This window comes from Cyprinus carpio, chromosome B6, assembly GCF_018340385.1.
Source record: "Cyprinus carpio isolate SPL01 chromosome B6, ASM1834038v1, whole genome shotgun sequence".
Lineage (NCBI taxonomy): Eukaryota > Metazoa > Chordata > Actinopteri > Cypriniformes > Cyprinidae > Cyprinus > Cyprinus carpio.
Window position 1 is genome coordinate 19,495,444 of NC_056602.1, and position 72,089 is coordinate 19,567,532.

Here is a 72,089-nt window from a genome sequence, read left to right on the forward strand (position 1 = left end):
TGCAGAGATTACAACTGATTACAACAAAATTCATAATGTGAATCTTTGATTACTTGTTTTCATGTGAAAAACTAACATAAACATAACAGTTCATTTTGAGTCGAAAATGAAAATAACTGTAACAAATAAAGTGAGTCAGATTCATTGGTGTTTCTTAATCAAAGATCTGGCTCATAAGTGTTGTTAGTTGTTTAATCAGACTGTAGTAATACAGGAAACACTGTGCTAGTAGAAAGTGTTGTATACATGATGCACATTTGTGTGTTCTTGAAAGCCATTCTTCTACTTTTCCTTGATAGTGAACCATTTCTCCTAATTGTAATACAATTCACACAACAGCAGCGAATGGTAATTTGTACATTGCATTCATAACTAGATGATTTTATAGATGAGGTCTGTTACATTTACGTCATTCTGATACATTTCAGACTTCAGAGTGGTGATATGTGGAGTCAGGGGGAATTGGAGAAGTCAGAGGTTGGACACTTTTGGAACAGTCCCTCGAAAACTTAGGTCAGCAGGGATTAATTAGCTTTCTGAGACCCACACAGCAGATGTCAAGGTAATCTTGGGTTGCAGACTGCAGAGGTCAATGCAATATCTCAACTCTGGAGATGAAAAGTGATCTCCCAGAATCCACTGGGTGGACGTATGGGGCTTCATCAGTCACAAACACGTCTACATCACTCAATGCAAATGCAGAGACACACCACTCGGCAATGGCCTCATTACTCAGTTCAGGATACATATTGAGGTCACTCACTGTGGATGGTAGAATTCTAAAACGTCTAAAAATGCCAAAAGACAAATGTCTTGCTAATATACTACAGCATAAGGAAATTCAAACATCCTAAATCAATTTCCATGTCATCTTTCCCAGTTAACAAAAAATGTTCTAAGGTTTTTCTAACGTTCCTGTTAATTTATAAAAATGTTATTTCTGAATGTTGAGATAATATGCAGTTTAAAACATAAATAAATAAATAAATAAACTTTTTTCTTGGTTATGTGAACATTTAGAACATTAAGGGAAACATTACATTTTTATATTTTTGAAGAATTATGGGAGTTTATTTTTGAATGTTCTCTAAACCATCTTAGATGAACATCCAACTAAAATGTTTCAGAAAAAAAAATAGCTTTGAATGAACATTCTATTAGTGTTAGTGGAAGAAAGTTTGTTCATAACTTTAGCCCAAAAAGTACTGAGAATGTTCTCTGTTAGCTGGGTTAGAGCAGGTCTTTTATTCATCAGCTAATATAAAAGAAAGAAATGCCATATCTTACTAGCTCTACAACACAGAATTCAATACATGTGTCACACAGAACCACAATCTCTATTCTTTTTCCCTTTGCAGGAAAATCCATTGTACCCTTTTCTCATCTTGACCCTCTTGAGTGAGAGTTCACGGCTCTGCAGTGGTGTGCAACTAATGAGTCCAAAAATGTAGCCAGACACTCTCCTACCTCAGGAGGCCTGGAACAACCACTCTCAGCATTCACTCCATTACAGGTTATGAGCAGCATTGCCACTTCAAATGCAGCTGTGAAATCTGCCAATTAATATGTTTAGTACAACCTTGATGGGACACATTTATTTTAATAAATATCCGTGGTTGAAAGGAAAGAAAGGATAGGCTCCTTTCTGCGGCTGGAATTGTAGTACTCGCAATTTAGATAAAAATGTTCAAATTCTTGAACTCTACCTTGCATGTACTTGATAAAACGGCAGAAAATGAAAGGTTTTCAACAGCAGCATGCTGCTGTGTGCTTAAAGGTAGTACTTTTTTTTTTTTTTTGGTTTTTAATGGGATGTCGTTTTTAGCTCACCTCAGAAATGTCATATCCATCTTCCTCCTGTCTAAGAGTTTCTAACACCCCAACACTTCCTCTGCAAGTTGGCCTGTCAGCCTAAAAGCTTCCTCCCTCATTGTGATAACACAATCGATAAAATGGAAGCAACAATTCCTCCTATTCTTCTTTTTAGCCATATTGAACTGCTTTATATAAGATACACTTGAGTAGATATATAGATTGCAGGGTGCAGCTATTAACATTTGAAAAGAGGGATGGGGGAGGGTGGTTTATTCTGAAATGAGTCAGAAAGGTCTGGGGGAAAAAAAAAAACAGCTCCACAAACTTGTTATACAAGAGTTTTACCACAGAGAGGTGCTGTAATGATAAACCCTGCTGGATTCTATGCATTGTTTGAAAATCACCTGCTGTTCGTTTTATTAAGCAAAAGTAAGACTCCATGTGTCTTTTTCCTTTTTATTTTGTGTCAGATTTCTGTCAAAGAACATCATGAAGTGACTCACTAGACTTGCAACATTAACTCAGATGTTTCATTACACACACAATCACAGTATCAAAAGCTGAAGATAAATGAGGTATAACATAAAAGAAAACATCAGGGCTTCTGCCCTTCGGGTGATTCTTTATTCAAATGCCATATATGATGTGATATGTCACATAAATGCAAGGATTTAAGAAAAAAATGCACATTATTTTTTAAACATGAAAATCCTTACTTTAATAAAACACTGATATCATGTAATCCATTTAAGACCTTTAAAGAAAAAACAAAAACAGAGACCAAGCCGTTGGCAGTGATAAATGCCTGATAGCATCAGGGTCTTTATACCTTTAATCCCTTTGGTCTCTTGTACCAAAAAGTATCAGTGCATGAAGAAGAATACATTTTAAGTCCAGAGATTATCCATTTAAAAGCAATGTTAACAGTCTTAAAGGTCAAGTGGCTTACAAAAACTTTCATCAAAGGTGATATGTTAATAGCAACTAAAACAGACTTGTCAGTGTGAAGTGTCAACCATTCTGCATTAAGCTTAACTTAAAAAAAAAAAAAAAAAAAAAAAAAAAAAAAAACTGTTTAACAATGTAAAATGTGTTTTGTGAAAACTGCTTTGCCACACGAATCAAACGAAGCCTGGAAAAGCAAGCCTGTTTAAATTTCACATTCAAAACAACCTTGTTCATGCTTAGGGCTGAGTTAATTATGGACAAAGTAATGCTTGGGCCTAAGCCAAAAGTTTGCCCTACTGAAATCAAAAATTAATTGGCTGTCTAAAAAGGCATTTGTGCACTTTTCGAATGTGTCACACACAATCCCACTGCTAAATTGCATCAGGGACAAAGACACAAAATTAAAATAAATCTTGTTGCATCATTCATATTTAGTTTTTAAATCGACTCTAGCAATAAATCTATTTAAGCAAAAGCAGATGAAAGTGAAGAGATACATATGCATACAGTACCTGCCATGAAAAAGATTTCACTCCTTCAGGTGATCTTCATTCAAAGAAAGTGTATACGGCATGCTGATTATCCTATCCTGCATTTCAGATGCAAACTGCTTTGGCACATGAAAATACTGCAGGTATCTAAAATTCCTATTAACAGATGGCATTTGTGTTCTTCGAACATAAAAACAGGAGGGTTGTTACACCCCTCACATGCTAAATATGAGAGGAGAAGGATAATGACTACATTTCTGATTATTTTTTTCCTTTAATGGACCTATAATTAATGCTTGCAGGTTACTGATGGGTCTGAGCATGCACAAAGGACAGCCGCCAAATAATTCTGGATCATTTTAAATTAGAGTAGAGGTTAAAGTAATGATGATTAGGGATCTTTTTGAGTCACAGGCCGCTGGCTGCTATACTTGTAGTGGAAACCTCATATTCTTCAGCTCAGCTGAGAGCATCATTTGTCTTGAGTGTCACAAGCACTAGACATTAAAAACAATTGTGTATGCATCACTATGTTTGGAGCCAACGGAAATCAGCCAACCCTCTCGCACTGAATAACCCCTTTCAGTCCTTTGGAGTCAGTATATATTTAAAGTCCCTTTAGATGACTTTGTGAAACCTGACTCTGGACCCAGATCATGCACACAGGAAGTATCTATCCTCCAGTGATGAAAGTCAAGCAGTTTCTTATAGCACACAGACGTTGATCACCCAGGTAAGCACTTCAAAGACATTTTTTTTGTGGGGGGGTGGCACTAAGTCTGAAGTATTCCACTTGCCAATCAATCATCATACTGGATGATTTAGCTGGGCATTGCTTTGGTGCTGTATGCCTGCAGCTTCACTGTTTTGTTAAGATGCATTTATTTTCATTCAGATTAAATTTGATGTCTGTAATTTTGCAAATGGTAAAGTATTTTCTTCAGGTTTAGCTTAATTTGCAGAGACAACTAAAGCATTTGAAGGCTGAATTAACCACTGAAGATATTTTTTTTTTCTGCCGTGTGACTGAATCAGCACAGAAAAGACAAAAATGCTAAAATACACAGATACAATGTTTCTATATAAAATCTAACCGCCACAATGATTATGATAATATTATTAAAAAGCCTATTTGAATGATGGAGCTGTTGAAAAATGTTGTCCTTGTCTTAGTTAAAGTCACATTGTTTCTTTCACTTTTGGTTAATGGGAGCTTGTGAAGTGGATGATCTGTCTGGAACATGTTGTTATCGACATCACAATGGTTTGCTCTCTCTGAGCCTGCAAATCAGGGAGCTGTACTGAGTTCCTCTTGATTATTTTCAAGGCTCTCTTTTGTACCCTCTTAAAAGCATCTCCATGTTTTTTGTGAAACCCAAAAACAGCACATTTCAAGACATGGTCTTGTCAGAGAGAACTGGTGAGGTTGTCCATGTAGGCTCCATTTTTTATTATTTTATTTTATAATTTGAATATATGAAAATGTGATGAATTCTCATTATTTTTGTCTTTAAATTTTATTTTATTTTTTGACACAGCCTCACGCTCCCTGCATTGCTTGTTTGTTTGAGTCTCAAATGGCATCTCTTCCTACAACCAATAGCATAAATTTAGGGATGGGAGTATTTGTTTGGCCTAAAGGAAGAATAATGGAAGCTAAAGTGGTAAACAGTGCACTCTCAGGAATAAAAAAAAAGTACAAAACTGTCACTGGGGCAAAAATTCAAAATGTACTATTATACTCAAAATACTAATATGTACTAGTCTTTTAAAGCACTAATTTGTTTAATGTATTTTTAAGTGCTAATATGATACTCATATGTACATTTTTCCCCCCTGAGTGTGTATAAATAAATGCTCATCTACAAGTTTATACATCTAACCGTACACTCTTAGTGTAGAAAATGGCTTTATTGCAATGACTATATAAAATTCAAATAGGAAATTGAAAATTAATGTAACAACTTCAATACTGAAAATTTGTAATTTCACACTTTATCACAGTATTTTTCTGACACACTTTAAATGTCTCTTTATACATGAACATATATAGCTGCCTTTATATTTTATATTTGGAGTTCATTGTTTATCATTATCATATTTTTGGATCCATTGCATCAGAGAAAAAAAAAAGAAAAAAAAAAAATAATTCTATCAAAATACTCTGCAAATTTTGAATGTACATCAAAAGAGAAAGATGCAGTTCTTAACACTACATAGTGCAGTTACCAGCAGAACTAAAAGGGCTGTGCTTTTAGTCAATATAGCAGAGAGTCTAGCAAAGATTCTATTTGGTTTTCACAAGCTTTAAATCCCTGTCATTATGGTTATATATTTGGCGCTTGCTGTAATGAATGCTTGTCTTGTGCCTTTTAGCAGATTATACCAGCCCATTTTCCCATTGAAATGAGATTTGTCTGACTATGTCACTTCTACAAACATAACATAACACATTTCAACACTTTTGACAGGCTCTTTTAATAATTTGTTCTTGCTGACTATTAAAGAGAGAAAAATATGGGCTACACCTATAATAAGTATTCTCGCTGGCATAATTTAGTGCCAGACTCTGCATATATTATTGAGTTTCACTGCTTTAATTTATTATGTAAATCCTTAGTATATTCTCCTACATATTGAGATGTCATATTGCTGAACCCACCAGGGTCTATCATGCCATCTCTTCCATTTGGACACAACATAGCAGTTATTGCAGTGCTCTCTAGAGAGACTAAATATGTCACACTCATAGAGACATACAAAGAGAATGTTAAATCAGAACCCGGATGATGAATGTTTGCGCATTGCATTCAAGGAAAAACGGAATCATAGTCTGTCTCTCCCAAAAAAAAAAAAAAAAAAAAAAAAAGGCTCCATTTCCATATTCAACACAGGCTGTAGAACATCAACAGAAAATGTGGGCTGTGATAGCATGCAAGAACAAAAAACAAAGGCATTAAAATTTGACAATTTATGAAACAGTCTCAAGTTATAATTGTGAACGTATACATGAAGACATACTAATTGTCACACTTCCATTCACAAAACGAAGGTATATTTTGAACAATCTAAAAAGCCTGTAAAGCCTTTTTGTTCTCTACACGAAATAGAACACTTTCCTCGTGTAATCAATGTCACGCAGAGATAATCGTGTTGTTTAATTAATCAAAGTGAGCCAACTGCTAACACCAAACCTCAAAAAGCGATGTTGATGCTCAAATAATAATAGAAAACAAACAAATTAAATGCTTCCACTGAAGCTCAAGATACTCTGCAGATACTCAAATCATAATGGATAAAATTATCATTGTTTTACTTAAAAATAAAAAATTCAATAATCTTAACATAATATGTAATCAAAAAAAATGAAAGGCTCATGCTCATGTTTTACTTCAACTTATCACTCAATTGTTTTATGCTGTTAGCATAATTTGCAATGGAGAAAAATGCATCAAATTAGAAAAAGAACATTTTCTCTAATGGTTTAAGACTTTTTGGTTAGGTAGGAAGGATAATGAGAAACATCAACGTCAGAAGAATGTCAGGAGAATGAACTCTCTCTTGCCACCCGGCAAGCCTGTAGATTTAATGTTGACATTCCCTAAATATACACGTACATACAGGTCGAGAGTGAGAGTGGCTGATGACTCACCACATGGGAACATTTTAACACCATTCAGCAGACCGCTGGCACCACTTTACAGCATGACTTTTACATTTAAATGAGAGCTTTACAATGCAACACAAACAGTATTCTTAGTAGAGCTGTCAAATGATTTAATATTGATCCATCTCATTATTTATTTTTTTAATTTTTTTTTTGTTAAAAACTATTAAGAATAAGGTTTACTTTTAGAACATGTTAAATTAAAACCTTTTAAAATACTTGAGATGCAAAAAACTAAGTCCAGCTGACATTTTTTTTCTTCTCTCTCTCTTTTAAATTGACTGTAAATGTAAATGTTTAGGACTTTTATTTTATGTAATGTAATGTAATGTATACTGGGCAAGGACCAGTTTTTGGGGTAACACATTACAAGTAACGCAAGTTATGTAATCCAATTATTATTATTATTATTATTATTATTATTTTTAAGTAACTAGTAGAGTAACGTGTTATTTTTTAATTTAGAAGGAAATATCTGAGTTACTTTTTCAAAGTACTTTTTCATTCTGAGTAAAGACTGAAAACCAGACATTGCAAAACACTGCAAAAGTCCCCATTAAAAAAATAAAAAAAATCAACAAAAGCAACAGTGTGAATAACACTTTAAAAATGCAACCTCATTTATCATTCATGCGCTGTTGTGTGCTAGGAACACCTGCATTTTACTGTTGAAAAATTACTCAAATTTGTGGATAAATTGTAGCATTTTCTACCTTGGGATCAAACTCTTGGCAACCCTTCAGGCAACTAATTGAATGCAACAATGCAGCAAAGTTCTTAAACGTGTTGTGTGCAATTCAGTTACATTTGTTAAACAGAAGTTGTGACTGGACTATTTTAGTTGCTATTAACTGAACCTGAGCAGGAGATTTATAGTTCCCAGCATGCTTTGCACAGAACTGGATGTGTTAAAATTGTTCAAATTAGGTGTTCTTTGTGCTTTGAGCAAGATGAAAAGGCAGGAAACCTGGTAGTGTTCTATTATTTTTGGAATTTGGGAGGTTACCATCATTCTAAACATTGCCAATTGTTCCTTGGTTGAATTATTTTACCAATGAGATCATAGTTTGTCAACATATGCAGTAAGATAGTCTTTTCTTTTGCTTTCTGTCAATGGCATGCATTATTTATTATTTTATGTGTGTGCCACTTATAACTAATAGTGAACTGGTTAAGAAATGTTATAGCGATTGGAGGAACAGATCTTTTGGAATCCTTTAATTTGCAACACTTGCTTCACAAAATGTGATGGAAACATCACATGCTGCTGACATCTGCTTGTCAAAACAGTATGAAGCAACAAAATCTCTGACAAAATATACAAACTTTTACAAACCAATGTATAAACGTATTCCAGAATGTCTTTTCAGCAATCAGGAAATCATCAAATACCATTAAATATTAAGTGTCTGTATGTCATGTAATAAATTGTAATGTCTGTTTTTGAACATTTAAAACCATATTGGCTCAACAGATCAATGTCCTTTAGTGGAGAGTAATCTGAATTTCAAAACCAAGGTTTGAAACAGTGTTTGCTGAAATCACGTGACATGGCTATTTCAATTCATGCTTTGAAACAGTAATTCAAAAGAGTCATGCAGCAGTCATGCCCAACATAAAATTTTTTAAAAAAAATCACCGTCCACAATTCAAAAGTTTGAAAATTGTCCAGAAATAATATATTTCTCCCTTTACTTATACATGTATTCTCCTCTAGGGAATTTTGTGTGTGTTTGTGAAAATGGAGCATGGATCAGTCACACAGAAAAGAATAAAACATTGATAATGTTAAATTAAACAAATTCATTGATGGTGTTTACAAAAATAAATAAATAAAAGTATAAACATTTAATTGCATTTAGCACATTACCTGTGACAGTCATAATGCTAATATTAGACTTCAAAAAACTTAGATTTATATCTCTGTTAAGCATGCTCTGTTAATTGTCTGTTTAGTTTGCATGTCAAAATAATTTATAGCCATCACGGCTAAGTCAGGGTGGATGATCTGTCAGCAATAGATGTTTGTGATTGGTGCCATCTTTGAAACAACATCAGTAATTTGAACAGTCTTTCAAAGGCCTTTTGGTTCATAATTTTCTTTTAGAATTTATTCTGTTTATACCGCATTAAATCTAGGGTTATCTTTTCACGAAACATTATCCTTTACTTGATTTTAAGTGCTGTCCATGAAAGCAGTCCATGAAAAGCTGAATGTAAGACAATGTGCTTCTTGTATCCTGTTGAGTGTAACAACAAATGAACAAATGTCTTTTTGAAATGCCATTCAGCCTGTAGCCTGAATATCAGTGAAATAAACAATAATGTGCTTTTTGTGCCTAAGTGCCTGTGGTGTCATCATGAAATGATGTTACATTTGGGAACACAATCAGTTATCAATTTAGACCTTTTGTATTTCTTTCTGTGGTGAGTGTAAGTCACAGAAATTCAAGAAGAACGTTTTGTTCTGTATTAGTATTTAGTTGTCTATTCATTTGTAGTATTCTCATGGACTCTGCAGATATTCTACTGAATTTATAAAGCCATCGACATATTGTGTTTATGCATTTCTAGTTCCAAACTACCATTAAAATATGCACAAATATAGTACGCTCAGTGAGGCTAATAAGTTTTGCTTGTTTAAAGTCGATTTACTTTCAAGGCTCAACCAAAGTTCTTCATTGAATCACATTTTCATAAACTAATGCACATGCACAACACAGAAGTCTCAAACTGGCACCCTGATAAAACAACTTTTATACAATGTGCCTTTAGTCTTGTTAGGTCATAAATGTCTCCCTCTCTAACCACTAAAAATCCCGGATGAGTATTTGCTGTGCAAGGGGATTATCTAATAAGAGATGCATTTAGAACCAAGCTAAGGGATCCCCAAAAGCAATTCGTTGGCAATTTAAAATGGGTTCTTGTGAGCTGGGACTGATTGGGTCCTATTTATTTCTGTCAGGTTGAACTTGTCTTATAATTATCTCCTCAGATACCAGAACCAGGAGATCAAAACTCACTTAGATCAACACAATGGATCAGACATCAATCTCCTGTGCTTTTGCACTTTCAAATTTTTCTGTTGAGAAGGTGAGATCTCATTACCATAGTGCCAGAACTCAAATAAATCAAATTGCAAATAAATTGGCATTTTTCTATAAACAATTCAATGAACAATTGAAGTTTAAATGTAAATTGATTTAAATCATGTTGGATAAATCTATATATAAAGAAACTTGTTGTTGAGTGCATTAATATACGTTAAGTATAAGTAGTCTGCATGGCTCTGTAGGTCACGCTTAATTCATTTGTGAAGTAGTTGCATTCTGGGAACTAGATGCAAATTTTCGAATTCCTCCGACTCTTCATTACAGCAAAGCTCATCAAACAGTTCAGTTTGAAGCAGGTGTAGGCCCTCCCCTAAGGGAATGCTTCCACTTGTTGTGATCAAGAAGGATAATGTAGGACTACATAATCCTTCAGGAGTGGAACATTTTAACTTTCTGTAGAGAAACTAGTGAGGATGTAGTTTAAAGAGAAAACTGTGCAAGTTGGGAATAGTTATATTTCTATTTGGACCTGAAGGGGTGCAGCGTATGTAGCAGGATTTTAATGTTGAAAGTGGGAAGGTTGTCAAAGTCACTTATTTTCTCAAGTCCAACAGACCACATGCAGCTTTTAGCACAGCAATGTCCTCTTCTATTTTTTTGATCTTGTTTATGTTAGCCAGCAGAGTGCCCTGGATTCCCAAATGGGCTGTTTTTGGAGGCTATACATTTCTGCAGTGTATCTAAGATCAGTGACTTTTATAGTGTATTTCTCTAACCTTATGTGCTTATCAGCTTATACTTACTGTCCTTGGACTCTTGAGGATGTCTTATTCACTGTTAGGTATTTTGCATTTGATATTTGAATTAGTCACGTTTACCTGTTTAAATCTTTGGTGTGTGAAAATGTAAATATTGCTATGGTAACATGCTTCAGAGATGTAACTAGACAATATCAGATACTAATATTTTAGGAGTTTGTTGCTGCTCATAGGAGTTGACTAAAGCTAACATATACATTTAAAAATCTAAAATATAAACGTCTTAACCATTTCATTCACAAATGCTAATTCATTCAGAACTGAAACAACACTAGTTTTGCTCAGAAAGAATAGTTTACCCTAAAATGAAAATTTGCTAGAAATCTACTCACCCTCAGGCCATCCAAGATGTAGATAAGTTTGTTTGTTCATCATAACAGATATGGAGAAATTTAGCATTACATCACTTTCTCACCAGTGGATCCTCTGCAGTGAATGGGTGCCGTCAGAAAATCCAAACACCTGATAAAAACACCACAATATGACTCCAGTCCATCAATTAATGTTCTCTAAAGTGAAAAGCTGTGTTCATAGGAAGCAAATCAATCATTAAGGTGTTTTAACTTTAAACAATCAATTTCATCTATTTTGAATGGACTTTTTAAAGTTAAAAATTCTTCATGGGTTAGTTGATTACAAACATGTTGCTTTTCACTTCACAATGCTTTAATTGAAGGAGTCGTGTTGATGTTTAGCTAATTTTCATTTTTGGGAGAACTATTCCATTAATTCACACAGGGGTGAAACAGCACTAGTGTTGCTCTGAGACAGTTCGAACCAATTTCATTGGGGGAGATAAAAATGTAAAAAGTATCTGGTATTGTGTTTCTAAAATGCAAGTTACTTGATATTTACTGTTGTGGTATTGCTTAATTATTATACTATTTCTAATTAAACATCATGTTTAGCGTGTACATATAAAGTTGTGCAACATCGACAGCAAGGGGAGTACAATGGTGCGATTAAACGGTAAATTCTAATTGGATGTAAAATCATGATTGATTTGTGCTCATACAAACCACATCAAGTGGAAAGGACAGTGTGAGTAATAAATTGATGTTGATACGGTCCTGGCCCTGGACAAAAACAAAATGCCACTGGTTTGTGAGTCAGTGGTTCTTGATGGCATTGATCTCTCTCCGTATCCTTTTGTTCTCTCAGGTAATAAAGCTGCACATTGATTTATTGGCAGCACACAGCTACCTTTTGCCTGCCTCCTGTTCACTGCAGTATCTGGCCCTCCAGAAACCTACAGTGAAGCCCAAGATAAAGTTAGTGTCAAGTTAGCAATGCATCTTCATCGTGAATCACAAGAACATTACAATGTTTACATTGAGGAGATCAAAGAGGCAACACGGCCACTATTGATCAAGCGTTGGCGCACTGCCTCAGAGTGCTTAGTGAATAAAGGGCTAACCTACTAAGTTGATGTATGCTCTTTCTTTAATCTCTGTCTGTGCTGGTGAGTTTTCCATCTTCATCCAAGGAGCTGCACAGTAAATATAATGTAATGCTAAGTTTTTTTTCTTTTCCACCGGTCTTTCTGTACAATTGCAGCAGAATGATAAATTGTTTGTCAGGCTGCGAGAAAGACAGATTGCCTATGTAATGTTTTGCCATTTCTTATTGTCATATTTGTCATTACAACAACGTGTCAACTCATTTCAGCACAACTGACAAGCTCTCATTTTACAGGCTCTCCGTGCAGCACGCAGGTGATTTGTGTATGCATTCTGGCAGTAACTGCTCCCTTGGTCATTTGTGTTCGCAGAGTAATTGCTACAGCGTGGGGTGTTTCACATGTGAAAATGTTGCAGTAGCTGCAATGCGGGTAGATACTCCAAGAAGACATAAAAGTAGTGATCTTTCCTCTAAGAAGCTTCTTTTGAAGCACAAATGGAGAGATTTTTTGGATTTGAAAGGTGTCTCTAATATCTTATTATGTGCAACTTTTCTTCAAACGTGTACAATTTCCTTTAGCGTACAATTCTTTGACCTTTACATTATGCAATTTGTGTAAATCGCAGGTAGATTTTCTCCAGATGTAAAACAGCCTTGTTGAAAATATGCCTTGAATGAGAAAACCAGCCTTGAAAAGCATTGTCCTTCAACTTGCAATTCGCCGTTGCAATGTTAAAATCTCTCTTATGAAAACATAGTCACACTTTATTTTAAGGTCCAATTCTCGCCAAACCCAAACCATTTACTATAACTTTTGCCTCAATAAACTCCTAATTTTCTGCATATTAATAGTTAGTAAGGTAATTGTTAAGTTCAGGTATAGGGTAGGATTAGGGATGTAGAATATGGTCATGCAGAATATGTGCTTTATATGTAGTCATGAACAGCCAATATGTTAATAATATGCATGCTAATAAACAACTAGATAATAGTGAAAATTGTTCCCTATACTAAAGTGTTACTGAAAAAGCTGGCACAAATCTTTCCTTTTTCTTAGAAAGTTGTAAACATATTGTTTGCAGTTTATATTCTGTGGGATTTTGGCAGCATAAAATGCTTATTATACCGCAAAGAAAATATGCAAGCTTTGAAAGAGAATGTAGGTAAGTGAGTTAGGTAAGGCTCATTTTATTTATTGTGCTAGTTCTACGTAAAAGGTGCAAACACATTATGAAGAGGCGATTGACACTTTTTTTTAGTTGGCATTAACGTAATCTGTCATCATGTGTTGATTATTAATAATTAGCATTCACACTGTCTAAATTAATGTACTGTAATGCAAGAAAAAAAGTGAAATAACTGAACTAGGAAAAAAAAAATCTGACAAGCATGAACAGCAGAAAAAAAAAATCATTATATACTGAGGTGGACAAAATAAGTAAAGCAAAACTGTATACTGTGTATTTACAAAGGCACACTGGATTCCACAATCTTTGTCCCATTTTGGCATCACTGTTACATTCCAGTATAAGGCTCATTTGTAATCATATATATTTTATGGTTCGGAGAAACTGCTTTGTTCTGATGTAAACAGAAAATAAACCAATGTTCAAAAGAAAGATATGAAAAATAATAATGAAAACATGATGAGACAAATACAAACCCTAAATTCCAAATACTGAAAATAAACAATGTTTAGATCAATCCAGAATATCAATAGTAAACATTAATCTCAAAACATTGCATATATGTGGCTCCATTCAAAATTTTTCAATATTATATTCACAGACGCCTTTACATTGCTAAATCAACCCCCATGCCTTCAATTATGACTAACTGGAGAGAGAGAGAGAAAAAAGGGTCCCACTTTATATTAAGTGTCCCTAATACCTGTGTACTCACATAGTAACTAGATGTCTACGTAGAATGTAACCGCAGTGTAAGTACACATTGGTACATACTATCTACAGCTCTAATGTTTGTGTAAAAAAAAAAAAAAAAAAAAAGTGTGAAAGTGAAGTGACATACAGCCAAGTATGGTGTGAACACACACCGTGAACACACACCCGGAGCAGTGGGCAGCCATTTATGCTGCGGCGCCCGGGGAGCAGTTGGGGGTTCAGTGCCTTGCTCAAGGGCACCTCAGTCGTGGTATTGAGGGTGGAGAGAGTGCTGTACATTCACTCCCCCCACCTACAATTCCTGCCGCCCCGAGACTCGAACTCACAACCCTTGGATTGCAACTCCGACTCTCTAACCATTAGGCCATGACTTAGGCCACCCCTAAACCTACCCATCTCCACCCCCTGGATCAAATGGTTCGAATTGCTCTTATACATATTGTTGTTACAAAATGTAGTTATATATGTCCTGTTACACATTTTGTACTTACACAAACATTTCGGAGGGTTGTTACATGTGTGTAGTTACAGAAGTATTACAGCTGTAGATACTATGTACCAATGTGTACTTACACTGTGGTTATATGCACATGTAGTTACTTTGTAAGTATACAGGTTTTAGGGACACAATATAAAGTGAGACCAAAAAAAGTTATTGATAATAATGGCTTATTAGCCCAGAATAACTGTGTCAATGTGGTTCAGAATGAACATTTAATACAGGAGACACATGTAATATCAGCATAGAAATATGAGAAAATCATAATACTCCAATGTACTGATAATGTATAGGACTTTGTAATGCTTTTAGTAATGAAAAAAAAAAAAACTCTCTCTCCAATGAGATGTGAATAAAAAGAAATTAGCATGAACCTAACAAGCATATTTATGCCAATAAATCTGTTTCATTATTATTTTATCAAAGTCGTATATCATGTTCAATGTATTTAATTCTTCATTAAGTGCACTCAATTGCAAATATAAAATGTGTTTAATTTTCCAATAAACTAAACTGTCACATAGCAATAAAAATATGCTGATAAATAATGCAACCGTTACTCCATTACAACCATGATGTTTTAATAACAATTTATCTACAAAATTGACTGACATCACTGTATTCTTTCCAAGGAAAGTGCACTGTCACTGAAGCGAAAGAAAGAAAAAAAAACATAAAAATTACAAACAAACACTTCAGCGTACTATACAATAAAAATGAGTCTGCTTTTGAGCAAGATGATCTACTAGTGAAAGTAAAGTCACAAAAAAACCGTCAGTGTCCAAAAGTGTCTTTATCACGGAAAGTCATTGCAGCTTTGACTTTAACAGTCTACTCTGCATTTTTACAGTTGCTCTATTGCTGTCTGCTGTGATGCTTTAGCCGTTAGCTACAGAGTTTAGTGGTCTCATAATCCAGAGAATTGGGGAGACGGGCATTGAAGGACTGGAGCGAGGCATGAATGCGCACCACCTCATTAGCCGTCAGTTTGAGACGGTGCCGTAATAAGCAGGCGAACAGATCCAGAGGTTGCTGGCCCGGTGGAGAGAGTCGGTTGACCCGGTCCCGGATCTCCAGCAGCTGGAGCAAGGCCGAGTCCTGTGAGCCCTGCGTGTATGGGTAGTCCAGCTGCAGGATCAAGTCCCTGATTGCTTCCGGGTCGAAATGCATACTGTAACCGAACACTTGAATGCTGTTGATCTTCATATACCCCAGATTTCTAGTAGGGTCGGCCATTTCCAAAGGCTCCAGGTAAACGCTGTCATTAGCCCCAGTGCCTGGGGTTTTGATGCGGCTCCTCAGGTAAATGTGGATGGTCTCAAAGAAGGTCTTCCACTTGTTGCCCAAAGTCAAGGTCCAGTTAAAGCATTCTAGTGGAAGGTCCAGCTTAGCAGATTTCCAGTCTGGAAAATTGTTCTCGTTCACAGGAATTAACCAGCTTTCTGAGTGGCTCCCCCCGAAGGGATTGATGAAGAGTGTGAGCGCAGGTTCCAGAGTGCTGTTTTTCGTAAGGCAAATTTGAAGGGAGATGCCTAAGAGCATATGGACCAGATTGGATTTGTATTTGTTACTCTTTAACGTAAGCAGCATCCTCTTCCTCCATGAAGGATCGAACCAGCTATTCAGCCGCATGTCGTTGCTGATGAAGATAGCGTGGACCTCCAAACGTCGATCAGCTCTCTGTAGGAGGTAGCGTAGCTCCAGATCTTGAAGATCAGTCTCAAAGCCCAGGTAGTTCTCGGTGGAATCTGCCACCATCTGTCGACAGGTCCCTTGACTTAACATGTAGCCGACGTTGCAGCTCCCGCAGCGGGTATGGTTGTCGCTAGCACAAGCGGCGCAGGCAGCACCTTCACCCACAGAGCATGGTGTAGGTACCTGGCAGGAACTGTGGTCATATGCACAAATGCAAATGTGAAGTTCTTCTGAGAAGGATCCTAGCTGGTTGTTCTCTGAGCAGTATAATAAAGACTGGAAGTAGTTCAGCCAATACGACTGTGGCCTAAGATAAGATAAACATCAATATCAGTTAGCCTGCCTAAACAACGATTGTTGAGATTAAATTGTCATGTATCCAAAGCCGGTACAGCGGCAGATGGCAAGATTAAAACTCGCACAAACATAATTCTGTTCCACAAAAAGTCATCTAAAAAGTACAGGCATATATTGTTCCCTTCTTCTGTTTAAAATATGGCAAAACTGTCACTTAGCATCTCTCTCTAACAGCAATTGCTTCATGATTTATTTTCGCAAACCTATAAATGTTCTGATATTGAAGGAGATTTGAAAGTCTAAACTTAAAAGTGTCACTGCTCTAAACTGCTGGTTCTCAACTGGTGGGTTGTGGCACTAAAATGGGTAGCAGGTCTGTTTTGACAAATCATTAAATAAGGGCTGTGAAAATAATATGCTAATTTCTCTGATTAATATGGACTATGTAAAATGTTAACTTCCAAGCATAATGTGCTCACATTTACAAATGTATGTTTCATTCATTTACTTATTTATTTATTTATTTATATTTCCTTTATGTTTCTTTTACATTAATTGGGTATTCAATGTGTGAATCACACATTTATGATTTATTAATTTTAATGTTAGGTGTGCTCTGTAATTTTTATTGAATGAATAAAGTTATTTATTTTTTTTTTTTCATTTAATTAACCATAAAATTGTCTATGGTTTGGATAACACAGTAATTAGCGTAAATACAAAGAATGCCGACATAGACATGCAGCTCTCAAACTTCCATACCATGAAGAAAACTATGCACTGTAGAAGAAAATATGATCCAGATAAAACTTCACTTATACATTGTTCGAAAATGTTTCATTTTAAGGGCATTTTTATTTACTTTTGTACAATAAATTGTAGGGATGTAAAGATATTATCAATATTGCGATATCACAACAGCAAAACTGTCCCGTTATTATCATGGTCATGTGATGATATGAAACAATAAAAGTGTAGTCTGGGGAGTGGCGTTTTCCTGCTAAATAAAAGCTCTACTGCCATATCCGTCAAAATAAAAGCTTAAAAGTGCAGTATGAATTGGTGACAGCTAGCGGTTTAAATGGGTAACGTTACAGCAGTCCAAATTCAAAATATCTCTTTCATGTGTATACATTTACAACAGAAGTATTGTAATTTCTCTACTGTAGTGTAAAAAAAAAAAATAATAATAATAATAATTATTTGAAATATTAATTTTCATTTATTTTACAGTGCAGTTGTTTTACAATATATGCCTACTGCTGTCATTGTTGTTATTATTATTATTCTATTCTAATTTGTTTGGCTTCCTAAAACACCAATGTGAATGTAGTTTAGACTGAGAAAACAAGGTTGAGTCCCCTTTAAAGCTCAGGTACAAGTCAATTCACAGACTTATTTTTGACTTGAGATTTCTCTTAATTTTGAACTCTCAAAGTGCATTATATAGAATAATTTAACTTTAAAACTTCTTAATTTGTCTTTTTTGTTTAAATGTCGCTATAAATATCTTATCGTGGATACCGCAATAATTTTGTATCGTGACATTTTGATATCGTTACATCCCTAATAAACTGTGTTGTTAGCCAATGTAAAATCTAGGGCCTGAAGCAAAACCAGTTGAGAAGCACTATACCGACTTTAGTCTTATTGATTGTGGGTAAACACAAAGTTGTCTCCCCAGGGACAAGAGCACTAGTGCTCCCTTTCACTCTGAAGCACGCTGACAAACATTCCTCTCAGCAGCCCGTGGAGTCTGAAATGCAGGCCACTTATGAACACAAGTAATAATGATGATAAACACTATGTGAAGAGTTTCCTCTCTGGATACAGTAATTGGGGGCATTATTCCATTTCGGAATTAAGTATCAGTGTATTTATCACCACAACAATGAGGAGATAATGAGTCTGTTGTGCTCACCTTTCACGCGGTAAGTTGATGTGGGGCTGCTTTTGGCACCTCTTGCTGAGGCTGAAGAGCTTGTAAACCACTCGCTGGGCTCGCTTGAAGAGACTTTTCATGCTGCTTTCCAGCTGCTCATAGCGGCGCTGAAATACACCATCCAGCGACCACAAATGTTGGATCATCGAGGAGTTGAGGAAGAAATTCTGCGGCAGCCTCATCAGAAATGTTTTGAACTCATCTGTTGAAGAAAGAGTATGTTCTTTCAGATATAGGAGTGTTGTCATGTAAACTTGATTGAACGCATTGCCTTTATACTTCACTCTCCTTGACAATAAGAAGGAATCATTTCAGTGAAGAGACATTTTTTTCTAAGCGGTTCCTACAGAGCATTTCATTTTAGCTTATGGGGCAGAACACTGAATGCCTTTGATGCTCATATCAGAAGGACACATTTACGATACCTGAGAAAGTATGTACATCTGGCACTTCCTGATAGCTCTAATAACATAAACTTTGAAAGTAATTGAACTCGGGGATATTTTGGGAAGAAGGGAAAAGGATGACAGTGTGGAAGAAAAAAAATCCATGCGTTTTAATTTTGCTCAAGCATTAATGGTCACTGTGGGGTGACCTCGACAGGCAGTAATACAGTACCTAAACATTATGCTAAGTGCTCTCATTCATATGCTTGATGAAAGATGCTGGATGGGCAATAAAGCATTTTATGGGTGATTAATTCTGCTCAACATACTGTAAGGCAATATGTTGAGCAGGATCTTTTTTCTAATCCCACTGTCTCTGAAGGACATTGTATGGGGTATGTCAGGATTCACTGAAAGTTCATATTTATTCAGACCTGTGACCAGTGTGAAAAAGTAGAGAAATTATGCTTGATAAGACACCACAGGTCAACAGGTTAAAAAGTTTAACTAATAGTTATTCCCCAGTTGATTATTCACAGAACATTAATATATATGTTTGTGTATTACAAGTTTTTAGAAATGTTACATGAAAATATGCAAATGATGCATTATCTAATCAAATATGGACTAATTTGCATCAGTTTCCAGAACACAAATCTGGAAAAATCTGATAAAGCCAGGTTCAAAATGAATTTTTGTTGACATATTAAAGTGAAAGGTTCTTAACACAGGGGATTTTGGATATCCTTTTGTATTACTACATAAATCAGAACATTCTATCAACAGACAGAATTTTCACCGTGTTTATAGGAATAAAATGGTATATAAATAACGTGAATGATATCTGAATAATCCTTCTGTAAAAACGCTCAAAATATAGATAGGAATGTATCTGTAAAGTTTGTTGAGTGTGTGTAAGTGCTGAAGTGGAGGTTTCTGGCTCAGTACAGATGAAAAAAATAAAAACTAATTTAGAGGAAATGGCCTTTAAAGAAATGTACTGTAATTGAAATCTGCAGTCGCAAATAGATAAGGTTTAATAAAATAAATGCTTGAATGTGTATTTTGGATGTTTTTTTTGCAAAAAAAATTAAAAATTGTTATAAAAGCAAAATAGCCTTAAATCTAAATACATTTCCAAAATAGGCTTTGAATTCATTGTTGTGGGGATTAAGATGTTTCTTCAGAAGGACAAATGAATAACAACTATTATTCAGTTGAAACATGCTTGAATTAAGTCTCCTACCTGAATCTTCAAACTCCTTGTAGGTTAGAGCCCATGATTCAGAGATTCGCAAAAGGCTTTCCTCCATGGCCTGAATATCCATGTAAGGGCAGTTGCACTCTGGGAACTTGGGGTCACATTTGCACCAGCAGTCATTGTCTCGACAGACAAAAGTTCCCTCTCCATTGCAGGCAATGTAACTAAGAGCTGCTTGGACGAAAGTGTCTCTGAGATAATCTGGCAAAATGACCTGCAAGCCTCAGTTACAGAGAAAAGATAGATTGTTATAAGAATACTGGGTCCTTGATACAAGTGGTGTGATAAAGATAGTCATGTGGTCACAAAGCACGCACATACTGGGTAGACATGCGATGCCTGCAGTTATCATATTTTCTGTTCAGTAATTGAAAATGTAGCGCGTGCTTAAACTTCTTAAGTGCTTTTGCTGTTACGATGATTTTGACTCTTTTCCAAAACCTAGTGAGTATGCATACTGTGCACAATAATCAAAACAAATTATGATCAAACTCAATTCTTTTATTATTTTTCCTGTGACAGATAGGTTTGACTCAACTATCCTTATAAATGTGAAGACAAAAAAAAAATGCAAATAAGACTATATTTACTATATGTCTTTTAACAATCAAGTGGTTTCCACAAAAAAAAAAAAAAAAAAAAAAAAAAATCAATAATAAAAATAAAAAACAAATAAGCATATTAGAATGATTCCTGAAGCATCATGTGACACTTAAGACAAGAGTAATGGCTGCTGAAAATTCAGCTTTGCCATCAAAGGAATACATTATATATTAAAATATTTTAAATTAGAAAACAGTTATTTAATCATTTCACAATAATACTGTTTTATTTATTTATTTTAATCAAATAAATACATACAAATGATTTAACATACATTTTTTTTTTCTCAAGCAAAACTTGCATTTCAGTATTGGATAGATAATTTTATAATCTGCATTTCACTTAAATCATCTGCCATCTTAGATTTGAAGTTATCACTTCTCCACAAGTCATCTTGGGAAGCCACATAATTAAGCTGCCAATCTTTCGGAACAACCTTCATGTCAAGAACGTGACTATGATGTCCTAAAATGCTCATTCGAGCAGAGCTCTCTAGCTTTTGGAAAAGAGCCTTTTGTGAAAAAAAAAAAAATGTCCATCACAGTATCAAAACTTGACATATTAGATTTGAACAACATTTTATACCTTGCAAATAGACTTTGTTCTCGGGACTCTGAACCAGCACAGAACTGACAGAATCAAGGTTGTCATAGTTACTGCAGCCGAGAGGGCCAGTCCTTGTTTCAGTTACCTGGGAAACAAAATTCAGACCACAAAATTATCAGTTTCACCATACGGTTACTGTACCATAGTATTTTACATGAAAAACATGTGTATTGAACTCCTTTACCATGTTTGCTTGTTAAAAGTGATAATAAGCAGCCTGGCTGTGAACAGATGCATTATAAGAACTTCCTGTGCTTGGTGAGTCACTTGTCCCAGACATGGTGCTAATGCGCATGCAGTGGTGGTCCTCTCACTGATAATCACTTACTGTTCTTCTCATCTTATTGAGAGAGCTGAGCAGGCTGTTGCACAATGTTTTATTCCCCCGCTACGTTATGAAATGTATTTAATTGGTTAGCTTCCTTATTCAGAGATTCTTTCACACCCACAAGGAAAACATAACTTCATTTCTCTCTACAATGCAGAATGTTATTTAACCTTAACGGAGGGTACTTAATGATGGTCAGACTCTGTAGCCGTATTGATTTAGGCATCTCAATTGACCTTTACTGCAAGCTAGCCCCACTATCCACATTTGCAATAAGAGATCGCACTCAATTTTTTCCTTCTCTTTTCTAGTCATCCTTCTCTCCTCATGACATGGAGAAGCACACATAATTGATTCACACTTTTCACTCTTATGGTGCCAGTGAACCTTCATCAATTCAGTGATCTCTTTCGATTCGGCCTGTCAGACAATATCTTTTCTAGGCTGACAGTTAGATAAGGTAAGACAAGGTTGTCTTCTGCCACTCCATCACAAACCCATTGAAGAGTCCAGTGTTGGTAACAGGGAACTCTGCAGCATGCAGGTTTGCACTATATGGGTGCTTTATATATATATATATATATATATATAGATATATATATATATATATATATATATATATATATATATATATATATATATTATATATATATATACAGTCTTGACCTTTAATGTTGCATTTTTACATATTTCTGCAAATATACACTACAGGTTTTTTATTTGGATAAAATAATTGTATTCAGCAGGGACACATTAAATTGGTCAATTTTATTTGAAATAAATGCTGTTGAGCTTTCTATTCATTAAAGAATCCTGAAAAGAGAAGGCATCATGGTTTCCACAAAATTATTAAATAGCACAGCTGTTTTCTTGAGCACCATATCTGCATATTAGAATGATTTCTGAAGGATCAGGTGACACTAAAGACTGGACTATTGGCTGTCATATTAACAGCAATAAATAACATTTCAAAACATAGTAAAGCGTTATTTTAAATTGAATTAATATTTCATTGTATTACTGTTTTTAATTGCATTTTTTGGATCAAATAAATGAAACCTTGGTGAGCATCATAATTTTACCAACCCACAACTTTTGAACAGTATTTTTGTTTTATTTTTTCCATAAGATGCAGTGATAAGCAAAACAATAAATAAATAAGCAAGCAAGCAAGTGTGAGGAAAGAAATATATAGATAACTAGTCTTCCATCCTGACCCATTCCTACTTACTACAGAACATATGGCCTGAATCCCTGGCTTGAGCAAAAGCTTTAACTGCAATAAAACACAAAGCTTAGCTCAGCAGCAATTGATTTTTTTTTTTTTATAAAGACCATACCTGATGCAATCAGATGATACATATATGCTTTATTATTTAATGCACCATATGATGTGCCATATGGTAAAGGGCTACTGATTGATGAACAAGTGGAGCATGATATTAGATTTCCTTTACAGATAACAGCTGTTATTCAAAGAAAATACTTTGCATGTCACAAAATACCTTGTAATGGCAAATTATAGGCCACCTGGACTTGCGTGATCCTCTGCTGTTCAGGCTTAATGTGAACCATCAACAGTCTGCTGTTGATTCCCACTCTGCATAGTGAGCAGCTATTATGGATCAGTCAAATATCTCAATTATAGCCAGAAAACAATACTCTGTGTGGAGATATTAACCACCAAGTTTGGCTGATAGAAAGCTTTTCTCCAATTTCACAGCTGGACAAATACCACAGCTTCAGCATTTCTTTTTGAAAGCACCACTAGACAAAAGCAAATATCCAGATTTTCCATGGATGGTCTCGCACAGCCAGAGTTTTGTCCTGCAGCACAATTTTGGTACACAGTGCAGTTTATTTTGGTTATGAACAGCTCACTAAGTCAGGAAGAGACCACCTAACTGAATGACCAATATGCTGTTCAAATAAACAGAAACAGACCAGAAATATGAATCAAAATAGTGGTGTGAGAGTCTCAATGAACTGGACAGAATAGGGCATGTCATCTGAGACCAGCATTGTGAGTTTTGCTTGAAAAATGCTACCTATAACAGAACACAACAGTTAATTCTCTGCAAAAGAGTTGGTGTTGTCTGCCTGCGGTTACAATTCTGACATGGTGTGTGTTTCCGAAAGTATCATGGCTGTAAATTAAATTCTGACTTGGCTTAGAGCTGATCTGGTATGAAGAAATTGTCAAATCATGAGCAAAATGATCCCCACCGATTGCAGAATGGCTCGGGTTTTCACGCATTAGACAAACAACCTGAGCAGAACCACAAAGGTGGGATAAAGCCTGACTTTGTAAAGAGCTTCGCTCCAGTGTTTTCCTCTCACAGTCCCAGCACACCGCCACACTAATAGGCTTTTCCTATGAAAGGAAATAGCTAAATTTCCCCTCCACGGTGCCCAGTGGGGGGAGCTAGAAACCTCATTCTGTACTCCAGCTCTGTTTAATCTGGAATTCATATGGAGGAACGTTTGCCTCAGTCTGTCCCGTGAAATGTAGACATGGGTCAACGCCCTGTGGAAATGATGCGTGTGTCAGAGGCCCCTGCTGCTTCTGCGATTCATTCTCTTGCGCTGCTGGAGCTGCACCGTCCTGCCTGGCAGGCTTGTTCTGTCACTCACAGGCTCTTTTGCTTTTCTCACCAGCAACAGACAAACACAGCCTTGACACCTGAGATCTGCCCTCCCAACTGTAATGAAGCGGTCTAAGCACTGCAGCAGTTGTGTGCCGAGGGAAAGCGCTGTTGTATATAATGGGATGGGGAGGGATCATCAAAGTGTGGACTGGAATATATGTGTCAAACTGTGCCTTGCAGTGACAGAGTAAATGTCTGTTTGGGGGATTTGGGCTTTGTGTGACCAATTTTAATGGCTGTCAGCATAAGTGTAACAGCTACTTCAAATAGCGCATTGACTGAATCCCTAATTGTGACAAATATGAAGCACAAAGCTTTCTTTGGCTATTCAAATTAGTTTGTGTTGATCTGTGAGGATTAAAGAGAAATTTAAGAAAGTAAGACATGGCATATGGCAAACATGTTTTTAATACATTATAAAAAATATATATATATTTTAAAAATGGGCTAATTATTAAAGTTATTTTGTTCTGTGTTTACTTTTTGATGAGTCCTTTCCTGGAACAGGAGACATTTTTTTTTTCTTAATTTTTTTCTGTAGAAGTTCCCAAATAGTGTTTTCTGTATTTTTCTTCCACCTAGAGTTGGTTATTGCAGATACAGAATTCCATCAGTTTCTGTATCATAATACAGGAAAAGTAGGCAAAAATAGAGCTATGCATATTTTGTTAAAACAGAATGACTGAAATCAAACAGTTTGCCAAGTAAGACATGTTCCTGGATCTACATTATTTTTCAAAAATATAGACCTAACCCTATCCCTACCCCTACATGGATGTTGATCCAGGAACATGTTGAACTTGGTGAAATCACGTATATATATATATATGGAGTTGAAAACAACCCTATATTTTAATTACTCATAGGCCATTCATAAATCTCATTCTTGAACAACATGTACCAGAGCTACTTTTCTTTTCTCACAATACAGAACTTGTCATATTCAGCAGTGAATGGATATCTTTAGATTCCCACTCATAGCATATGACACTTTTCATAGCAGGATCATGGCAACAGGGATAGTGAAAAAAAATGCACTTTGTTATACTGAAAATGATTATTCTTGAGGAGTTGAAAGAAGAAAGCTGTGGGCTCTGACTTGACTAATGACATACCTTGATGGCAGTGGAAGCAATCTGGATGTGATGCAGTTTTCGCAGAGTACTCTCCCTGTCTATGAAATAGGAGGCAGCCAGCTGGTGCAGGGCCTCCAGAGTCACAGCCGTGCTGTTACTGGTGTAGTCGCTCGCCTCTGCCTTCTTACTCAACTTCCTCTTGTCCACAAATATAGTCAGAGCCTCCTCTCCTAGCAGAAACAGAACAGACCAAGCTTATTGATATAGAAATGTTTTACAGTAAGAATTCATCTATTCTTTGCTCTTGTAGAATGTATTAAGGATTATGACGCATGCTGTAGTTTTATATAAGCTGATCGATAACTACTACAGGGCCAAGTAAAAATACTGGGCAACATTTTAGTATAGGGACCAATTCTCACTATTAACTATTTGCTTATTTGTCTATTATTAACACATTGGCTGTTTATTAGTACATATAAAGCACATATTCTGCATGACCATATTCTACATCCATAGTCCTACCCAATACCTAAACTTAACAACTACCTTAAAATAACTAACTTAATAAGCAGCCAATTAGGTTTAGTTTCTCGAGGAAAAAGTCACAGTTAATGTTTATAAATGTGAGTTCACAGTCTGTACTGAATGTAATGAAAAGTTTGAACGAATAAATGACTCTTAGTGAATCAAAAACATACAGTTTGTCTAGTGTAGCTTGATTGTCAAAACAAATTACTTTAATCAGCTGGTATTTTTAATGAATAGTTAAAAAAGACAAGTTACCAGTTTAGCATAAAACACTGACCATCATAATTTACAGAACTGGCAGGTAATGTTAGCAGAATCAAAATTATAACTATAATTTAAAAAAATGGAATCGAATAGATTGAAATTGAACCAAGAGATTCAATTGTCAAACAGAATTTAATCAGGAAATCTGTATCCAGCCCTATAAGATAAAGCAGATCAGTGTGACTTTACAGTTAATGTTATACTGTATATGCTCTATAACTCTCTCTGGCAGTTTGTATTCCAAGTAGATCTGCTGCAAAGCCAAGACTTGCATCTCCATTTTCATGCTCTAACCTTACACAATATTGCTTGTTTTCCAGAGCAGTGAAGGCCACAGCCAATACTTTTGCATTACGTGAAGTAACTTGTAAGCACAGACTGCTCCGAGTTTGAGAACGGAGAGCAATAATCTGTGCGGATTTCTGAAAGGTAACCCATTCTGGACATGATGCCATCTGTTTACACCTGCTCCCCCTTCCAACCACACAGTGGAAGAAGTAATACATTATGCGGCAAAGCATGTCACAAGTGATTTTGCTTGGCTTGATAGAGTGGAAATTAAGATGTAAATATGCATGAGATCTATCTGTGTTTCTTCTGCATGAAAAACAGTAGTTGGTTTTCAAGTTCGCTCACAGTAGGAATTATGACCTTTGTGCAAAACTACCATGAGGATGTTTCACAGATTTTTTTTTTTTTTTTTACCTCCTAGTGTAGCTGAGAGTAGAAAATGGGTCCCATATTTCTTGATCAGGTTGTCAGTAATTAGCTGGGCAGTGGGTCTGCGTCCCAGGAGTCGAATGTTTCTTATAAACTCCGAGGTGAGAGGCAAAGGGGAGTTCAGGAAATCCCGTCGCTCTACAGCCAAGTTATTCACTTTCCACCGGCCAAATTCCCTGCATGAGAAAAACAGAGACAGTAAACAGGCCTGTCCCTAATGATCTGTTTTCATTAACATTTCTTGACTGTTTTGGACATGATAGAAGAAGGCCTGCAGGGCAACCAGCGCTCTTGCCAAGCTGCATCTCTAGCCTCAGGTTCTCAGAGCATGTTTCATTTGGGGGATGAATACCATGCGTAGGGCGCCGCCTCCGAATGTGCAGCTGACAGGTGCTATGCTCAATAAACACTTCGAGACAGAAATCTGCCCCGACAGAAAGACTCATAGAAGTCTGCCCTGTGGTGACAACCAATACCTTTTATAAAAGTAGAGAGGAGAAAGAAAAGCTAAACGAAAAAAAAAAATACCATCACAAAGCTCTGAAATCCTTCTAGGCAAAAAAAACAAAGAAACAATGCTAGAGGCTTTGGTGACTCATGCATTTTTGCAATTTTTTTTACTCTCCTAGGCTTCCTCCATAGCACCACATGACACATAGTTGACATATATCACACATATGAACAAAAACTAAATGTTTCATGTGTAAGAATGATATTGAGTCAATGCGAAACAAATGCTGACATAGTGTATGAAAGTCTAAATGCACTTTCAGAAAAAGAAAAAAAAAATCACAAAACTCACAGGGCCGGTTCCCTAATAATATGTACACTTTAGGTACTAATATGTATTTTTAGGGTGTGTTTACACTTCTAGTTCAGTTTTCTTGGTTATTCTGGTCTGAACCAAAAAAGAAAGAAAGAAAGAAAGAAAGAAAGAAAGAAAGAAAGAAAGAAAGAAAGAAAGAAAGAAAGAAAGAAAGAAAGAAAGAAAGAAAGAAAGAAAATTATACATTTAGTCCTGGTTCGCTTTTTAACCCTGAACCTAACAATACAAAACAAAAGACATAAGAATACGCTCAAATCCTGATTGGATAGCCGAACATCTGAAACTGATACTTAAATGTGCTCGTTATATGTATATGCATAAGGTGGTATTTTTACCAGCTGATAACTCACAAAGAGCTTATAAATTGTGTAAGGGAGTCAAAACAGTTTTAGAAATCCTATCTGCTATGATGAAACAGCAGTGTCTACCCAATTGTTTGTTCTGCACCAAAGTCTGGATGGCAGTGTTCAAATGAACTGCACTTACAAAGCAATTGCAAAACAGTTTGGTTTTTTTGGTTTTGTTACACTTACCATAGTTTGACCATGGTATTTGTAGTACTAAAAACAATTTTAGTGGTCAATTTTAGTGGTCATACAAATGGTAATCAATAAGCCTAAAATAAGCCTACTACACTTTTACTATAGTAAACCATGGTTAATTTATGTAAGGGAGGTACTAATATATACCATTTAGGGGTAAGTAAGGTTGCACTCTGTTGTACCTCTGTACCAGTGACAGCTTTGTACCTTTGTTTTGAGTCATATTTGTTCAAAGTCTATAAAACTGTTTATATGATTGAAAGGTCTTTTAATGGAAAGTATGAAAAAAATACAGCAAGCTTGGCTTGTTTTTATAACATTTGAGCTTGTTCTTTGCACCAACAACACCATTTCAGATGCTAAATTGGTTCTTAACACAGTTTTATTTAAGCTGATTGATGCAATTCAAACTGCTAACAATGAAAAGAAACATGCCTTTTGCTGGGTATCTTAAAAGCAAAAACATGCATTAGAGCACCGAGTCACTTTTTAAAGTTGACATGAAAAATAGCATGTGAGCTAATAAACTGGGTGGATGACATAAACACAGCCTAGTAGACAAATGGATCTTCCTTAGAGCAAAATACTTAAAGCATTTGTGCCAACTTATTGCAGGATGAGTACTTGATAAAGTAATTAAAAAAACTTTTTTTTAATTAGCCCTGACAGAAACTATTTTGTTTCTTAAGTGAAGGTCAAGACTAATGCTCCTCTTTGTCTCACCAGCAGCGACTCACAATGCATACAAAAATAACAAATTTAATTCATGCAGTTACAGGCAATTAAGTATTCAAGCCTTTTCTCTCTATAATTCTTTCAACCCCCGGTTCTTATTTTAAGCTCTGCATTATGCAATTATGCATACACTAAAATAGGCACATGCCTCTACAAAAGGCATTGGCACAATCTCAAACTCAATACATCTCAAAACACGCTCCAATCGCGGCGCGCCTCTCTTCTATAAGAGCCTGTCCTCTCAGTTAGCCGAGAAATAGTGAGTAACCTCATGCACAGGTGATGGATGGAGCTGGGGTGGCCTTCTGAAAGGGGATCTATCACATTAAATCAGGAGTAATGACAGAGGCCTCCCGACCCAGATGTTTGATTGATTCATTCCAGCAAACACCCTTAATTCCATCTGCCGTTTTGCAATTCATAAGGGGCAAAAGTGATAGAATTATGTCGAAATTATGTCACAAAAACACACATTATTAATGTATGGTCGAAGCTGTTGTTGGATTTATGTCAGAATATAATTTTGGGTAATTTCATAAGCTACGCCCTCAGCTGCTGTAAATAACGGTAATATTGCATTTGGCATGTGCTACACCAACAATTGGGATGATGACTGCTTGCTTAAATTTGGATGATCTATCTCAAATTCACATGGCACCATAAAAAGCCACTTTTTAGACTGGACAGTTCTTTGGGAGCTGTGATGAGCTAGCCTTCAGGAGTTCAAAGGTTCCCCACAAAGAGGAAAGTAAAGACGGAAAATCCTCCCTGTCATTCTCTTTCCCGTCACAGCTAAGCACGATAAGCTTGGATTGTCTTATCAGGTGAAGCTTTGTGTGAGAGCAGTTTAAAGGCTTCTCTAGGAAGCACTCTATGGGACTTCTGCTGTGCTATATGAAATGCTCATTACGACCGTAGTCATCATCAGTCTTCACAACAGCACTGAAACCGATTCTGCTTTCTGTGCTTTGTTTCTCAGCTTTTTGTTGCAGAACAAAAGGTCCTCGAGGCTTATGTCACAAGCTTTTATCTCTGCCTTTAAGATACGTATTAAAAAGATGATTTGAATATTATACAGAAGGAAGCAGTCCTAAAAAGAGAAAACTTTAAATAAGGGCAGCTGTCATCATGAAAGGAAATAGCATTTTATGAAATGACCTTTTACAAGCAATTTCAAACTGATTTTCCCACTTACATTATTAAGATTGTGTGTGAGAAAATTGCCTTAGTCTGAGCGCACATCAGCCTCTCTGGAAACTATCCCGTGGCAGTGGTTCAGTAAAGCAGGTGGTATATTTGGACCCCGTCTTTGAATGTTATGACATGGCATTTTCCCAATATTCTACAAAGTGAAATCTCCCAAATAAAAAAGAACTATTTCCAACAAAGAGCTCATTAAAATTCTTTCAAATTCAATCAAGAAGAACGGGGAAAATTGAAGGAGGGATGAGACGGTGCACTTTCATTACCCGGACGACCGTGTTACACACCACTGTATGTAGGAGAACCACTTCTTGTAATTCATCTTCTACCTGTCATTGCGGATTATTTGAATTGAGCAATGTAACAAAGCTGTGCTTGAAGGAGAAAAAGCTATCCCCAATATAATATTGCCACTTTTAATCTCTCTAGGTCTGCTACATGCATGCATTGTTATCGGCAAGGAAATACACTGAAAAAGAGATTGCTCAAGTAAAAGGCTCCAGGCTGTGCAACATATTACAAAGAATCTGCATTAGCATTAAAAGATGCGATCCGATCTAAGAATGTCACAAACACAATATGAGACTCCAAGATGAATTTATCATCCTTTCCATGTATTATCAGTACACATATATAGCACTCAAAAGAACAATCAATTGATATCCAAAACAAGATACTTTCTTTAAAAATGTATAAAATATCTGTTTGTATTGTGTTTGTTTACTTTTAAGTATATTTGATTATATACATATATAAGTATATCAGGCTTTTATCGCTCATATACAATAGTATAATAATGGAACTCATACCCAAGTAGGAAAAACTCGATTTTATTAAGAAGCCACAACCGAGAGAGAGCGAGAGAGAGAGAGAGAGAGAAATGCAATTTGGTGCAATAATCTGGGACAGTTCATATAAAATCCATAAATATATCAGTTATCACTATATTTCTCCCAAAAATGTCTTAGTATGTTCACATTAATTTAGACGATTTTATCCAAATCAACTTACAATTGAGAAATACAACAAGGAATTTATGAGGCAACAACACGAGCCTGATGTATCATATATGATACTCACATTTCAACTTAATTGTTATAAAAATGATGAATGTATAATCAAGTAAACAGAAGTTGCTTAGTCCAGTTAATGTTAAATTATTACTAAAAATATTACATTTTTTGTAAATATATTGTTGAACTGAAAATGATGTTATTTGCCTTTTTTATATAAATCATATTGAGATTAAGCATTATAATGATTTTGAAGGTTCAATGCACACTTTTCCTTTTCTTTACAGTGTTTTAAATCATTAATGTTAATCTAATATATTCTGTAAGAAATATAGAGCAAAATGCTTTTTCTTCTAAATCACACGACAAGATTAAATGAACATTGAAGCCTTCATAAAACTCTTGGTACATAAAACATGACTAGAGTAATTATCAACATAGCAATCTTTTTTTAGCAAATGAACAAACTAATCTCGACATCACAAGACAACAAATAACTAAACGTGACAGCTGACAACACTATCAACAACAACTATGTAAATAAAAGTGGCAAACTGTCAAACAATGCAACTGTTCAATTATTCAAGGCCCAGTGCATACTGAGATAGAGGTGAATGGGACTGAACCAGAAAATAATTTTTAGACTAGGCCTAAGTATAGTACTAAGTATATCATAACAGAAAATCTACATTTAAATGCATTACATATGGCCCCATGTAAGTTGTTACAATAATATAATATAATATAATATAATATAATATAATATAATATAATATAATATAATATAATACATGGCTGAAACTTAAACATTTAGAAGCTTAATCAGTCTGTCTATTTAATGAGAATTCTTGACATCTTTTAAATGTTTTACCTAAACTCTGGCATCCATGTAAAAGCTGCTCCTTTTCAATTAGTATTTTGATATAACACACTTATTTAATCATGGAGTGGTTGTAATCTTCCCCTAACACAGCCTTGCTGCCGACAGTAGCCATCTCGAGGGAACAGGTGATAATGGCGAGTAATAAGAATTAAGAGCCCACTAATCAGTTGGCCACATGATAAGACTATTAATCTTGCAGAGGGAGTGCTGAGCCTCTGATTCACCAGGTTTAGCCAACAGACTAAAACAAATCTTTTGATGAAGGACCAATCAAAGCAGCCATGAAGTAGCTCCTACAAATTAGAAGATGTCAACTGTGGCCTCTGAGAACAGATGAATATTCGATAACTGTCCCTGCAATGATGGAAATGATATATGAGAAATCACCAGAAATTTAAGAGCTGGAATTTCTGCTCACCTCCTAACAGGCTAAATTCTACTAAATGCATCAAGTGTATTATGTTACTTCTGCCAAGTTCACTTCAGCAAAAAGAAGGCCTTCAGAATACACTACCTTTCAAAAGTTAGGAACAGGTAAGAGTTTTAAATAAGTTGTTGAAATAAGCCTTTTATGCTCACCAAGGCTGCATTTAGTCAAAAATACAGTAACTTTTTAATATTTTTTTAAATATGATTACAATTAAATAACCGTTTCCTATTTTAATACATAAAATGCTATTTATTCTAAGCTGAATTTTCAGCAGCCACTTCTTCTTTTATTAGCAATGTTGAAAATATTTGTGCTGCTTAATTAATCTTTAAAAGAGGAGCATCATCTCCTGTCAGTCAACATTTCAGAGACAGTTCAATTTCTGTTCTGATTTCTGTTTTGATTATAAAATTATTGTTTTAAAGATAACAAAACAGCAACAGGGTTAAGCAAAAATTCATAATTCAAGAATAGCCTCCCTTTCAATTCATGAGTAGGAATTTGAATTGGAGTGACAGAACAGAAGAGGAATTACTGGATTGTTTGGATTCAAAGAAATTCAACACAGATACTGCATTTTGGGAAATCTAAATAGCGTTCAATAATTGTAATAAATTGTAATAAGGCTCAAGGCTTCTAAATGCAGCTAGAGTGTAGTGTAACTGGATCATGACCTGCTGACCTTCTGACCCAAAATAAAGTATAAACTACAAACGTTACCATCAAAAACCATGGCAAGCCTGCCTTGCATGAAAATGATGCAAGCCTAAGTTCAATTACAACTAACCTGTAGATCTTGTATCTCGTGGAAAATCCCTGACGGTTCCTCTCCACGAATTCAGTGTACTCTTGTGAGTGGTGAAATGGGCCCTTGTCAGAAAGAAGCCAGTCCAGGGGGCCTGCAGGGCCTTCTTCAGCTAAACTGGCAGAGCTTGTCAGCCAGCAGCGGAGGCTGAAAGTCAGTAACAGCAGCTCCCATAGAGCCATGGGGGAGCAGCACAAAGCTTCAGCAGCACAGGCTCTGGTGCAAGACCACACTCCACCACCCAGAACTGAAGATCAGCATGGCTTCGTCCCCACAAATGCTCGCCTAAACACACACAGCACACAGATTCACACAGAAAGATCAAAGATGCATTAGTAAACACTCAGTCACCTTCACCTCCACTTAAACACACTCACCAAAACAACTGTTCCTTTAAATGAAAAGTGCACACACACGCAGACAAAAAGACAGGCAATTAACAGGAAATTCTGTTTCCTTGAGGCCATGAAAACTATTTAGGACTCCGGAGAGATCTTGTCAACATAGAGAGGGGAGAAAAGTACAATGATTCTTTGTGGGAATAATCTACTAATTGTCTGTAAGTGAGAAGAGTAATGTATTCACATAAAAATGTTCTCTGCATGGTAATGAGTGTTTTAGTACTTCAGAGGAACAAAGTATCACCGAATTAACAATAAAAGAATGTAAATTAAATAATAAGAACCTCCTGTGCACATGCTTCCAATTTTAGCATCCGCAGTGCAACTGCGCTGGTACATGAAATGGAGAAGTTCTCCCTAAAACTTCTTATATTAATCCAAATTATTTCTAACTCTTTTAACAAGCTTTTTTATTTTTTTTTTATTTTTTTTTGGTTCAAGTGCAAACTGTATAAAAAGGCAATCGCACCACATACGGTTTAAATTCAAGCACTGTAATTCAGTCCCATGGTAAACAGATGTCATGAGCACATTTTTGACATCTCTTTCAGTAGTTAGTTCTCAGCGTCTCCCGCAGTCCCGCCCCTTGTTCTAACCCTGTTATTATTTCCATATTTCCACCAAGTGCTGTCAATCATTCTTCACGGCCGTGACCAAACCAGATGTTGGAATAGAATCTCATTACTCTATTCTGATGACAGTCTGTCAAGTCATGTGTGCCATGTGACCATATGTGTGGGCGACTTTCAAAAATGATCATACTTTTGTGGAACAGTGTGAAAGGAGATGCAAATACAGATTAAAATACAGACCTTGCGAAATAAATGCACCACACACAGACTTGTGCATCATTGCTTAGTACAACTTCTAATTACAAAGATGTGCATATCAAAACAGAAGCGCTACTATACCTACACTTCAGTACATTTATTGCAGTGGGATAAAAATTAAATCACTGTTAGTCACCATATCAGTTCATTAAATATCTTTAAGCTTAACTTTTCAAATCGCAGTCATAAGTTATCCAATTCTGGCATTTATTCCTATGGGAGGCCATTCTTGGATGATGTATCTACATCCTCATCTCACACAGAACTATAATGTATGCAGCACGCTGATAAGCACATCCATAACGGTGTGAATACAGCCCTGATCTGGTCTACAATGCTTTCTGCTGTGATTACAGCAGATTTAAAAGCAAGGCTTTTGCTGCATGACATCTAATTCTTCAACACAGACATCCGTACTTCTCCATGCATATTGATGAGGAAGTCTCGGTGGAACACAGTAACCACTCAGTAGGGATCCTACAATGCGCTGCACTTCAGCGCCACAGTGCACCACAAAAAAAAGGCCTTTTCAAATGCCGCAATCTCAACGTTTCCATCAGCAATTCTTTTGACTCGCTATTTTTCTGCCTTGAGTAACAAGCGCTTTGCCTTTGTGTAAAATCACTGTTTACATTTCTCCCGAGAGCAAAGCATTGTTATATGTGTTCCAGTTCTTTTTTCCCCTCTTTTTTGGGGGGGATGTAGCTCTTCTTGGCAGGTGGCAATGTGAAAAAAAAAAGAGACGATTAAAAGACGTGTAATGTAAGTCACAAGGGCAGAGAGATGCTTTGAGATAGATGGTGCTTCTGGCTCGTGTTCTCTTCTGAACATACTGTTGAGTTATTTCAGCTTAGCTCTTTATAAAAAAGCAAAATACTCTCATTTTAGTCAGCAACTTGTAGTTAAGTACTTTATTCAAGAGCAGAATGCCAATGAGAGCAGGGTTGTGATCTCTGTAACTCTCCAGTCCTTTGAGATAAAACCTGCAACCCTGAGTCAACAGCTCAGAACTGTATCTGCATCCTATCTTCATACGCCAAACGTGTAAACATGTATTCATTGAGAGCACAGTTCATTTCAAAGCAATCTGCTGCTATAATCACATTACCTCCCCCACCCAGTGCAGTAACAGGATTTTGGTTATTATCTGCAGGAATAATATCAGGTATGTGTCATTCCCTGTTTACAGGGGCATCATCAGACAATATCTGTGGTTACAAAAACAATACACTTCATCAAATGCTGTTGAACCTATCCACCCTGAAAGAGGAGCCGAGGTGTACTTTTAGACCACAAATAAAACATCTAGCCTGAGAGAGAAATGTATTTTTTATCATCAACAGCGGATGCATGAAAAGCACCAATGGTGCCACTTAAATATAATTGAACACCAAATGGGTTTGAAATATCCTCAGGCTGGTCTGAAATGACATAAAAGTGACAATTCTGTTGGTTCCTACACAACTTTGTTGATTAAACCACGACTTTCTATAAAAAGTCTCTGAAACAATAAGTACTGGGAAAAGCGCTTTCACCAATATAACTGACTTGAGTTGACTTGACAAGTGTGACGTGGAGGACTAATAGAAAACTGATTTATAAAATGTGTGGGATGAACAGAGAAATAAATGATGGAGGAGAAAGTGTAAACACATAAATGAGGATAATTAAGAAATTAAATAAGTATCTGCATGAGCCAAATTAAGCAAAGGTCTGATGGGAGAGGAGATCAAAACATTAGCTAGTTTTCTGGGAAACAAGGAGAAAATAATTATTAAGTTATGTTGAATTAAAATTTGTGTTACACCACCGTAGAACCCATAAAGAGGTGTTTTAAACTCTTTATGGGGAGAAAATTATGTATACGGTTTGGCACGATCATCTTAGTCTTGCTACATGGCATGCAATTTTTCATTTAAACTAGATGTTGCAAGAGTATTTGTATCATAACCTGCAGGGTCTGCAATAGCAATACAAACACTCGTATTGTAATTTGTCATGTAAATGGTGACTATGACAAGGTCCTGTGTATTCACCTAGAGGGACGAATCATTTTAAAACTACAGCCATGCCTGGTAATAAGAGAGAAGCAGACTAGACAAATAGCTGTCTGAATGACAAAAAGCCAATCTGTTTTAAACTGTACTGTATACCATTTTGCTCAAGCACATTGATTTATATTCATTAAGCAGCATTGCGGCTCGGTCATTTAAGATTATACTCATAATGTGATTGTGGACAGATTATAAATAAATAACTGACTAAAACCAAACCGATAATACAAAGAATATCCATTTAGCAAGAAATAGAGAAATTCTTCTTTTACAGTAGGTATTGAAAAGGCTATTTTCTTTCCTTTGTTGTCTACAGTGAAGATGAACATCTCTGCAAGGATACTGAAATGGGATTCTTTAAAATGAAATGACTACAGGTGTTGAGAACTAACCAAACAAACATTTTTACGATTTGCTGGAAAATGTATCTAATGATGAGGTACTTTATAAAATTCTGCAGGTGCATTCAACTGACCTATAATATAAATAGATAGAAATCTGCATTTACAGTACGTACTTGCGTTAAATGCATTCACATACAATGGAAATTACCTTTTAACTTTTTTTTGTTGTTGTTGTTGTTGTAAAAATCAACATTATGCCACACATGCTGTTGACTAACTAAACTTCTGAAGCTAGTACTGAACCCTGAATATTCCTTTAGTAAAAATATATATTCCATTAATGTTCCACTGTCATCTACTGTACAACTCGGGGCACATAACCTTAAATTACAACTAAGAGCAAGAACTAAAGTAAAACCAAGCTCAATGTGAAGTGTTATCAAAGTACTTTTGAAAGGTTGAGATGATGAGATCTGGGATCTCTCAAACTTAAGATCTCAATGGCATTTGAGTCAACCATGTTCAGAGGATAGACTCATGTGTGCACTTTGGACTCAGGGCATCTGTTCAGTTCTTTCATTTACAACCTGTGCGATTGCAATGAGATTTTGCTGTCTCTGCTGGAAGCATGCAAATGAAGATAAATTCTCTGAGATGTTTCCTGCTCTATATTTGTGTCCGCAGGGTGGATTGAGGGTTGTCTGACTGTTTGAAAATGTGTGTATCTTAGGTGAGAGTTGATTACAGGGTTATATTACAGTTTCTACAGTAGGATCCCACTATTTGTAATTCAGGTTCTTTCAGGCTTGACTTCAAGTCATCCCTGAAACCACCTTCAAAGTCTGAGCAGGAACCGATAAACCTCACATCCTCCTCTCTCCGCTGACTAATGAGCTTTTACTCTTAATTAGCAATGTTATTCTCTTACCCATGACAATCAACAGTGTCTTTCATTGTGTGCCTGAGGGTAATAAGGTTTCATAGCGAAATAATGTGTCTCGAAGTCATAATTATTTATCCATGTTTCGTTTGAGAACAAAAGGATGTGTACAAAGAGATTTGCAGTGTGTAATGTATCAAAGAGAATATCCCAGCAGATAGGCAATAAAAGAAATATGAAATAGTAGCTTATATCAGTGCATGGGACCAAAAGGAGGAAAAGGAATGACAGCCATTGTGTTGAACGTTAAATGCAAATCAAATATTCCCTCTAATCTTGCTGTCACTTTGAGAAATGGACCTCTAGGAGCAGACAAGCCATGAAACTAAAATAATTGTCAGATTCTAGATGAACCACTGAGAATCAGACAAACTAATATCAATTCAATGATCAGGTACATTTTAGCATACTGCAGATACAACTGACGACCTTGTGTGTCCATATGCAAAGACAAAAATACCCATAATATACTACAGCAAGTGTATATTTCATATGCTATCTTTGTTGCATCATCCAGATCCATAAATGACAATCTAATAAATACCCATGTCCTTGCACATTAGTCAGAGCATTACTCAAAAGGACAATGGAGGACCCAAAGTCTTGTGGAAAAACCAAACAAAGAGATAAAAAACACAAAGAATGGAAAGAAAAGAATAAATGTAATGTTGTTTGTTCACCAAAGCCTCATTTAATATATGTTCCTGAGAGCATAATGTCTCTATGGACATGGCACACATTTTAATATGAGGGTTTGAAAATGCTCAGTTCATGTCTCCAGAGTGCAATAATTGCTCTTTTTATATAAAAAAGACTAATTGTAATACAAATCAATATTAATAAAGCCTTTGATCTTTGAGGAAGCATGAACAACAAGGTAGCCATTCTTTTGATCATGGATATAATCATTTGTTCGGATGATCCATGATTTAAAAGGCTATAGCTTATGATTTTGATGATTCATCCAGTTAAGTGATATTCAGGTCAGAATATGTATGCACAGAGTAAAGTTTTATAGTAAATCAGTTAACCATGACTAATAAATAGGGGTCTGAATTCCATTAAAATTTCTGTTGGTACGGATAAAACCCAACAAAGAATTGATTACAGGTTAGAAATAAAAGTCACGGTAATAGCGTACAGAGCCAGTGGTAATGTACAAGATGCTGATTTAATTGCTGCTTTACTTATTGCCTTTTTGATCGTAAAGTTCTCACTTTTACATTTTTATTTGGCCACATATCAGTGAAAGGCTCAGCGCAATACAGGGATGGGAAAAGCAGCAATTAATCTCAGAAAACAACCCATGGTCTTCTTTTCTAAATTCAGCCAGACATAGAGTCTCCTCTTCAAACACAGGCCATTATGGATTGGCCCTCACATTTTATAAATATATCTAACAAATTCCTTCCAAATGCTTTAAACTTAAAACCATAACTTAACTAAAACATTTATGGAAATCTGTAGGATTGAAATGATCTGAATGTTGCTTCAGATACAGTATGAAGTTCTTACCATCTTCTGAGTTCTGATAAATCAATGTCCTAATTGTAAAACTATACGATTATCTGTCCACATTGAATAACTGAGTTGAGCTGAGGATTTTGGGCCAAAGAAATCTCATTATGGACGACGCAGAAATAGAAACCGATCGACAAAATGTCCTGTCGCTGCTTAGAACAGAAACGTAGATTTCCTTGGAGGAATCTGCTAGTTGCTTTATTGTGTCACTTTTGGTTAGGACACAATGTGACATTGAGGTTTAAAAGGCACACAGTTTTGTAAAAATCAAACACATTTTACATGTCAAGGAATTCGCAATGACACCCGAAACCTTTTAGCAGCATCACTTTCATGCATATCTCTTATTGCTTGTCATTTCTTACACGCATCAAGGTTTTTGTTTGCCTAGTTGAAAGGTGTCATGTCACATCTTTACCTTCTTTTCAACTGTGTACTCCCGAGGGTCTCTTTGTTTTCAAGCTCTAATCAAGGAGCCAATGTTCCTGCGCCTGTCTTTTCACACATTTGTCTCACAGAGATCTCAGCATCAGGATGGATTCGGTGATCCAGCTCATTATCATAAAATAATGGGCTACGGCTTACCATCATAAAGCTTCGCTCCTGCTCGGGCCTGTCTGCTTGCTGCATGTTCAACCAATCAGTCGTCGCTATGAAATTTCTGATGTGCTGGAATTGCTGCAGAAGGGCCTTCACGCATGAGTCATTCATTAATTTGAGGACTTGTTAGGGAGCCACTTTACCTGGAGACAGCCATTTGAAGAAAAAAGGCCCCATTGAGGCAAATTCACAAGACTAGGAAAGGTATTTCACTGACTCTCTCGGGCTCTCATCCATGGCTATATCGCCCATCAGTATAGGATGAATGAGCCATTGAGCTAGAACACTAGTGGATGCTGATGTTTGCACGTATTTGTGTAATTGTCTGTGTGTGCTTGCGCTAAAAGGTCTTTTGTCTTTTATGTGCCCGCCAAAAGCTCTAAATGGTGTTTTTGGAAAATGGCAAAAAACTGTGCCAGCAGATAGCAATGACGAGAGACAGCTGTGATACAAAGGCACACACACACACACACACTTAGTTAGACCCTTCACACAGGGAAATGTGAATGCAGCATTCAGATTGTCAGTGTTGTGGTGCCAGTGACTCTAATCCACTGTGCAGGGGTAATAGCACTCACATACAGAGAATAAACTCTGCAGTAAGTAACACATAAGGTTTCTGTGCCTCCGTCGACGACAATAAGAAATCTAGTTTCCAAAGGTACGGTTACCAGGTCTACTGCCTGACCCAAATAAATACAAAAAAACTGAAGCAATTCCCTTTGGTACCACGTGTGGCACTGCAATTAGACAGTTAAGTAAAAAAAATTAAAATAAATAAATAATAATAATGAATTTAATAATACATTTAAACATATATATATACATATATATATTATGCATAAATATCTTAAACTTTAAGTACATCAAAAAAAAAAATACACCAAAAAATATATATGCTTATTAATGATATGCATAAATATCTTAAACTTTAAGTTCAGCCAAAAAAATACTTCACTAAAGACATTCTAAACCTTTATATATAAGTTATTAGAATTAATAACAGTGAGTAAGGGATTCAAACTATTCATTTAAGAGTAGAGCACTGAATGGTTGCTGTGCGTGCTGTATCAGAAATATGATTCACAGCATGTCTGTTGTGGATAATGAAGAGTCATGTAACACTATTCTGCTAAAATCATTGACTTTTTCTGCGCTCTCTCCAGTGGCCAGAGATATATACAGTATTTCTTCATCAGAACCCTCACTATGTCACTGTTGTTGTGTTAGGAGCTGAATCATTTTTTCCCCCTTTACAATAAGGTACTATAATTTCCTATGATTTAACGTTATTTATAGTTTTCAATTCTAAGTAAGCTATAAGTAAATTTTACTAACAGATGGTACAGCTGATATAGTGACACCAATTATAGCAAAAAATATTAGCATCTGATTCACTGGGCAGCAAACTCTGATGCCTCATTTTATAGATTTTCTGTAAGCATACAGCTGTGTAGCATATATTAAGCTTGCTTGGTTTTCACACATTGACATGCTGTAATTGTTAACTGTTTGAAAAAAGAAATAGTTAATGGATATTTTATGCATCACTGGTAGTTACAAAATCACATCAAGACTTGTTCATGTGAAAAAGATTAATTGTGAAGTTAGTATAACCCGTATAACCTGTAACCCGCATCACAGGTCAAATGCAAATACAAAATGATCATCCACATCTTCATCATCATATTTCCCCCAGTATTTTTTCCCCCCATAATACTTTAAATGTAAAATATCTGAACACATCTAAAACAAGATACATTTACTTTAAGCTGCATAAAACATTAAGGCTTGTTTTCAGAGAATACATTGTGAATTAGATCTGTTTTTCTTGATGTATGCATAAATGTGACAGAAATTAGCAGGATTTATGCTTAAAACATGAAAAACAAAACTTAATGTCAGATATATTCTATACAAGAAACAAAAAAATCTTAACCAAACTAACAAAATTACCTATAAAATACATCACGATTTCAGTGCTCTGTTGATCAATATTTTTTAAAAGATGCTTAGAAAAACGCTTAGACAATGTTTTTAGCAGTATTGCAACTTGGTGTGTGTGTGTGTGTGTGTGTGTGTGTGAGAGAGAGAGAGAGAGAGAGAGAGAGAGAGAGAGAGAGAGAGAGAGAGAGAGAGAGAGCGAGAGCGAGAGAGACGTGTCTCTGTATCAAAAACGACCACATGGCATAAATACATGAATGGTCTTAGGGGATCACAGTTGTAACTCATGTAAGAAGCTGTGCAGTCTTGATGGGCTGCTGTATGCTCATCATTCATGAGAACGATGTGACGACCAGGTAGCATTTGTTCAAAGGTGTCCCGCTGCAGCAAGAGGCAACGGTGATATTTGCAGTGCACGATCAACTGACAACAACTTAAACCATGTCAAAACGAACATGACTGAAAAAAAAAAAATACAACTCACCACAACGTAGATCAATGTTGAAACTTCATCCGAAAAGGTCCCATTCTTCGCTGAATCAGTTTTTTTTCTTCTTAAAAAGAGTATTTAACGAGAACCAGCTTAAAACCTACGGAAGTAACGAAAACTGTTTGGCGTAAAGACAAAATGGACGAAAGGTCGCACGGGCATCACCTAAATATTTAAATTGGTGCTACTTCATTATAGTCCAACTTCGGAAACAAAGCGCTCCCATTTTAATGCGAAGGTTATCCGTGTAGTGCTCTGAATTGTTCCTTGAAGAAGAAATAACCGCATTTAGTCAAACAATGTCGAATAGATAAATCCACTAGCAGTACAAACAGTTAGAAACAGACCGCAGCTATCAGTTAAAGCGCGTGGCTCAGTTTAACATCCGCCAACGGACTGCGACACCGAGGCTTTTCGGTCTCTATTGAAAGTGCCTGTAGATATTCCTCTATAAAGTCAGTCTCATCATATAACTCTGCTTGACCCTCCTACTCTGCATCGTTGTCCGTGTGTGTGTGTGTGTGTGAGAGAGAGACAGAGCCAAATTTCAATGGATAGACGCTGGCAGACGCGGGCGCGCGCCCTCTCTCACCCAAGTCACATGTTTAAAACACAAGTAGCCCTCTGTAATGGCTTTTCGGAGGATATGCATAAAACCCGAGACGAGGGTGGAATGATAAGCAGGCTATGTTACCAAATCTAGAGATCTGTCTAAGTGCTTAAAGAAAATGCTTTCCTCCTTTCTCCTGAATAAGTTCAGAATACTGTAAGCTAGTTCTACTGGTAAGCAGGTCAGAACCCAGTCTTATCTATTTGTGCAAGCAGTGTTGGTGTGTTTCTACCACTTCACCTTTTCTGAATCAATAATAGTATGGAATTATTATTATAGGAGTTTTATGCAAACAGTATAAATTCTAGTGCACTGTAAAATGTTGTTGTAAAGTTAACAGTTAAAAACTGCCACCTGTGGTTATCATTGCCATAAAAAATACAGTGACAATGTCACAAGCATTATGAGATGACATTTGGGTGACTGTATATTTTATAGCTATTAGCCATTAAATTATATAATGTTACAATAATAGCCTATTTAAGCTATTAAAATGTGTTTGTTATTGTAAAATGTACTTTTATAACAGCAGCATGGAACATTCTAATGTACATACTGTAGTCAACATATTTATACAAAACAACAAAAAAGTTTAAATAATATATTTGATGTGTTGCATTGGAATTTCTGGAATTACTTCATACATTTTAGGTTAATCTATATTTTTTAGATTAAAAAAGATGACAGATTTTAGATTACAGTGTGGCATTTAAATTTATCACTTGATTCATCTGAGGTTGTTCCGAAATGCGAGCAGCATGTGTGGGTGCTGAAGTCTCAATCCCTGGCCCTAAGCCTCTGTACATCTGTGCAGTAGGAGTGATTCAGACAGCAGTGGCAGCTAATAAAAATCATACCTCTGATTTCAGTCTGTTGCATCAATGTCCAAATTTTACTATCAGTATAAATCAGAAAAAGACAAGAGACATTTAAGCAGCAGAAGTTCACCATGCTTTGATGTGTAGCGGATAGGACTTCAGACCAGGAATAGCTTATTTTTCATTGGCGTTAAAGTATTGGTTAAACCCAATTCTGACTACAATCAAAATGGCTCTCCGACCATGGACAAATTCAGCATAAATCCATTACAGAGGTTGGCAAAGTGAGATTGTTTGTCTTCTGGCAATCTGCTGGAACACGCATCAGTCCTGTGTGTGTTATCGGGGAAGTGATTGTGATGGATTAGATACATGGGCAATGTCCAAAACGGACATTCTCTGAACGCAACACTGCACTGGAACTGTCCGTGGTGCTGAACTGTACAGAGCCATTGGACTGTACGCTGTAACTTTTGCCATATTCATTCATTGTATTGTGTATATGTGTATTTGATAATAGGTAATTAGCCAAGATTATTATTCAAAAGTAATATTGCTGGTGCCCCAATCATTGATTATGCATGTACAGTACATAAAGACATGTGCAGACTTCAAGGATTAGAGTAGCTCTTGGGAAGGCATGTAACAGATGGCCTGTAGTATGCCTGCCAAACCATCATTCGAAGGCCAAACTCTTAGTGGTGTTCTTACATTTTCAAACATAATCAAGTGCAAATAGCTTCTCAAGAATGTTTGAACTATAGTACCAACTACGATCTATCCTAATGCGCAAATTAATAAAAGTAGTGTCACAAGTGGCTGAAATATGTCTTCTTGGCTGAGTCTCAGTCAAACTAGTGGACATGCACTTATGTTTGTTGGCATATTAAAACCAAACTTGGTTGGGTATGTTGGTATATTAAACTTTTTGTGTATTTTTCTGAAGAAGGAAAAGCACACAGGTTTGGAAAAACATGAGGATGAATACATGATGAGAGCATTTTCATTTTTGGTTGAAATACCTTACCCAAAAATTTAAATTGACATAAAATGTACTCACCTTTGGCCATGAGTAAATGAGTTTGTTTCTTCATCGAAACAGATATGGAGAAATTTAGCATTACATCACTTGCTCGCCAATGGATTCTCTGCAGTGAATGGGTGCCGTCAAATGAGAGTCCAAACAGCTACTAAAAACATCACATTAATCCACAAGTAATCAATCAGTTAATGTCTTGTGAAGTTTAAAGCTTTGTGTTTGTGAGTAACATATCTATAATTAAGGCATTAAGGCATTAACTTTAAACTGTCGCTTCTGGCAAAAAAAAAATATATATATTCCATAATAAATTTATGAAAAAGTCCATAACCATAAGTCCTCTCACATCAAAATCTTCAAAAACATATTTGTTTAGAACTGTTTTGAACAGTTTTCGCTTGCTTGATCTGTGTCAATTTCTGTCCTGAATCAGACAAGCACATTTTTCACTGGCGAAAGCAATATTATGAATAAAGGACACTTTAAAGGGCAATTTTGTTTGAAGTTTTAACATGCATTAATGATGGACTTCTTAAGATAGCTTTTTGTTTCACAAGATGTTAACTGATGGACCACAGTCGTCTGGTTTACTTATAGATTATTGTAATGTTTTTGTCAGCTGTTTTGGACTCTCATTCTGATGGCACACACTTTACTCCATTGGTGAGAAAGTGATGTAAGGCTAGATTTCTCCAAATCTGTTCAAATGAAGAAAAAAACTCATCTGCATCCTGCATGGCCTGAGGGTGAGTACATATTCAGCAAATTAAAATTTTGGGGTAAATTATTCCTTTAAGAGCATGTCACGGTAGTATTGCATAAGTCATGTCATTTCATGCAGTGCAAAAAATTTTCAGTTAACCTAAAAATGGTATTTGTGTGGTGACATCAAAATGAACTGGTTTTATTCAAGTCAAAAATATTATTTAATATGACTGAATTAAGCTCACAATAAGGTGGGAGTAACTTCCTTAGATAAACAGCAGATGTTCAGTAGATGTTTAGTTTACAGTGTTTATAGACCCTAAACAATACAGACAGCCGTGGCATTGCATCTTAAAAGCAAATTATTCAAAGCTCTCATTGAACCCATTGGATTTCTGTGGTTAATCAAATCATCAGTTTTCTTGCCTACAGCACCATTTTCACGTGGTCTGAGGATCCTATCAGTTCTTAAGCTTTTTAGTCCCTGCTGAGCGCAGTTGGAGATTGAGATTATCTCTGACTGAGTTGGAAAACTTTCTCTGGCATTAGAGTCTAATGCTCTCAGATTTTGATGTAATTTGACCTTGGCCTTCCTCAATATCCTGTAGTGAATATAGGGGACAGTTGATTCAGATAACTCCATTTCGTGAGCTAGCAAAATGAATTTAGCTCTGTTGGACTAAGCGCTGTTTCACCCCAGGTCTGTTCGTCCTGGTTTATCGCTTTCCAGAATACCACCATCCAGAGCTGTTATCTACTTTACATTTAAACAGGCGGAATTATTCCATACCCTCTGAGCTGATGAGAAACACACAATAACTCCCACTGATTAACACATGCTATTTTTTTATGATAGACTCATCTGCTCTACTGGGTAGAGTATTGAAATGAAAAGCACATTCTGGTCATAATGATATCATAGGGTGAATTACAGCAAAATCTTATCAGTTCCTATCACTTCAGATGGTTTGGGTATTTTTTTTTATTTTATTTTTTTTATTATTACTTTAATCTTACTGTTTTTCTTATTACCTCAAAGGAGATGTCCCTATTGATTTTGGCATTGAGTTGCCCTTGCTGCGAAAAATCTGCAGACACTTTAGTTGTAAAGGATTTTGTCTTTCGTTCTTTAACTTCATAAAATCTCATCTCCTTGTACAGTGACTTACTGCTTTCAGACCCCTTCTTATGGCTGTAAAATGTCCCAATGGATGTTTGTTCAATAATATACTAAAACGTGAGAAAATTAAACTGATAAAGATTTCAACACAACACAGCTAACTTCAATGTATTTGAAAAAGGTAAGCTGTCATTTTCTGTACCTCATGATTGTGTCCAATAAAGATAATATTGATTATTTCATAATAAATTATAGTACTCTGGGCAGAAAATTAATATGTAAAATCTGTGTTATTTAATTGATTTTTTTTTAAAATCAAGTAACAAATTATTATTATTATTATTATTAATATTATTATTACTAGGAGTAATATTTGTTTAACATTACAGAATTTAATATGTAATTGTCCTATATGCAGTGGCTAAAATACATTGCAGGAGGTTGAGCAAAAAATAAATAAAAAATTATAATAATAATACTTCAGGGGCACAAGAAAGTCTGATGCATATACAGGTTGAGAATATGATCATATAATAGAATAATGAACCACAGTACCTTGGTCAGAATTATTCTTCTCAACAATTAAAAAACCCAGCATACAACACCCCTAATAATCAGGAGAATAATATTCTATTATATAGAGAGAGAGAAAAAAGAAAAAAAAACATAACACAGTTCACTGCCTTCTCTCAAACACATACACGATCAATAGTCTGAGTGGTGGCCTGACAACTGAACAAACAAATGTTATTCTAGATTTATACAGTCAAAACACACTCCAACTAATGGCTCCTAAAAATGCATTGGTTTTACCCAGGAAACAATAAACACAAAATTATTTGCTAAATTAAAACTTAATCCACATATTGCACATGGAAATTGACTGCTGTGCGCTTCAGAGGTTGTTTGGATAAATCTTTGAAGACTGCAATGACGGTTATAATTCAGGGTCATAAGAATGACTGCTTTGTGACAACGTTGAGAAGAGAGCTGGCAAAAAAGTGCATGGCTCAGCATATTATATGGTGCTATTAAAATTCAATTTACAGCCGGTTTCAGACATTGCCTGTACTTTCAAGCAATATGAAGGCAGCTCACCTTCCAAGTTGAAGATGTGGCAGACATTGCAAATTGACATGGCATTTCAGTGCTGTGGAGCTATTTATTAACCTTATCACTGCTTGAACTTTCTTAACAATGCCCTTCCTGTGTGATGACCTGGTCAGCATTGTCAACTGTTGAAATTAAAGTAAAAAATCTTAAAAAATAGCTTGGCTGCATCTTCAAATTCAAAAATATGCATGTCTCTAAGAAAGGGTGAGATGTGCCATTGGCAGGCAAACCTGCCAGGACTAGTCAAGTATGTCCTTGCAGCAGCAATAATAGATCAGGAAATGCAGCGTGCTGAAAAGATGAAATACATTTATTAATTATTATTACCTGAATGTTCAAGATGTTCTTGACTGGTTAGGAATTTTAGGGCTTTTTCTCTGGTGAGCTTTTTCACTCTGGTATTTTGGCCAGAAGTGAGTTTAAACCCTGCCAGGACTAGTCACAAGTAATGTCCTTGCAGCAGCAATAATAGATCAGGAAATGCAGCGTGCTGAAAAGATGAAATACATTTATTAATTATTATTACCTGAATGTTCAAGATGTTCTTGACTGGTTAGGAATTTTAGGGCTTTTTCTCTGGTGAGCTTTTTCACTCTGGTATTTTGGCCAGAAGTGCCGTTTTAAAGTTTAAACGTCTTGATGAATTTGTTTTTACAAACAAGCCGCTTTTCACTTCACAAGACATTAATTGATGGACTGGAGTTTTTTTTTTTTTTTTTTTTTGATTACATGTGGATTGTTGTGATGTTTGTATCAGATGTTTGAACTCTCATTCTGACGGCACCCACTGACTGCACAGAATCCATTGATGAGAAAGTGATGTACAGTAATGCTAAGTTTCGATGAAGCAACAAACTCATGAACATTTTGGATGGCTTGAGGATGAGTACATTTTCAGAAGAATTTCATTTTTAGGTGAACTATTGCTTTAAAATTGTCAATTGAGGATGAGTACATTTTCAGAAGAATTTCATTTTTAGGTGAACTATTGCTTTAAAATTGTTAAGCCCAGAATGGGTCATTCTAAAACCTGGGTTAAAAGAATCCTGTGCTATCGTTTTCTATGGTAAAACTGTGACTTTATATGGGTTAATGTCTTGTCATTAATTGGGCTAGTATTGCTGATGCAGTTTTTCCTGAATAGACATATTCTTTTTTTTTTTTTTTTTTTTTTAAAGGTAAACACAGTTTGTTGCAACTAAATTTCATGACAATTATTTTACATTTAAAAGAAATGCTTACTAAAACTTATAAACCTCATCCTCTCACTTCCAAAAAACATATAAATCTAATTCAAGCAATTTAACACCACTTATTTTTACTTCCAAGTAACAGTTTGTTTTAAAACTAAATACAACTTCTCTGTAAGACATCATCTTATAAAACAGCTACTTTTTTTCATTGAGACAGGGTCCAAAAAAAAATCATGCAATGCATATACAAATTATTAATATAAAATCACCATCTTGTAAAACAGCTACTTTTTTTTTTCATTGAGACATGGTCCATGAAAAGATTTCTCCCTCAGGGTCCATTCAGATCTCTTTGCAGGTTTTCATACTGTCTGCTTAAATCTTCCCAATATGTAAACTTTTCTGTTTAGGGTAAATGGACCTTCTGCTTTGGACTTTAAAAAAAATGCCAAATCAGCAATGCATGAAAATTATATTGTCACAGGAATTTCGGTTACTTCGCTGACATACATCACTTTAATAAAGACAACGCAATCAAAATTGATTTGCTACTTTTTAGTCATTGAGACAGGTCGGCCTTCAGTCTCTTCTAAACAACAATGGTGCATTTAATGAAAGTTTCTGTCAACACATCTATCACCCCCCAACAACCAAAAAAAAAAAATATTCATCAAAAAAGTTTCTGTCACTACATAAACAACAATAATAAATAATACAAGCAAAGACAACCACTCATAATATTTACTTACTTCATAAACAAACATTACTGGCATATACTCAAAATCAACATAAATAATATTATTTAATGTGTCATTTTTAACATAAATATTTTTGTTTGGGAACTGTAATATAGAAACATAGATTCCAGGCATGTTTTCATAATCAACATAAGCACTCTACGTGAGTTTTTCAAATATGTTGGTGTTTAAAAAAACCACATCAGGACACAATTGCATTCCATCCAATTCGTTAGTAATTTTTTTGGCATTAGGATGCAGACACGTGTTCTGCTACTGGGAAATGTGAGCAATGACCATTGTTTCCCCTTCCTCATCTCTGTTATTCTCTTTTCCTGTTACTGCAGAGACATGGAGGGACGTTGAGCAAACCTTGATTGACAGCACAGTTAAATTACTGTGAAATTCCAGGAGAGCCTAAGTCACTTGGGAGGACTGACTGCATTCTCCTCAAATCAGGCATGGGCATCCCCATGTTCCTCAGGCCTAAATTAACAGTTCTAAAACAGACCCATGAGCCTGGTGCTAAACAAAATGAATGTGGATAATGCCAAGTTAATTAACACAGACCCAGATGCTCAGCCTTATGAATACTTGGTCTGCCAAAGAGGGAATATTCTCAGCTAGATATGTTTATTTTGACGTCAGTGCCTCTGTGTCAGTGGGGCAGGCTGTGTTAGCCTCTCTCGCTGCTTTGCTAATTTAGTTTTACTCAATTGTTTTTTTTTTTTTTTTTGAGTTGTTTGATTAATTCCAGCATCCTGGCATGTGAGGACACTGATGGAGGCTTGAAGCTTTTAATGGAAGTGCTGTTGTCAGAGGTGAAATTAAAGCCACAACTTGGGCTGATGAAAGTGGGAATGGAATTGGAGTCATCTTTTTAAAAGTTATAAATGTGATACATGATCTAGTGGGGAAAAGCACTCTATATTCATTGATTTTATTATAGCATTTGTACTTCTTAGTCAGACGCAACCTGTCAGACTCTGCAACAACAGGGACAATGCAACAGAGATCATTAGTCTCAAGCAAAAATTAGATCACACAGCGTGATTCACCTTTAAAGATGCCTTCACTAATGAATGACTCATATGCATAGTCATTAGTCTCTCATCTGAAAACCAAGCACTCTTATTTTAAAAACCCTTTCAGCTTATATAAATCAGAATTGAATACCTTAGAAATGTGTCATTCTGACAAATTCAATTTACCAAGAACATTTAAGCTATCGTGGCTCTATAAATGTGGCCCTAATGGTGCACAGATTTAAAGACTCGGATCCTCTAATTTAATTGGCTGAGAGTGCTGATATTTTGTCCAACATCACTGGAACTTTATACTGTCAGTCTGTGTATAAATGGTGGTCTGTGTATTACTTTTCACTGACTTTGTCTGCATTTTACATTGTTAGGCCAGTAGGTAGCAACAAGTGGCTGTCTGTGAGTTAACTCGTTCATTTAAATGATTCCTTCAAAAACACTGAAAATAAACAAGTAGCTGTGTTTGTGAGTGAGTCATTGAACCTTGCATTCAACCAGTTTGTTCAAAAATACCCAGGAATAAAATAAGTCACTGTTTTTTTTTTTTTTTTTTTTTATGAGCAAATCATTGCTCATTTAATAAACCACAATTTGTAAAAAAAAAAAAAAAAAAAAAATATTGTGTGTTGCTCTCAAACACACAGCCTTGCTAATATTCTGGGGCCATATTCACAAAACATTCTTAAGAATAAAATCTTCTTAATTGCAATTTTCTTATCACAGAGCTAAAAAAAAAAAAAAAAAAAAACTCTCTGTCTAAACAGTTGTGACAGAAATAGGCCTAGTTTGTTTGCTTAATTTAACAGTCATCTTTAAACACAGAAAATAACACAAGAACTGCCATACAATCAGGGACTGGATTCACAAAACGGTTTTAAAACTAAATAATTCACAAAAAAAACCCATACAAAAATAGACTGGATTCACAAAACGGTTTTAAAACTAAATAAAATTCTATGTAAGAACAGCACTCAGGAACATCTTATATTTTATCTTAAGAAATTGATTAACTCTAAACTATTGTTTATTTGTACACTTGTGGCAGTATCCAATCTATTTTACATCCTATTGTATAGTATAGCTACAACATTCACTATATTTTCTCGAAGATAAGAGAGCAACTCTTATCAAGACTCTCTTTGCCCCTCATCAAATGATCAGGGTAATTGAAAGGAGAGATAGCAGTGTGTGTTTATTGGTCAGTGCCTTTATCAGTGCTGGTTTTAAGAAAAGATAATTAGAGGACAAAAAAGAGACAAAAAATACACAGATATAAAAAAAAAGCAATAATATTTTAGGAATCCTACCAGTTTGACTGATAACCACCCCTTAAACCCAATCATTTAATTGACTTGACTTCGCATGCCATATCTCCTAAATTGCAATGGAGAACAAGAGACAAAGATAGTGAAGGTCATCAATCATTCAATAACTCACAAACAACCTTTAAACTTTTTAAAAGACCTGGTTTGATTTTCTCCCTCCATTTTTTTTAATTTTTTTTTTATTTTGATGTGAGATAGTTGCAAGCTGTAATAGTGTATGTTGAACATTCTTGAAATCAGCTATGGAAGTCATCAGGGATGTGCTGATGTATTTTCAAGATGAATTTGTTCTTCATGGTGTTGCACACATCACACACCTGTGCAATATTTTGTGCCAACTTTGTAGTACATAAAAACATTTTCTCCAGTATGTCTGGTTATATGTCAGTACCTGTGGCTATGTAATAAAACTGAAAAATGTCCACATTCTCTCTTACTGTGGACTGCACAATATTGATTTCTCTGAGGCATAATCAATCCCGCTCGTAAGTTTGAAATCACATGTTTTTGAGAGTCATCCTTCAGATATCACATAGAGAATATTCAATATAAGCAGAAATATCTGCATGTGTTTACCAGAGGCCAATATTTCTTTAATAATACCAAACAATTTGGCCGAATTAGCTTTTAAAGAGAACTGTTATTGCTCAGGCTTAAACAAGTGCTTATTTTACTCCACAAAAATGTGACAAGAAAAATAAGTATGGTATATTGTATTATCTATTGTCAAAATAAGATCAGAAATGGGAGTGGGGGGGGGGGGTGCAATGCATGTCTTTCTAAGCCATATGCTATTTGGACACACTTAGGAGCAGAAGCATTTATGCATGCACCATTAAATAATTATAAAGGGCACTTTGAAGAATACCTAGACATCAACATGAGTCCTGAGGGACTCAACTGTGCCCAGATAGATTAAGAACTAGAGTCTATAGTGGCAGTCATAGCAGGATAAAGTAGACCTATTATCTTTTCAGGACATACAATTACATCAAACTGAGACGATATTCTTCCTGAGATTCAATATTGAATGTTTATTATGAAAAACAGAAGGTTGTTAGATTACAAGGATGTAAGCCAGATTTTGAATGGCATCTTGTAAACATGATACAATATGCTTCATGAATATATATATTTTTTTTTAGAAAGATGCTGCTATACTGACCTTGTCCCACTTTTAAAACACCTTTATACACAGATTTCGAGGCTGTCAGTACAGTACTCAGTAAACAACTCAAGTCCTGACATCTCATATTTTCTTCACACAACGGTATTTTATTAACACATAAAGCAATTAATTAAAAACTAAGAGTTTTGCAGCCTTTTCCAAATTATTTATTGCCAGCTGTTTTGAAATTAGATTCATACAAAATACTTTTGTTGCTTGATAAGATATTTTTAAAAGGATCGGAGTGTTGTGTCTCAGCTGTTGCTCCCACTTAAAGTAAACAAATATCTACGTATTAAACTGGAGCACATGTCTTTTCATTAATGTCACCGCAATACTCATCTGCCGTCATATGAAAAAATAATGTGGAGGTTCAAGACCACCACCAAAGATATATTATGAGTGATATGAGTGTATTGTACAGAGTAAGTGCCTTATTTATGTCCTGACTGGTTTTACAAATAATGAAGCCTTTAAGTGTCATGACTCTGTCTTTGCTCTCTTAAATGATAGAAAAGGTGGAATATGTCACATTTAAAAACTGTCATCCATGTAACGGCCTCAGCTGCTAAAATTTTACTTCTTAGCATTCAACAGGCTTTTAAAAACTTCATCGTACAGTGCCATTATGGAGTGCTAAGGAGAACGCTTAACCTTTTTACACTCTTTATGAAATGTTAATTGGTTCCTTTTGTGGTACGCTCAGTTCTTGCTGGGGGTAATAGGGTTTAATGGAATTAATTTCTTTAGCGTAAACAAATTGTTTAGTGACATGGGTATTTGCCATTTCACTGGGCACAATAAAGTCGGATAGACATGGGCATCTACGAAGCACACAAGCGTTTAATTCAAAGAGTCCCTACAGGTCCCTCATTTATCACTCAGGCAGAAGTAAAACAAATAAAGATTTGAATTTAAAATACACTCTGACGGGAAATCCTCTAACCTTGACAGTGGAGCTAAACTCATGTGAATAAGTGTTTTGAATTGCAGGGAAATGTGATGGGAACATGCTGACCTTGATTCCATGAAGATTAAAGACAAAATACTAAAACAGCATAACTGAACTGTTGGGGGGATAAAGACTAAAATGCCTTTGAGTCTGAGAAGGTTGGCTCTTTGGTTTTCCTCTACAAGGCTGCCAATTCTGAGCTGTCATCTGTTATCAGGTGATAGCCTGCTTTAAAGTTGTTTGGTTGGCATTGGTTGGAATGGAGAGGTGCCTCTGACACTGATTCTGTGAAAAGCAGACAGTGATGTCTCACTGCGGCGGCCAGAGAGACAGACTTGCCAAGATTACACAATCATCTTCATCATCAGGATTGAACCATGGCATTCTCCTCTTCCAGAATTTGTCAAGATTTTCTATAGAGGTGACAAAGGGTTCTGTTAACGTAGATTAATTTGACTTTAAACCTGATATGACCATCATCATGGTAAGCTATGCAAAGCAGAACTTTAAACAATATTAATGGCGAAATTAAATGAATCTAAAGCAAATTGAATTAGAGCCCATCACTAGACATCTTTCAAAAGCACAAAAATCAGTACAGACTGCACAACTAATATTGTAAATAATCTAGCAACATGAAAATATAAGCAACACTACAACAACTGAACAGTAATACGTTTCTGACAATTATTTAAATACATTTAAGATGGTGGACGAGGAGAGAGAAATGTTGATGTATGAATAAAATAGATTTCAGTCAATACTGAAAGCATATGTGTCATTAAAAATACATAATTTTATGATATTTTGCTAGAGTGGTTTTTCGAAGTTGTAAATAAAACAAAGATTATTTGAAAGCATTTTACAAGACAAATACCATTTCTGTCTTCATACTTACATTTTTCATGTTAAATTCAATGTGTTACTTGTCTTTTGTTGTTGTTGTTGTTATTTGTAAACTTTATTAGCAAATTACAAGTGGAAACTGTTTCTACACTTTTCTTCTCTCTCTCTCTCACTCTGCTGTTAGCTTTGCAACATACATCAATCTCTATTGAAATCAATATTCGTGTGGTGTTCAGAGTTGCTGCCTATGAAACACATTCCATATCTGACACTTAAAAGGTTTTGTGGCAGTTAGGATGCTGCCTAAAATGCAACTGATTTTGTAGGCAATATGCAACATGACACCTCACTAGGTTTTGGAGGAAAGCTTTTGATTCAAATCTGGCTCTAAAAGGCATGTGAACCTCTAACATGTGGCACCTGCTGGAGCTGAAGGCATGATTCCAACCAGATGTTCCTGTTCCTGTTCTTTCTAAAACTGTTTCAGGTCATATATATTTTTGGACTGTCTTGTATCAACTGCTCACTTCAGGTCATGGCACAACATTTCAGATGTGTTTAGGTCTGGACTCTCTGCCTTTCCAAAATGTGAAAATCCATCTGCTTCTTCAGCTGCTTCGTTGTAGAATTACTTGTCTGTTTAGAGCCATTGCCAAACTTTGACCCACATTCTGGCTCCAACTGACAATTAATTCTAAGCTTCAGCTCAGAATGAATTGTTCCCTCAAAGATTTCAAGCTGTCTGGGTCCTGAGATATGCCGCAATGTTCTCCCTCATTACATCCTTCTGTGTATACTTCTCTTCTGTTTTCCTCCTGGTGGTTTCATGAACATTTCAAGGTGCAACATGCAGGGATTCGTTTATTTTATTTTATTTTATTTTATTTTATTTTATTTTATTTTATTTTATTTTATTTTATTTTATTTTATTTTTTGGAGGAAATGAATTATTGAGCCAGAGTATAAATATCAATGTTCAAGTTTTTCCCTCTACAGTCACTACAGAAATCAGTCCTGTCAACAGAAATCACATATTATTTGTGCGTGTGTGTGTGTGTGTGTGTAAAAAATAATGTTTTGCACATAATGTTGTACAATATAATGGTCAATTAAATAAAATTATTAGTTGAAAGTGATTCTACAAAAGTATCCATTAATTGCTGACTAAAAATAAACAAATTGAAATGATAAAATGCAATGTTAAATGACGTATTTGCTGCTTAGTAAATGTAGGTCCAAAAATTAGCATTTAGCTGTTTATTGCATTTTAATGTTTACTGCTTAACTTGAAAATCACACTGCACATGCTGTCCTGTAAAAGAGAGTGTGAGAAAGCAAGAGAGAGAGAGAGCGGAAACATTAATATGGACATGCTTTTGACATTTTTATACAAATTAGTAGCTGCATACGTGTGCACTCCCTCATTTAGAATTTGTCAACATTAAAATGAGGGTAAAGCCCCATTCACACCAAGAACGATAACTTTAAAGATAACTATAAACATAACAACATTAGCGTCCACACCAGCAAACGATATCATCTGTAAGCGCATGCTCATTTGCCGCTTTAAATTCTCGAGCTCATTATAGCTCGATGAAATCTGATTACCTGTCAATATTTGTATTGTTCATCAGCTGAAAAAAAATCATTCTGAAAGTGATTCCAAATATATCATTTCTCTGTGCCTTTATTGTTACAGCTGTGGTGTGGTGCTATTCTTTAATATTGAGAACAATTTTTAGAACTATTTCTTTATCATTATCTTTATAGTTAAAGTCCTTGGTGTAACCCCTTAAGTTGCAAACTGATGTGCAAACCCACGATTCCCACCAATGTTTTTACCTTAGAACTTTTTCTATGAACATAAAATTGCAAATTGAACAACATTATTAGCTAATGAGGCCCGAATGGAGTTGAAATTTAATGTTTTGAATGCTGTATGGATAGAGTGCTCAGTTTTTCATGAAATACCTGTAATCTGCTTGAAGCATTACAACCCATCCTTGTACTGATTTTTATTTTTTTATTTATTTTTTTTTTGCTGGACGCTGATCCGAGTAGGAGTGGTGTTGAAAATCTTCTCTTACTTTTGATTGAAGATTAATGAATGTCTTCGTTTTAGTCTTTTTAGTAGCAATTGTTTTGTAACTCTTTCCAACCTCATTAGTGCTGTCAACCATTTTCTCGAGCTTTTCAGAAATATCTTTTGATCATGGAAGGATTCATTCATGAGCCATGCCATTAGAAGTCTCATACTACATCCTCAACAAAGACAGTCAATGTCAGATCAGTGTGTTAAATGCATTTATGAAGAGAATGCTTTTTTTCTGTCATTTTTCATGTAGTATGATTTTCTTTTTTACATTATGATAGATAAGGAACAGAGCACAGTCGCATTAATAAATCACTATATTATTCTAAATATTTGCTTGAAATATTATATGTAGAATATTTTTTCTGTGTTAGAAATGTGATGTGTTGTAAAGGAACACTAATTAAAAAGTTATCGAGAAAAAAGCTATACTTTAAAGAAACACTGTTGCACAACCAAATGATCATTAGTCATGCACTTTAAATTCTGATGCATTTCATTTCCGCAGAGATATGAAAATAACTATTTTTACGAGGCACGATGATGAAGATTGAGCTCGGTATGCACGCTGAGCATGTCTGGATCATAAGACTGCATTATCAATGCCCACAAAAAGTCTAAGTCATGCTATGATGGTACAACCCCCCGGCCTTTGCTGGTCTTCAAGGAAAAAAAAATCAACAAATGTCAATCAAAGCTTTCTGGCTATGCTATTGAAGATAGGAGAAGAGGGCAGGAAGGCTCCCCACCTGGCTCTCCCCCACCTTTCACTTCATACCCTTCACTTTCATCCTCCACTGAGACCCAAGTCCTTGCCCAAGGCTTCTGTCTCACTGGGGAAGCAAACTCTTCCGGGATAAAAAGATGAAGATATTTTGGATCATTGGCTTGTGTTAATTAGCTCCCTCTGACTGCATCAATCAGCAGGGCTTTGAACTGGAATATCTGAAATATCATTTCATGGGAGTCTGTATGCCACTAATGCTTAATTCTATAAGAAATATGTGACCCTGCCTGTGAAAACCCAGCTAAAGTAATTTTTTTTTTTTAGATTTACTGTTTTCTACATAAAATCATCCTTCATAAAGATGTAGAACATTCTGTAAAAATATAACCTTTATATCTTTAATATTGACTGAGTAAGGCCATGTCGAATATTGAAATCATAGTGAAATTAATGGTTGAAATCAAACTTTGATGCTTGTTATCTTATAACTAGATTTTGAGACTAGATTTCACAGACAGGGTCACATATATGAAAGGTGGAGGTCAGAATGTCCTCACACAGTAAATGAATGATAGTGAATGCTTTAATAAATAAAGATGAGGTTTCATGCTTGATCGTTTTAATTATATAATCTTTCTAAATTATGTCCACTGTGTGCCTGCCTTCAAACTTCTGCCATTGTTCTTCAAATATTGTAACTTATGCCATTGCCAGCTATCTTTCAGCAGAATATATCCAGGTTAGACTGAACATAATCAATTGTCTCCAATCTGAAGGGAAAAAGAAAACATATGACCAGTTATATCTCAAGCCATTAGGACAAAATCATTGGAGTATAAAATAATGAGTGTTGAACAAAAGACCATCTTTTGTTCCACTGCCACACATCTGTTGCATGCCTCATTTTTTATTTGAAATCAATAAATTAATTATACTTTGAAAGCTGAAGAAAGTCCCCACTGTCTCCTCTCATCCCATCATTTTATACCAGATTTCAGAGGCAAATGTTCTCATTTAAAGTATTATTGTCAAGTATTGAGAGACTTATTGGAAAATGCTAATTTTGCAGAAGTGGTTATGATACATTTTTATTCGATCTTTAGATTAATCTCCAATTAAACATGAACACAAATTCACAACATTGACCAAACAATATCCCATTGACACACATTTCTAATGAACAAATCTTCTAAATATTTATATATATATATTTATATATATATATATATATATATATATATATATATGGAGTACTGTGTATTAAAGAGATACACCATCCCAAATGAAAATTTTGTCATTCACTTACCCCCATGTCGTTCCAAACCCGTAAAAGCTTCATTCGTCTTTGGAACACAATTCTAGATATTTTGGATGAAAACCAGTAGGCTTGAGACTGTCCCAAAGACTGCCAAATAAATAACAGTGTCAAGGTCCAGAAAAATATGAAAAGCATCATCAGAATAATCCATCTGCCATCAGTGATTCAACCGTAACGTTATGAAGTGACAAGAATACTTTTTGTATTTATTCAATCATTTTGACTTTATTCAATAATTCCTCTCCTCTGTGTCTCTCCAAATCAGTGTAGCGCCATTTTGACAAATCTGAGCTGTACGCAGGCGGTGTATGCTCTCCTGTATCAGCCGCGCCACAAGGATACGTTTTTTATGTGTATTTATGCTTTGGTTTGAAAGCAAGCAGTGCTGCTGGCACAGAAAAGCGTGTGCCACATGCGTACAGCTCAGATTTGCCAAAATGGCACTACGCTGATTTGGAGAGACACAGAGGAGAGGAATTATGTTGAATAAGCAGTCTGCTGGCACCTAAAGTATTGCCACATTCGTACAGCTTATAATTCCAAATGGCGGTGATTTGAATCAGATGGCAGGAATGTTGAATACATTATTTTTGTTTTCTTCCTTCTTCGTGTACATAAAGTAATTCTCGCGCTTCATAATGTTACGGTGAATCCACTGATGGCAGATGGACTATTCTGACAATGCTTTTCATACTTTCCTGGACCTTGACACTGTCATTTATTTGGCAGTTTATGGGACAGTCTCAAGCCTACGGGTTTTCTTCCAAAATATCTTAAATTGTGTTCCGAAGACGAACGAAGATTTTACGGGTTTGGAACGACATGGGGGTAAGTGATTAATGAAAAAAATTTAATTTTGCGGTGGAGTAACCCTTTAAGTCAACAAATAATTTTAGATTTTAGGTTCCTCCACCTAAGATTATTGTTAAACAACATTATTTGAAGATGTATGCTAAAAACAGGTTGGATTGGATTAGATAGGATTGGATTGGATTTGATGGGTTGGATAAAATGAAATGAAATGAAATGAAATGAAATAATCATACTTCAGCTAAATTTATATTAATCTACAAAACCCTCTAAAACTTAGCTTTTCATGTGAAATATGGATAATAAAGAAAGAGTGAACTATTTAGCTCTGCATCCTTAAGAAACTAAAAAATGTGTGCAGATTCCCTTCTTGAGTCGTTCTCTCGGAGATGCTGTCACCTAGCAGAGAGCAGAAAGAAAAAAAATTAAATAAATAAAAAGAACAAAGGGGAGAAGAAAGTTTATTTAACAAAAATAGGCAAGGACTTTGATTGATGTTTAGACTTGTGCTTTGAGGTGAAAGGAGACATATGCCACGTCAAACGTGAACGTGTTAGTACACAATGCTGTCTAGCATACAATTTATTCATGGATTTCGTGACAATAAAAGAGAAATTTCGCCTTTGAATTCATTACCCTACAGATCATCTTCTCAAGGGCTGTCTAACTCATGCTCACAGAAAGCAGACAAGCAATTGTTCATATTTCCAAAAAAAAACTAATAAAAAATCAAACAAAAAATATATACTGAAACCTTTTTTTAAATTCAAAACAAAATTCAGCTGAATTCAGCTGTGCAGTTGTTCATATTTCTAGTCTGTGACGACAGTCATATACAGAGTACAAATGTACCCTGACGATGTTTAGTTTGACAGAGGACTGACTACCACGCGTAGAGGTGAGTCATCTCTCAGCATGTAGGACATTTATTGATATAATGGCATGTGCGGTTCCATAGGAATAAGGATGCTCTTTGTTTCACAGAGCACGGCTGCTCTTGAGTGAGCACAGTCAAGCTGCAAACTCATTAATGCTGAATTCACAAGTCCTTCTGGCACTGACTGATTACTAATTCAACCTCTCCTGAGTCACTTGTGGAGGGAACATTTTTACCCTGAAATTTCTTGAAAGGCAAGAGTTATGAGACCCAAACTATGTAGCTCACATACAGGTGGCCAATGTATTGCAAATTTTAGTTATTTTGGTTGGATAGCACTGCAAACCATACGGAAGTGCTCTAGCTTTACAGGTGTGCATTGCTAGCAACAGCAGGCAGCATCTTTCCTTCCATGCAGGTGTTGAAAGTATTTTTTTTTACACTGTGTGTTCATTGTTAAACAATACAAAAAATCTTGAAAAACAGCATTTTCAAAATAATGTCATACAGTGTAAAGAAAGAAAGAAATACTTTTATTAAGAGAGGATGCGTTAAATTGATAAAAAAAAAAGTGACAGTAAAGATTTAGCAATTTCAAATAAATGCTGTTTAAAAAAAAACTAACAAACAACAACAACAACAAAATCAACAACAACAACAAAACATTAGAAAGTCTTACTGACCCCAAACTTTTGAATGGTAGTGTATATTGAATGTAATGTGAAGTTAGCACAATTGTTTATTATTTTTGAGCACTGCCAGCAGAACTTTACATTACCAGCTATAACAGTTTCACATTGTTATAGCTCAACCGCTGACAGGTGCAACTCACTATTACAAACTTTGGCACTGCTTGTTTCTCGAAATTGCCCACTGTCATCAGTTTTGTCCACCTGCAATGGACTTGTTTATCTTTGGTTACACAAAATGAGAATACAGTGGACATTGAGTGTGGCTTCTATTACAATTTGAACAAAAACTAGACCAGCAGAACTCTTAGATTGACACCAGCTATCTGGATAACTCTGCACCATGGATACCTTGGGAATCTTTGCACCACAACTCACCAGAGGACAGCTTAGTTTGGCAAGATTATTATTTATATTTTTTCGTCCTCCTCAACTCATTGCTGCTCGTCTCTCTTGAGGATGGTTCCCATTGAGGGTGGCTTGCTTGTGATGGATTGACATTCTCTGTATGTCAAGTTGCCTTATGCCACTCTAATTGGCAGCATTGGCTGAGACATGGCCATCACTATTTCTTTAAAAGTTTGGAGTGAGTTCCTGGCTGGCATTTCAGCCAAGGGCCTGGGAGTCATGTGTCAGGAAATTTATCTGAGCAAATAATATAGTTATATTGGCATAAATTTGCAAGTCTTCTGGCAAAATCTAATATGTAAGCACATCATTTCCTCAGACCTTTTTTTGAGGAAGGTTTTGCTATGTTTACCTCAGAACGCAAATATAGGCAAGAAAGGAGGCATAGAATTAGCATACAAATTACTTCAGTCTCTTGCCAGTTGTCAAACATGCAATCAAGCTCTGCATATGTTCTATGGTATGGACCTTATCAGAAATAGGAATATCTGTAAGTTGTGTAAACAGAGTTGTTGGCCTCCACCAAATGTGACATGACAAAGCAATAAAAGTTTTCTTTTTAAAAAAGTTAATCCAAGTTTAGCTCCATTCACACTGCAAAAAAAAGTTGCAACGAGTTAAGTGAATAATTTACCAAGAATTTCTGCATTGGAACTGTTTTTCTCTGCTCTTGATATTGTTAGGAAGAATGTTTCATCATTTTGTCCACATAGCTTTGCCATGCCCCTTCCACGGCTGAGAAACCAGCAACCAGCAGCAGTTTCTAATTGAAAAAGTCCATGCCCTCAGCTTCCCTAGGAACCATTTGGGCAATGACATGAGAATTGACTGGAGAAATGTGAGTCTCAGGAAGCACTTTCAAACAGATGCAATTTCATGCTGCTTTAACACTGAGGAAATCATCTTTAATTCAAGAGCACAAAGCTTCCATCCTCTCAGCTGAGAAGAATGTCAACATGAAATAAACTCATGTAACAGAAAATATTTACACTCATGGACTCTGAGCGTAATTTCTTGAGCTCTGATAGAACACAGATGTGGCCTCAGTGAAGGGATTTGTACAGTATATAGGTACCAGCTCTGACCTTCCACTAAAAATTGAATAATATGGTAGCTACCAACATATTGTATTTCTTAACAATCCAATATTTCTTGAAAAATGCCCAGTCCCGGCGATGGATCAGATATGCACATGGTCTGATCTGTTCTTGATAAGAACATAGTTTGTTTCAGTCAAACCGTGTGAAACTGAGCTGAACCAGGGAGCATCATTCCAAGAAATAACTCTCATAAAGGCCAAAAAAAATATAAAACGAAAATGAAGCTTTATTACATAGGCAAGAAAGCCAGATTTACAGCTTTCCTGTTCAAAGCTGTAAAGAGCTGCATTTCTTCATCCAGTTTTGTTTTTGGTGTGTAATTCGAAAGAAGCAAAGGAGCAAAGAGATTTGAAAGGGAACTGGCTAAGTTCGTGCCACAGTCTGATACCCTGAGAATTTTGCTTTGAACTCAAATGTGTAACGAATGTAATGTTCTGAAGCAAAACTTCTGGTATTATTTTCATGTTTGAAAAGTATTGAGAATTGTAACTGTTTTTACAGGGAGATGAAACATGGGCCTGTGAAAATAGTGAATTTCGGAGATCACATTGATTGTGTAATGTTCTATATCATGATATTTGCTGGCAAAATAATTGCTCAATCATCTCTGCCTAAATGTCTCCACCGATTAATTACAACAGTCAAATGTTTGTAGCTTTTTCAGGTGCATCTCTCTGCCAGATTCGAACAAACATTGCATTTGGGTGTTCACAATAAAAAGCATGCATCCCCAGTAGACTCCCTGTGGTGCTTATTGTTAATAAGGAATAATAATCTTAAAATACACCAAAGTGATTCGCTTTCAAATGTGCTTGCGTTTAGCTGATGCTTTGGTTTTAGATTTATTTTTAATTTATTTTCCTAATGGTGTTTGTAGAATTATTCATATCTGCATGACACCCACATCAAATTATCACTATCATTCTAACTGAGGGTTCATCAAAGCTAATCAAAAGATCTTATTTTGAAAATGATTGATGGATTTGTTACTGAATAATAAAATGTGTTCTAATAAATGTGCATAATTTCTCAATAAAAGTACAAATTGAAAATCAAATATTATCATCCAACAATTTCTTGTGCCTGCTGATAATATAACCATTATTGACACTGAAGTGTGAAATTAATCTAGATTAAATTAAAATATTTCACAGATTTAATTTTCAGGCAAGATTTAATATGTGTATTTAATGAAAAACAGAGATAAGGCAGGCACAAACCTGAATTACATTTAATATGAATACAAAAATGAACTCTTCAAGTAAACAAATGAGATTATTCTTAGGATTCTTATAGCATTTTGAAGTAATAAACGTGTGTGTGTGTGTGTGTGTGTGTGTGTGTGTGTGTGTGTGTGAGAGAGAGAGAGAGAGAGAGAGAGAGAGAGAGAGAGAGAGAGAGAGAGAGAGAGAGAGAGAGAGAGAGAGAGAGAGAGATAGAATATATCTTATGTTCCCTAAATCTCTATTCAACAGAGAACAGGCAGCAATTACCTATTCACATTCGCTGAACTAGCTGCTGATTCATTTGCATGTTGCTCAGACAACTTGACCTATCTTTAAACAAAAATGTAACAAACATTCTCTGAGACTGAAATGTGAAACCAGAGCCATAATTAAATTTAGCCTTTCATTACAGTGTTTGAACTGTGAATGAGGACATAGGAAACATATGAAAGCTTTATATGTATACTGTATATAGAGACATCTTATTGTGTATACTTTGTTTTCTTTATGCTGATCAACTAAAAATTTAATGTATATATATATATATATATATATATATATATATATATATATATATATATATATATATATATATATAAGAATACATTGGATGTTTGGGCAACAATTAATTTACCAATCTAGTTTTTATTCATGTGGCTTGCTTATGGTAGCAGTACTGGATGTTTTTAGTTCTGTTGGCAGTACCAAAAAAAAAAAAAAATTCAAATAACAGTGAAAAAAACAAAAAAGCAAGTGACACTGATTGTAAATCCTTTGAATTCTAAAACTCTCACATTCAACATTAAGCCCATCTCCCTAGAATTGCATGCAAAAACACCAGCCTTGTTTATTTTTGTTTTGAATGCATTTAAGAATACAAACTCATATATGTGTGTGTATGTGTGTGTTGTGATTTGATGTCATTTTAAAGAAAGCTTGTTGAGAACGACCCTAATTAACACTGGGACAGAGATGAATCAACATCATGAGGTGCTTTGACTGAAAAGTGTGGCTCATCAGCAGATGAGATGGAGGGCGGATAGATGAATTACCAGTGTCAGACAAACAACAATTACTCTTTCAGAGACACATTTTAACTGCTTACAAACAATACATTTTTGCCTATCTTTTATATTCTGTATGCCACTTTAAAGAATTAAAGGCATTTCCTGGATTTCAGTTCAGGTCAAAGAATGCATTACTACACAGTAACCATTTTAATAATCGTTTTAATTTTCCATAGTGTAGAGTTCAACACTACTTGCTCTCATTTGCACAATTATATGGAATATAATTAATGGATGAGTTAGCCAGGATTGTAGTGCAGAGTATGCCATAAATCTGAAAACAGGACATTATTTAAGAGCATTGGCATTGTTAGTCCTTTTGGTCCCACTTTATATTAAGTGGCCCTAAAACCTGTGTACTTACATAGTAACTAGATGTGTAAATAGTTTGTAACCACAGTGTAAGTACATATTGGTACATAGTATCTACAGCTTTAATGTTTGTGTAACTACACATATGTAACAACCCACTGAATGGTATGTGTAAATACTTTACATATTAATTGTGGTTGGTGTCCAGAATGTTACACTTTATATGAAGTAAACAGTTTCTGAGGAGTTACCATGCAAGTACACTGGTATTACAGTGATGCACTCCACCAACTTGAGATCTAACTCCTCCCACTTTACATATCCCTAAACCTACCCATTACCATCCCCTGGATCCCATTTCCACCCCTAAACCTATCCATCTCCACCCTCTGGATCAAATTGTTCCAATTGCTCTTATACATATTGTTGTTACAAAATGTAGTTATATATGTCCTGTTACACATTTGTAATTACACAAACCATTCGGAGGGTTGTTACATGTGTGTAGTAACAAAAATATTACAGCTTTAGATACTATGTACCAATGTTTATTTACATTGTGGTTGCATACTTCATACACATCTAGTTACTATGTAAGTACACAGGTATTAGGGCCACTTAATATAAAGTGGGACTGTACTTTTTAAATCAGCATTATTAGTAACTTTTCTCTTTTTTAAGTGTTCAGTGATGCACCAAAGAATTTATGTTCATTTTTGTTTTATCTCAAACCACAGTGAATGTGATTCATACCTAAGAGGCATTTGAAAAGTCCAGTAAAATGTCAGAATATAAATGCTTTGAAATGAGTCAGTGGTTGCTGATAAAAAAAAAAAAAAAAGAACATCAGAAAGAACCCTCGCTTGTTTATCATTTATGTACTACTGTGAAGTTAAATTATTCATCCTGTAACATCTAATAAACAATAACATTACTGAAATACCCATGCATTATAAATACACAGCCCTTGTGGCTTCTTCAGAGCGTATGCTTTATGAAATGAGAAGACAATGACGTAGAGCTGCTCTTATATTAATCAGCCTTCTCTGCTGGGTGAAGATCTGGAACACATTGAGAGATTGCATCTAAATTGCTGTAATCTTAACATTAGATAACGGAAGGAATTCCCACTGATGTTCCTGTGATTCTGTCATGTCTGCAATAATTCTCAGATAATGAGAGGGCTTTTGGGATTCGCCTTTCAGTGCTTAATCTTTTAATCACTTCTCAACAGCAAGACATTGCTAAAAATTTGCCCTGTGCAACCAGCTAATAAAATTGTTTTTTAAGTTAAGTTAACAGTTTTTTTTTGTTTTTTTTTCTACTAACATCACAAGTTTAGTAGTTTTCTTTTGTTTTATGCCCTCTAGAAACCTTCTGTGGCTGTGGCTTCTGAGAGACTTGAGGTTGCCTTTCTTCATTATAGTGTCATTGGCTGAATGATAACCTCACTGCAGCACTAGACTTAATTGCTTGCCCTCTGTGAAACCTGGACGTGTGAATGTTGAGTTAGACCATACCACTTTTACGACGACCGTCATTATATAACAAGAACTTAAAACACAATCATAGGCCTTGCTGGAGAATCAAGCTAGAAAACAATTGTTTTTAATGTCAAAATGTTAAAATAAACAGTAGGGTGTGCAGCGGAGTCAGTGTCTGTATATGTAGCTAACAATCTAAAAAAGTTATTTGTATGTGGATAAAAATGGATGTGGGTGGGCATTGAATAGGAAGTTTTCCAAATTACATGAGAAGTTTGTTTTAAATGTAATTCCTTTCCTATTCATAGTTTTCATTTCACAAATATGTCTTGTACCTGTATAACTCATAAACGTTATATCTTGTATTATAGGCTAGTTATAAAATGTCTTTTAACTTTGTGTACAGAGTTAATGTATGTCAAGAAAATCATCAATAACCACAAATTTTATTTTTAAATAGACTTTATATAAAATAGCTTATTAGGGAACATGGGAGTTGAAAGAAAATATTAAGTGATCACTTTTACTATGCATTATATACATGCGAATTCAAACAATTTTTTTGAATACATAAACTGCAAAGTGATTTATGTATTCTTTATTATGTATGTATATGTATTAAATCATATTGTACAAAGTTTTAAGCATTTAAATATATAAAATAGTAGAAGATGTGCATGATTCAGTATCTTTGTTCATACTCTTGGCAAGCTGTAATTTCTGAGAGATGCACAGAGACAGTAATGTGGCTATTTGATTTGCTCTCATTTTATTAGTAGAGTTTACACTCATTCACTTCACACACTCATTTCTCATTGTGTAGTGGTATTAGAGATTTATGTTTATTATTGTGCCATTATGCAGCAGACGCAAGGAGTGACTGTGTCTGCCAAATATTTTTCCTATTATTTGATAGAATTTGTTATTCATTTTGAACATATTATCCATGCCTTTCTGAAATAAAATATAATATATAAAATATAAATATACTTAGTATACGGTATGTGTTGGTATGCATTTTTCCCATAAAAAAAAAAAGAAAAAGAAACTGTTAATTTACCATTTTACGTAGTACAAATCTGATGATTTGGTATTTAAATACTGTATACATACTGCCTACAGAAATGTCCTTCTAAACATCTGGGACTCAGCGAAGATCCATTCTTCGAACCTTGCAGGAACTCCCACTGCGAAGAGCTCATTAAACACTGCTCGTTTTAATATGACATGATATCCTGCAGTATACAGCATCAACAAATATTGGACTGGACACAAATTAATCTAATTTTCTATTATCCGTAACATGACAGATAGTGTCAAGTTGGGTAATTGCATTTATAGAAATAAAGAAAATCCTTTTCCTACTAATTTGCAAGAGTGGCACTCTCATTCACCAAGAGGGGAAAACAGCCAGTTACTAAAAAGTGTACACTTCTGCACATAACATTAGATGTGATTACAAAAGATGATTTATGGCAAGCTTTTGTGGTGTTTTTAGACACTATCCATCAAGGGAGGTGATCTTCTGTATTCCCTCTAATGTTTAAAAAGTGATATTGTTATATTTTTAGCTTATCAGAGATTATTTATTTATTTATTTATTTATTTATTTATTTATTTATTTATTTACTCTTATCCTAACATTGATACCATTTGCTTACATTCACTTTTCTTAAAAGTCATAAGAAAAGAAATTACACTAGGTTAGGTAACGTTCATACAGGCCACCAAAAACATACACTTACAAAAGTTCTAAGGGGTCCATGAGATTTTATTTTATTTTATTTTATTTTATTTTATTTTATTTTATTTTAATAAAGGAATTTTAAGAAAGTATCATGGTTCCCACAAAACTATTAAGTACTGATAATAATTAAAATCATGTATCACTGAAGACTACAATAATGGCTGCTGAAAATTCTGATTTGCCATCACAGGAATAAAATAATGTTCAAATATATTAAAATACAGAATAGTTTTATTATTTTGTAATGCTATTTCACACTACTACTGCTATTATTATTATTATTCATGTATTTTTATCAAATAAATGTAGCCTTGGTGAGAATAAGTGACTTCTTTCAAAAACTTTTACAAATCTTACCAACCCCAAACTTTTGAACAGCAGTGCATACAGCCTTAGAGGATGTCTTCTAGTCCTTGACTGACATTATAAGGGTGGTAGTATAGCACACAAGATTTTTGCAGAATGCACTAACACTTAGCATTTCAGAGGGACAGCAGGTGAAAATGTAAAGCAAACAAGTCTGACACAGCTGTCTCTTTTTCTCCTCCTACTCACACCTTCAGCAATAAGGGGCAAATTGCATTGGTACAGTAAAACTACCTTGTCTGACAGGTTGGATGTTGTCCTTTATCCATGTGTTAAGTCCTAACCCATCTCAATCCAAGCAAAAAAAACATGCTTGGGGATTGGTGTAGGTAATCAGCATCTCTTATGAATTTATGACATAATTCAATAATAGAAAGGGGGTATTGGGGGGGGGGGGGGGGGGGGGGGGGGGGTTGGGGGGGGGCACAAATCACTACCAATCATTTCCTTTACGGGTGGAGAAATTACATTTAAAATTCAAATGATTTCTTTGACTTTGGCATGGTACTTAACCCATAAAGATTTGACACAAAATCCATGCCTAAAATTTGGCAACATCAGTGGTGCCTCCACAAAAGCTAATCTGAAAGGTGATGGATAAGAAATTTCTCTGTTTAAATACAATCTGAGATCTTGTTGGCAGCATCCTAATTTGCATATTTTGTCCCAAAAGTGTGCATGCTAAATTGTTTGCAAGATTTGGATTAGTGTGTCCTATGAGTGCCAAAAGTGGCTGGAGGGTGTATTATATGCAGTGGATTTTCAGAGTGTGCATCTGTGTATGCCTTTTGGTTTATAATGCCCATACCCACTTGTGCTATGGATGAGGAGGAATTCTCTGTTGACCTTTTCAGTTGTAGAAAAATGGCAAGGAATGCAAGGCTGAAACTGTCACCGCATTTATTTAAATGTATGAACCTAAAAGTTAAGTGAGGGAATAGTTCACTCGAGAATGAAAATCATTTATTCACCCTCATGTCGTTCCAAACCCATATAACTTTTTTTTCATGAAGCAAAAAAGGAGAAATATTGAAGAACACGTAGGCCTTTTATTTTTTTATTTGTTTTTTACATAATAAAAGTGAAAAGGACTCTGAGCACCTCCTAAATTTAAAAAAAAAAACGGTAGCACCAAATTTTCATAAAAGTAGTCTACATGACTTGTGCGCATAACTTTTGAGGTGATTTGAATGAAAAACAGACCTAAGCTATTATTTACCTATTATCTTTTTCTTTGCTGAGCTCTCAGATCTATCGCCAAACCTGCCATTTTGCTTAAAATAAAGTGCACAAGTTATATGGAGATACTTTTATGATGCTTTCCTTGCAATTTTGGATCTTCCCAGCTAACAGGGAATATTCTAATAACTTTGGCTAATTGTTATGAGCCATTGTTTCTCTTAAACTTTTAATTAATGCATTTAATTCATTTGTTTAATGTCTTTTTTTAAAATTTACTACTTTCAGATGGTTCAGAGAATATTCAAAGCAGCATTACTATAATTTGCAATAATAAATAATTTGCAAGATGCTAAAATTGAATATTTCCTTGATGTTTTCTCTAATGTGCAATTCACCTATTTTTTTTTTTTTTTTTTTTATACATTTAAATATCTTGACATTTTGAATGTTCCGAGAACGTTCAGAAATAACATTAACTTATTTGGAACACTGACAAATCATTCTTAGAATATATTTTCGTTAACTGGTTTAACATTCATTTTTGGATGAACTGTTATTTTCAGTAATAATGAATTTTAGTGAAATTTATCTAAAATCTTACATGCAACAGCATAGCAGACACAAACAAAATAATAAAATGCAACCACTACAGTATCGAATCCAGGTTCGGTTATTACGTGCAGTGTCAAAATGTGCATGTGTGTGCTGTGCTTGGAGTTTTAGAAAGATTCCACATCGATCAGGCTAACTATCTTTCACTTTCACCTTTTTAACCGCTCACTAATGTGCACCTTGAATCTGGAAAGCATTGTTCTTTGTAAAACATAACAAGTTTACCAACCTTAATTATTTCCACAGTGACAGGAATGGCATCCAGTGCTCTTTCTATTGGGAACATTTTGACACCTCATTACCTAGGCTGTAAATGAGCAACTAAATGAAATATAGTGAGAAACAGACAAAGTGGGCAAGTGATAGCTGTGGGACGTAAAAGAAAAGGACACTGGTCCTCCTTCCTTGTGCAGTGAAAAATGAGCAGAGATTGCTAATGACTGTTTTTATCACACACCTTCATTTATCCTAGTCTGGCACATTATAGGAATGCTTTGATTAATTGGTCTCTCTGACAATAGCTTTAATGAACATCAGAGTCCGACCATGGGGCATATTCATTTGATCTTCATCTGCAAGATGCGACTAATAGAATCTTTGTAAGATGCTTCAATTGGAACATATAGGCTACTACTATCAGTGTGTGGATTTCAATACGGCCATTTGAGACTAATTCAGAGTTTGCCTAAAAATAATAAGAAAGATGTTTCTTTAACATAATACAAAGACAAAGAACAATAATGTTGTTACAAGAAAGAACATGGACTTGATTTTGAACAGTTTTCTTTATTATACAATGGTTAGTTCCATACTTTAAGTCCAACAGCAAGGGCTTTTCACAGTTTGTTTCACAGATTACATATTTATGCCCATAGGAGGCAACACATGACTGTCT

General features: G+C 35.4%; 1 protein-coding gene across 2 annotated transcripts; it reads right to left on the minus strand.

Moving 5' to 3' along the window:
* Positions 1-14,691: 14,691 nt before the first annotated feature.
* Positions 14,692-43,117, minus strand: LOC109111419 (BMP/retinoic acid-inducible neural-specific protein 3-like). Of its 2 annotated transcripts, XM_042726088.1 has the most exons (9): positions 42,506-43,117; positions 40,063-40,220; positions 33,370-33,672; positions 26,936-27,126; positions 25,475-25,665; positions 21,363-21,468; positions 20,160-20,396; positions 18,507-18,729; positions 14,692-16,595 (listed from the first exon to the last, which is right to left on the minus strand). In XM_042726088.1, the coding sequence occupies exons 3-9, from the start codon at positions 33,567-33,569 to the stop codon at positions 15,479-15,481; spliced, it is 2,265 nt and encodes a 754-aa protein (XP_042582022.1). In that variant the 5' UTR covers positions 33,570-33,672; positions 40,063-40,220; positions 42,506-43,117; the 3' UTR covers positions 14,692-15,478. The 2 variants fall into 2 exon arrangements, with proteins under 2 accessions (XP_042582022.1, XP_042582021.1); XM_042726087.1 differs by lacking the exon at positions 40,063-40,220.
* Between the last annotated feature and the right edge of the window lie 28,972 nt (positions 43,118-72,089).

What these genes read in the sequence shown, in the direction of transcription:
- LOC109111419 (XM_042726087.1), bottom strand. Translation starts at nt 33,569, where the DNA reads ATGGCTCTATGGGAGCTGCTGTTACTGACTTTCAGCCTCCGCTGCTGG. An exon ending in ACGAGATACAAGATCTACAG is followed by an intron (nt 27,127 to 33,369) that starts GTTAGTTGTAAT and finishes TTTCTCATGCAG; the next exon opens with GGAATTTGGCCGGTGGAAAG. An exon ending in ATCAACTTACCGCGTGAAAG is followed by an intron (nt 16,596 to 18,506) that starts GTGAGCACAACA and finishes ATCTTATCTTAG; the next exon opens with GCCACAGTCGTATTGGCTGA.